This window comes from Trichomycterus rosablanca, chromosome 13 (genome assembly GCF_030014385.1).
Source record: "Trichomycterus rosablanca isolate fTriRos1 chromosome 13, fTriRos1.hap1, whole genome shotgun sequence".
NCBI classification, from domain to species: domain Eukaryota; kingdom Metazoa; phylum Chordata; class Actinopteri; order Siluriformes; family Trichomycteridae; genus Trichomycterus; species Trichomycterus rosablanca.
The window spans coordinates 25,799,895-25,871,983 of record NC_086000.1 but is presented as its reverse complement, the minus strand read 5'-3'; positions in this window follow the sequence as shown (position 1 = coordinate 25,871,983).

The following is a 72,089-nucleotide window of genomic DNA, read 5'->3' as shown; positions in this document are numbered from 1 at the left end:
TTTGTGTCTGAGATTTTCTTAAGGTTCTGCGTTAAATAGTTTTAAAGTTAAAGTGAGTATGTAAAGAATTAAGTGTGTGATGCTCTTTGATGGATTGGTGCACTGTCCAAGGTTAATTTCAGCCTGGTGTTTAGTGATTAAAAGGCTCTGTAGAGACCAGGACCTAGATCAAGGTAAAGCAGTTAATAAAGATGAATGTTTTAATGAATTAAAAATATTTGAGCCAAAAACATGGTGCTTTGACTATGTAAACCACAGTGAGGCAGGTATACTAGTACTGAGATTAGCCCTTTTAAGACTGACCTTTACATTCTGTATCTAGTTAAGTATCCTACATCACAGCATCATTCTGAGTGCCCACCCCTCACTTTCCTACAAAGGAACAGGCCACTATCCTGGTGTATTGGAGTGAGACTTAATGAGGTAATTAGTCAAAGGCCAGACTGACCCTGGGAGGCTAATACCTGTGAACTTTTTACCCTCACCTCCTGACACATGTCTCCAGAGATGGCAGAGGAAAGCATGTTACAAAGGCCGTTTACTGCAAACACCCGAGGGCTGAGTTGCCAATTGTCACAACCTTTATATGCAAGTGTGACATCCTGATCACAGGTAGCGTGCACTGGCCAATCACCCTCTCGGCATTCAATAACAGCCACCGCTCTGCCCTGACCCGATGGGTCATTAGTAACACTACAGCTCAAGGCTTCAGCACGGAGCCAAATGCTTATTTCCTCTTGAGCCTCTTCAAGTTTGACGGGAATGAAAAGAAAGGACAAAGTGCAGCAAAACAGATTGATATTTTTTTCATCTCTGTCTGGTTTTTATCACAGTGCCGTGACTGGCTGCTTCATTAATCATAGGCTCTGCTGCCTCAAGTACAGAAGTAACTGCATTTGGCTCAATTAACACACACAAAGACAATAGAAAATGTAGAAGTTGGACTGGTGGAGCAGCAGCAGTGTTCGTCTCCCTGTCATTACTGAGAGAAAAGGAAAAATTAACCCTAACAGCTTCCCTGCTCTCCTCCATTGATCCGAGGCTTTTGTGGGATCCCCAGAGTGTGGCAGACAATTACAGATATTATTACATCTGCATTGATTTTTTTAAGGGAGCCCAGCGTCTCAAAGCAATTAAAAAAAATTACAGTTCGGAAGTAGGCCAATTAAAATGCCCATGGGTCCTGCTGGGGGAAGCTTGCCTCGACTGTCAGAATGTCACAATGTTCTCACTTGGCAGTTTTTAGACCAGTGAGGGCACATATTCGCGTACACACCAAAAATGAATGCACACACACATAGTCTTTGCCTGAGGTTCAGCCAGTGAGTATGCAGCACACAGTTAGCCTTCATTAGCAGGCAGCAGTAGAATGGGCATGTATACTGGGGTGGGCAGCACTGTGAGAGGCTGAGAGAGAATTCCTTTAAAATCAAGATGAACAAACAAAATGTTAAAAAATTCAGATAATACAGCACATGAAGTTTAAAAGTTATATATAAATATAAATACATTAGCTATTTAACCAAAACCCTGGACTTTTAAAAATAATTAAGTTAATTTTGTCCAGATTATCTGTTAAAGTAAAAAATACTCTAGCAGTAATGCTTAAATGCAGTAAAGAACATTTATTTATTTATTTTACATATTTTTACATTTAATTGAGTACATTTATGAGACACTCTTAGCCAAAGCAATTTACAACATGATTGAAAGCAATTAACAAGCAATGAAGAATTACGGGCCTTGATCTAAAGCCCAACTTAATGCTAGAGGGGATGAAAACCAGCAACCATCTGATTAATAGCCTTCTTCTTTTAAAAAAAATGGTTACACAGTGGGAGCCAATATACTTTTAAGAAAAGCTGTTGTAGCCTAGCGGTTAAGGTACTGGACTAGTAATCAAAAGGTCACTGGTTCAAGCCCCACCACTGCCAGGTTGCTGCTGTTAGGCCCTTGAGCAAGGCCCTTAACCCTTAATTGCTCAGACTGTATACTGTCACAGTACTGTGAGTCGCTTTGGATAAATGCTGAAAATGTAAAAGCTGCAGTAGCGTTTAAGCAGTGCTTGATTTTTGATGACGTATTGATGAGTACAAATAAAATAAAATAAAAAAAACTTTAAATACTACCATGTCAGTATTTAATAGTGATGCTCAACAATGGCACTTTGTTTATTTTAAACAAAAATAGTGCAGCTACAACATCCTACAGATTCAGAATGTATTCAGATCTTCTACATACCCATCAGAGTGGATGACAAGCATCTGTGAACAGCCATCTTTAGGTTTTTCCACAGATCTCGAATGGGTATGGTCTGGGTCATTCAAGGACATTGTAAAAGTATAGGCACTCTAGTGTTGTTTTTGCTGCATGCTTTGGGTCATTGTCTCGTTGAAAGGTGAACTGAGTTTGCATGAGCTCTGTCCCTGAGGCTGTTCTGGAATTTGGCAGCGTTAATTCGTCCCTCAATTCACACCAGTCTCAGGGAGATTTTATTTTAATTTTATCAGATCAGAGAGTCCTTTGTATGCCATTTAGAAAGCTTTAAGTAGGCTGTCATATGCATTTTACTTTCTTAGTTTTTGCCATCTTGCCACATCACTATAAAGGCTTTATTTATGGAGTGCAGTAGAGTTGGTTGTTCACTCTACAAACTCTCACTGTAGAGGACATCTGGAGCTTTTTTTTTTTAGAGTGACTGTTAAGTTCTGTCTTACCTCCCTGACAGGGCTCCTACTTGCCTGGATGCCAAATTCAGCCAGACTTCCAACTCAAACTTTCAAGGATGTGCCAATTAAGCTTCTTACATTTAAACACTGAAAACTTTTGATATTTTTGATAAATGTCCTGATTTATGCTTTGCCTTAATTTAATTGTGGATTAAGTTGTTTAATTGTTTCTTGGACTTCATGGCTTGATTTAAATCCTGACAATGCACTGTAAATTCAGCTGTGTGTCTTTCCAAACTATGTTTCATTGAAATTGCAACAGGTGGACTTCAATTAAGTTCTAGACACATGTCAAGTGTAATTAAAGCAAAAAGGATGCACCTGACCACAAATGCCACAGTCACTTTTGTGAACATGAAATTTCAAATTTTGATTTGTAATTAATTATTAAAAAACTCTAACTGTAAACTGATGGGTAAAATATCAATTATATCTATTCAAAATCAAATCCACAACACAACAAAGTATAGTGCAAAATGTCAAGAGTCTGAATCCACTGTATGTGTTGCTCTGTATATGTAACAATTGTATTTTGACCTTTGTTTTATTTACAGACAGCATCTTTCCTCAAAAAGCAGGGTCAGAAAAGCTAGCACTAGCAGTCAATGATCCATCTGTTCACTTATGGCAAAGTTTAATGTCCACATTTAGAAGTCTTTCAACTGAGGCAGAACTCCTGCTACTTCTCGACTTGACAGATGATGCAAATTTGCTTAATAATATGCACTTTTTTTTTTTACAAGACCCAGCAGGGTTTGACACAAGCTCAAACCCAGCAATGCACGCAACCACCTACACACACCACACATCTTCCTCTGTTTTAATCTCTTTCCTGCACTCAAACTATGGTCTAATTTCCTCTTGGGAAAAGTGGCCTCACTGCTGGTCACTTTGCCAGCCTTCCTGAGTCCTAAAGAAGAAGAGGAAGGGAATACTAATTACTGCTGTAAAACGGCATCGGACCCAAAGCAGATAAGGAATGAATGTGATGTGACTGTGGGCCAGTGTCCATTAACTATGCAGTTCTGGTCCAAGGCCTAGTTTCCTACCAACAGTATCAGCTGCAGACAGGAACACATGGCTTTATTGTTAACAACAGCACAAATATGTGCTGTTTTTGTGTGGTTTTGCTCCGTGTTTTGCTGTTGTTTTTATTTCACATTCATATAAGCCAGGATTCTGCTCTTTAGGCTTACATTTGTATTTGTAAGTCTTAGCTGCATCCAAGCAATATTAAAGCTCCAAAACAAAAGAAAAAAAGAATGTGTCTTATAAAGTGCCACTGCTTGGGGAATAAATAAAAAATGTACATGATGGAAGGTTTGTTTATCATTATGCATATGAGTGTGTTTGATGTTTTAAAAAAGCACTATTCTTAAATCCATGAGGCAACCAAATATGTTTATTTATTTCTGGATTAGACAGAACAATGAAAAGGAAAAGAAACGTTCATAACAACACAAGCCTAACAAATGGCAAAGCTAAACCATAATCTGCCTACATTTTATTAGCACAAATACCTGAAAGGTGTTACTCCTTATCTAAGAGCATTCTGATAAATGGTCTCGTCTTGGTTTACAGAGTTATAAGGTTTAGAAGGAGAACATAATCCATACAATTTACTGAAAGCAGTTTTCAACACAGGAACACAATGCGTGGTATGATTAGAGGAAACTACTTATTCAAAAGCTTCAACAGCTTCAACATTGGATTTCTTAGCTAACTTCGGTTTAAATTATCTGCAGGTTAATAATTATTTTTAGGAAACCGGAAGTCACTATTGTAAGGCCATAATGATTAAATATATAATTTTTTTGTTGCTCATTATTGCCTAATATCATTAGGTTACTAGGTACTCATTAGGTAAACACCAATCCATTAAAACAATCAAGATATATACATTTACATTACATTTACATTTACATTTTCGGCATTTAGCAGACGCTTTTATCCAAAGCAAACTTACAGTTATGACTGAACACAATTTTGAGCAATTGAGGGTTAAGGGACCCAACAGTGGCAACTTGGCGGTGGTGGGGTTTGAACCGGCAACCTTTTGATTACTAGTCCAGAACCTTAATCACTGAGCTATCACTATCATTTAGCAGACGCATTTATCCAAAGCGACTTACAGTACTGTGACAGTATACAGTCCAAGCAATTGTGGGTTAAGGGCCTTGCTCAAGGGCCCAACAGTGGCAACCTGGCAGTGGTGGGGCTTGAACCAGCAACCTTCTGCTTACCAGTACCTTAACCGCTAGGCTACAACTGCCCTATATACAGAAAGGGAAATTAATTAGTCATTCAGGTAGGGTACAATCATACTGGCCAAGCTTATACACAACCCTAATTCCAATAAAATTGGGACAGCAGGTAAATCTAAATACAACCCCAAATCAGAAAAAAATTGGGACAGTATGGAAAATTCTAATAAAATAAAAATGCAGTGTTCCTTACATTTACTTTCATTTACATTTACTACTAATCTTTTATTTGATTTCAGACAGGATGAACCTGAGATATTTCATGTTTTATCTGCTCAACTTCATTTCATTTATTAATTTAATTTATACATCCATTCCTGCATTTCACGCCTGTAACACATTCCAAAAAAAGTTGGGACAGTAAAGAATTTACCACCTTGTAATGTTGCTATTCCTTTTTACCACACTTTTTGACGTTTTGGCACTGAGGATACAAAGCGATTAAGTGTTTCAGCTTTATTTTGTTCCATTCTTCCTGCAAACACGTCCTAAGATGTGCAACAGTATGGGGTCGCCATTGCCGCATTTTTTGTTTCAAAATTCTTCACACATTCTCTATTGGGGACAGGTCAGGACTGCAGGCAGGCCACTCCAGTATTCATACCCTCTTCTTCCGCAGACATGCCTTTGTAATGTGTGCAGCATGTGGTTTTGCATTGTCTTTTTGAAAAATGCTTGGACGTCCCTGGAAAAGAAAAAGTCCCAACTTTTTCTGATTTTAATCAGCAGTGATTTGTAATTGAAGACACAAAGAAGATATACAGTATATTGTAAATATACACTAATATATATTTTGATGCTGGCAACATGTTTCAAAAAATCAGGGGCAGTGTAAGACCAGGATGATTAAAATACCTGGTTTGAGTGTATAGGTAATAAATAATGCAGACATAAACTACAGCAATAATTAAAGACTTACTTGTTTATAAGCAAGGGAAGTTTGAGGTATGTTACAAAATAACTTGTTGCTGTCCATTGTTTTAGAGGGTTTCTCAACACATGATTGCAAGTTTCAGAGAATTCTGAGAAACTGCATTAAGTGCAAGGCTGAAAACCAATATTGAATTTCTGTGACCTCTAATTCTTCATATAACACTGCATTAAAAACTGACATGCTTCTGTAATAAATATAAGGACAAGGATTTGGGATTACTAAGAAAAAACTTCAACAATCAACACAATCCATTGCTGCGTCTTACGATGAAAGTACAAAGTTTACTAAACATGGCAGATATCATATATCAACAACATATGTAGAGAAACACTGCTGACTTCTCTGGACTTAAGCTCATCTAAAATGGACTGATGCAGTGGAATCACGACTGTGTTCTGAAGAGTCCACCTTTTAAATAGTTTTTTTTTTTTAATTATGGATGTTCTTCAAGACAAAGAGAAAAAGTGTAAATAGTGCAAAAAACACCAACATCTGTCAAGGTATGTGGGTGTATTAGTGCGAATTGCATGGGCAACATTGGTAAATTGAATTAAGTGGTACATCTGCATTTTGAAGAATCAAATGCTTCCATCTAGATGACGGGATGTCCTACATGTGTAATAAGAGCCTAACTTTTGTAGTAAGAGAGTGGATGTGCTAGAATGGCATGCCTGCACTCCTACCTATTAAAATTGTGTGGCACATTATGAAGTGCAACAGACAACAGAGATCTTGTAGGACAGTGTCAACCATATTTTGACAGCTTCTAATTCATGGCTGACCTGTTTTTTTGTGTTTCGTGGACTACATCTGACTGTGTAATTTTCTCTCATAAAATGACAGTTAATCGTTTTAACCATGGATAGAAATTACTGTACCATGTACCTTTTAATGGGTTGAATAAGCCTGTGTATATGAATACAGGGTGGTCACCATCTATATAATAACCAGCATCGAATTTGTAGATCATACATAATGAAACTTTCCACAACACCAAATTAACAATCTATGTTGTGCATGTTGATCTTTTACCAGTTATCCACCCACCAGTTACTGTACAGAGAGTGGTGTGTTTTTCTTGTGTCTGTAAGTTTTCTTTGTTTACTTAATTGTTAGAATTAACAGAAAAACGATGTATGAAATTTCAGATATATGGTTTATAAATATTTAGACATGAAAAAAAACAAACAGCAGGCAAAATTATGTCTAAGTCAGAGTCAAAGTTAAACATCTAGAGAAATGGGAGCAAAATCTGGAAGCAGAAATCCACTTGGGTCAAGTAATCTTCAAAAGAACAATGTGAGATTGTCATGCAAATCATTTACTTATGGACACACTATGACACTTGAATTAGGAAGACTGTTGCATCAAGAGGCTGTGCTTGGGGTCTCTATTTTCCCCGACTGCCCAGGACTTTTGTGCTCTCTTAATCCCGTGAGAAGAAAGCTGCATGGGCCGGGATTGAACTGCTAACTCCAGTTATGGAATCAGTGGCCTGATTGGAGTGGAATGGCAAAACAAATTGCTGAGCCATACGGTCAGGATGGACAAAAAGCAAGAAGTGGAGGTTCAGACTCAGAGCATTAACTATTATCAGTCCCACCAGGATCTTGTGGCATTTTTTTGTGATTGATGAGGATTTTCTCAGTATTCGCGGCACTGTAGACCAAAAGTGTAAGATGATTTAGTAAAGTGAGAAGAGTGAAAAGTTGTATTTTTAAAAATATAGAATTTCTTAGAATTTTGTGTAAAGCAATTAAACACAATTGTAAAAAGGACCAATTGTTTTGTATAAAAAGAAAATCTGTCTATTGCTTGATGTTGTTTTGTTAGTGTCCTTGTCACTACTGGTAGCATGAGGTGGTACCTGTAGCCCATTCAGGTTGCACAGGTACTCCAGCTCCTCCAGGGTGGCACACCTATACAGTATGTGCCATTGCAAGAAGGTTTGCTGTCTCTTCCAGCACAGTCTCAAAAGCATGGAGAAGATACTTATACAATGAAAAGAGCTGGACAGAACTGTAAAAGGGCATAAACCCAGCAGCATGACCTGTATCTGCACTTTGTGTGTGGAGGAACAGGAGGAGAACTGCCAGAGCCCTAGCAAATGGCCTTCAGTGGGGTACTGGTGTGCATGTTGCTGACCAAACTGTCAGAAACAGACTCCATGAGGGTCGTATAAGAGGCCTGATGTCCTCTAGTGGGACTTATAGCCCAACTGGCATTCACCACTGTTTAGCCCAACTGGCATTCACCAGAGAACTCTGGAATTGGCAGGTCCACCCCTGGGATGAGAGCAGGATCACAGATAGAAAGTGAAAGAACATGTGACAAACATGGAGACTCCATGGTGAATGCTGCCTGCAACATCCAACATGTCTGGTTTGGTGGTGGGTCAGTGATGATCTGAGGCGGCATATCCTTGGAGAGTCGCATAAACAAAGGTATCCTGATTGCTGTTAGGTAACGAGATAAAATTCTCAGAGGCATTGTCAGACCTTACGCGGTTGCAGTGGGCCCTGGGTTCTATCGACAGGATGACTAAAGCATTGATGCCGTTGACTGACCCTCGTGGTCCCCAGACGTGATTCATTGAGCATTTCTGGGATGTTATGCATCAGTGCATCTGACACCACCAAGTAGCACCACAGACTGACCAGGAGCTCACTGATGCCCTGATCTAGGTCTGGGAGGACATCCCCCAGATTAAGCATTTCATTTTTAAAGGCTACTTGCATTACTTACTAGCTTACTGAAACTGCAGTTTAATAATGGGACATTTTGTTTGTTGTATTAGTATACGTCACAGCAGATTTGTTGGTGCTCATAAACTATAAGATGTATACCTCGTAGATAGTAGGTGGTCAGTCCAGGCATGTAGAAAAGACATGAAGCTTTAAGTCTGTGGATCATGATGTGCATGTAATGAGAAGACTAAAGCTAAATAATTACATACAGGTCACGGCAGAAAAGGTCACCCAGATTCTCTTAAGCTATTTTTTTCAATAAGATTTAAGCTCAAATCTGTCTCTAAGTTAAGGGGTCTCTAAGTAAAATAGGTGTCCTTGGTTTTTATTACTTTTTACATTACATATGCCGGCTAAAATGAAATAGACTAGCATTAGCTGATTGCTTGTCTAAGCTGATTTCTGCTACCAAATCTTTTGCTGATTTAAGGGGGGCGGTGTTGGCTTTGCTGGATTACTTGGTACGTGAGCTCTGGTTTATGCAGGGTAGCACCTTAAACTGAAAATCCAGCCGAAAATGTGAAACAGACCAGCAATACTAAGGAAAGGTTAAACTTAACAAAGAGAAAATGTAACCTTTACTTTAGTAATAAAGGTACTGGTCGTTAGCATAGTAATCTAATTGCATTAGGAGGGCTCAGTCACACTAATGCAGCCAATTAGCAACTAGTAGCTCATGAGCTGACTGAAATTGAGCAAGAATCCACATACCAGCACAACACACACTAACACACCACCACCATGTCAGTGTCACTGCAGTGCTGAGAATGATCCACCACCTAAATAATACCTGCTCTGTGGTGGTCCTGTGGGGGTCCTGACCATTAAAGAACAGGGTGAAAGCGGCTAAAAAAGTATGTAGAAAAACAGATGGACTACAGTCAGTAATTGTAGAACTACAAAGGGATTCTATATGGTAAGTGGAGCTGATTAAATGGACAATGAGTGTAGAAACATAACTTTAAGCAAAGTATGTCCCCAATGAATAATAATGTTCAACTGACGCGCAATATTAATTTAGCACTGCCTATAATACAGATTAATAAAAGTTAATATATTCTAAGCCCTAAGCTCAAAAAATTGCTGCATATCAGTCCCCACATCATACCAAGTGGTGTGACTAATTAGCGACAATGATGTTGGTGGTGCACTAATTTGCACATGTTGTGTCTCTGCATGGGTTTCTTCTGGGTACCCTGGTTCCCATCCACATTTAAAAAACATTTAGAAACACAAGGCAAGTTTATTTATATAGCAATTCAGGGTGCTTAAATAAGACTGGCTGCTTTACTTTGGCTATTGTACTGAGTAAGTGAGTGAATTTGTGAGTGTGTGATGTCCTGCAATAGACTGGCATCCATTCAATGGCGTATTTCTGCTTTTGCATCTAATGTTTCCAGGGTGGTGCCCAAGAACAACATGCAGGTAATTTACATTTTCATGGTTCAAGCGTTCGTTCTGTGTCATTTCACAAGGTTATTTAATTCAGGTGCACTAAAAGATATAGGGAAAGGGAAAGACGCTTTTAAGTGCAGAGAATGCTAAAGTTGGTAGAAAAATACTACCCTGTCGACCTGGACCACTTTCCTCTTCGAGAAGACACTGTGATGTGCCTCACACAAGTGCTGGGATTGCAAATGCACCTCTCTTACTATTTGCTCATGGTCTGATGGGCAGCTATGCATCCCCTTAGCGTTATCAGAAAGCATCCTCAACTCAGTTAATTAAAAAGCAATAACATTAACCTGCCAATTCACACAGTATGTCAGAGCTAATGTGTTTACCAAAATAGAGGGTTTGCCCTTTTTTGTCCCAGTAAAATTGTCCATATTTACATGTGCAAGCATACCTGGTGGCTAGAGGAAGAGAAGCCATTACAGGAATAAAGAGAGTTTCTGCCTCGTGCTCTGACTTCACACACCAGTGGAGCACATCAAATTGCTTCTTGTTCTTCAGTTAGTTGCATAGACGAGGAAGCTCACTTTCAGGAACAGTGTGTCAGCACACTTGCACCCAGAAAGAGAGAGAGAGAGAGAGAGAGAAAGATAGAGAGAGAGAGAGACGCACAGACAGAGAGAATCAGGAACGTCTGGTATCAGGGGCAACCAAAACACATGAGAAACTGAAGTGAAGGTGAAATTACAGTGGAGCTGTGAGTCTGTCTGATAGAGCATTCATTTGTTTAGAATTTCGCAGTATTGCTGTCCAATTCTTACACCAGGATAAACAATGATAAACAAGAATAATGACAAAGATATGACAAAAATATGTTGTTAATAATCTATATGACCATCACGGCTGATCTGCAAAAAGACAAAGACAGAATATTAAGTAAATAATGCTGTACAGTGGGGGCCACTAGAATAGAATAGAATCTTTATTGTCACTATACACAAGTACAATGAAATTTCGATTTTCTCACTACTCTGAGAGCACTAATGAAAATGCCTCTATTTTGCCTCCTTTAAATTATTACAGTGTTTTACATTACAGATCATGACAATTTGGGGCAGCACAGTGGCTCAGTGGGTAGCACTGTATGCAAAATAGAAGCATGTTTACTAACAGTCTCAGACTTTTACACCAGTTACACTTGGATTTGGGAAGTTTATCCCATTCTTCATGACTTATCCTCCTAAATTTCATGAGATTGGATAGTAAGCTTGTGGGAACTGCCATCCTTAAGTCTCTCCTGAGGTCCACTTGAGGACATTCAGAGATGTGCCCTGAAGCCACTCCAGTGTTGTTTTGGCTGTATACCTTAGGTCATAGTTATGTTGAAAAGTGAACATTTGCCCCAGTCTGAGTTTACATGTGCTCTGGAGTAGGTTTTATTCAGTGATGTTGCTGTAGTAGGTAGCATTTGTATGTTGTCACCACCATCTCTTAGCACAGGAATTTTTGGAGTTATTTTTTACCTCCCGAAAAAAGACCTTTCTTACCAGGATGCCCAATTTGGCCAGACACCCAAAAACTCTAGGAGAGTTCAAGGCCAATCAAAATTATTTATGCCACTGTGGTCATGTGGTACTTAAAGCATTTTTACATTATTCTTGTTTGGCTTGCACCAATTTGATTGAGGAAATCAACAGACACTTCTTTGGACTTTATGGCTTGTTCATCATAGGCCTGTTATGCTAGCCCACCATCCCTGGGATGTGGGTTCAAACCTCAGTGGTGCTATTAAATACATGACTGGCGATGTCTGGGGTGGGGGTTGCTGAAGCTTAAATATGAGTTAACATAGTATGTAAGCAGTTAACTAGCCAGCCTGCTGTTTGAATGACAGAAGGATATGTAGGCATTTTTTAAATTTTATTTTATTTATTGATTGTCTGTTTTGCCACTGATTCATTCTGACTGCATGTCTTTAGACTGTAGGAGGAAACCGAAGCACCTGGAGATAACCAACACGGACACGGGGGGAACAAGTAAACTCTACACAGAAATGACACAGACCGCTCCATCTGGAAATCATACCCAGGACTTTCTTGCTGTGAGGTGACAGTGCCACCATGTCGCCAAATTGTGTATTTATGAAAATTTATTTTTTTAAAGAATTATTTAATTATGAAAGAAAAAATAATTCATTAGTTAAACTGACCTATGTGGCGGCACTTAAACTCCACCATCAAGTCATATAGTCTAAAGCCTGACTGTAACTGAATGAAGGAAGCTGTTGTGACACACTATTCCTTGAAACAGTCGAGTTCTCTACAGATATATGGCAACATCATAAAGTTTATACTGCACAGCTTTGCTTTTCATGACCACATTTATTTTATTTAATGGCATGCACTCTGTCCATCTAAACCTGTATCAAACAGTGAAAAGGACATGATAATGACGCTTGATATTGCTGAATCTAAATTAAAATAGATTCCCCTCAAGGAACTATATTTGATTAAAAATATGACATCTCAGCTTCTAAGATGCTTTGTTTGATAGAAGAGTTATACGATCCCCACAACGGAAGAGTAAAATGAACAGAGCTGTGTAGTGCTTCATAGTTAATTAATGAAAGGAAAAATTGAATTCTGTAACTTCTGCTTTAAAAAATGTTAGGAAATGAAACAAAACCATCATTAAAATGGCTACTGCCATCTATATGATGCTAAAGGCTCTTTGGGGAATAGTCAGTGGAAAAAATGCAAGCGAGTGAAATAAATGTAATATGAACTCTTCAATATCTCAAAGGAATTAGTTCAATTCATTACATACAGTACTCTTGCAAAAGGGCAGATATGAGATGGATGATAGTCTGCAAATGGGCTTGTCACTGTTAGAAAAAATGCATGAGACACAAGGCAAAAATAGATTAAGTCCTAATATTAACACAGGCGATTATATTCCTGATTTAAATATGGGCAGTAGGGATAATCCTTACACCAGGGCTGGCTCTAACCTTTTGTGCAGAATTTTTCAATACTTACTTTCATAACACTACACTAAACATACCTACACTAAATTCCCTTTGACGGACACACTGTAAATAGTTAAATACCTTGCTCAGGTCCAACAGTGGCAACCTGGCAGTGGTGTTGAACCGACAACCTTCTAGTTACTAGACCAGTATCTTAACCGCTAGGCTACAACTGCCCTAGTAGTTAGAAAGTGGCCAGTTTAAGAGCCATCACTGCCAGGTTACGACTGTTGGGCCCTTGAGCAAGGCCCTTAACCCTGAATTATACTGTTACAACTGTAAGTGGTGTATAAAAGCGTCTGCTAAATGCCAAACATGTAAATGGTAAATAAAACAACAATATTTAATCAATATACACTCCCTGAGCAACAATATGTGGACAAAACTCCCAATTATTGGGTTCAGTGGTTAAGTAAGTAAAAATAAGCCGACGAGTTGGCGCATGATAGTCTGTGGCTGTCCTTAGTTATTACTAGATTGAGAGAAAAAGGGAACCCATCCCCAAATCAATCAATATGAAATGAATAAATAAATAATATGCTTATATTTTTGTGGCAAGAGTTTAAAAAGGGCAATTTCCAGCATCAGGAAATGTCTATGTACCTTCACACTCACAGATTTGAACGCCTTTATTTGTCATATATACATAAACAGGTGTACAGTGACATTCTTATTCCACATATCCCAGGTTGTTTGGGAACTGGGGTCAGAGTGCAGGGTCAGTCATTGTACAATGATCCTGAAGCAGACAGTGTTAAGAATTTTGCTCTAGGGCCCAACAGTGGCTTAATAGGCCAAAGCTCTCCCACTAGGCTACCACTGGGTACACAGGTGTGTTTGGTGTATAGGAACTTTAGTGGCCTGCACAGAGTAAGTCATGATTTCTTGCTCAATGTCAGCACATGATTTGACTAGTTCTTTTTCAAATAGGCACAAATCCCTGCAGTGCTCTAAGCAGCTACTTATTACTTTATGGTAATAACTCACAACAGATAACAAACATTAATGCCTATTAATATGAAAATACCTTTCCTGAATATATAAAGACTGACATGTAGCATGTCCATCAGTTTGATGTGTGTGTGTTTGTGTGTGTGTGTGTGGGCAAAGCTGTCGTACACGTATAGCAGCAAAAGCTCACTAACAGCCAGTATTTCACTTATTCTTAGATTCACTGTGTCTGGCCAGCCCCAATGTTGGCACTGTCTCGTTTTTGACATTTTAAGGAGGGCCTCCTGTAGGTTTTCTGCTCAAGCTTAAAAATAAAATGGGAGCCTAATAAAAGGCAGCAAAAGAAAATGGCAGATTGGCGCTGCTAAAAGCGGCATTTCTCCTCTCAGACATCTCTGTTTTCCTTTTTTTCTCTCTCTCCTCTCACCACTCCTTTTCATCTCACTCCACTGACACAAATCTTATGCCACTACTTTTGTTTAACGCAGGCCATTAATGAAGAGCTCTCCAGCTAAATACGTCTTTATTCTGCTATTAACTGTGGCGCATGAAGTGGGCACTGAAGAGGGTGGGAGTCTGAAACCCTTCAAACTCAAGGCATTTAGAGCCACTTTCCCATCAATCAGGCCCTGTGTCCAGTAAGTGGCGCTTACATTTACATGAAATATTCATAAAGCATTCCCCTTTTCCCTTCCGTGCCCTAATCATCACTTTTAGACACCCCTCCACCCCTCAAAAAGCTACAATCATCTCGACAAGGGGAGGAGAATTACAGGATGTCCCCTTTTTCTGTGACCGGTCTCCTGAAGGTGGACCATTTAGTTCTAATAGAAAAAGCACAATCAACTATTAAAGGTCTTCCTTACTATACATCGTGTTTTTGTATTATTGGTAAATGCATTCTGACACCTTTGTCCTTTGCATTATATTGTATAAGTATTAAGTATTTATTTAGTACTTTGGTTCTTTGGTAATATCTGCCTATTTCATAATTGCTTTGGTGGCTCGTGGGTAGCACTGTCGCCTCACAGCAAGAAGGTCCTGGGTTCGATCCCCAGGTGGGGCGGTCCGGGTCCTTTCTGTGTGGAGTTTGCATGTTCTCCCCGTGTCTGCGTGGGTTTCCTCCAGGTGCTCCGGTTTCCTCCCACAGTCCAAAGACATGCAAGTGAGGTGAATTGGAGACACTGAATTGTCCATGACTGTGTTCGATATGACCTTGAGAGAAGTGATGAACCTTTTGTAATGAGTGACTACCGTTCCTGTCATGAATGTAACCAAGTGTAAAACATGACATTAAAATCCAAATAAACAAACAAACTATACAAAGAGACCCAACCAAAGTTTTTTAATATATGTTTTTTTATGATAGCTTCAATTGTTGCACCTATTTTACACTTAATAGTAATTTAATATGAGACCAAAACAACTGCAGTAAAATACATGCAGTAAAATTTGCTGTACGAGTGGCACAATGGCTTGATGGGTAGGTCCTGGGTTCGATTCCCAGGTGGAGCAGTCCTTTCTGTGTGGAGTTTGCATGTTCTCCCCGTGTCTGCATGGGTTTCCTCCGGAAGCTCCGGTTTTCTCTCACAGTCCAAAGACATACAAGTGAGGTGAATTGGAGACACGATTGTCCATGACTGTGTTTGACATTAAAGACTTGAACTGATGAATCTTGTGTAATAAGTAACTACCGTTCCTGTCATGAATGTAACCAAAGTGTGTAAAACATGACATTAAAATGTAAATAAATAAATAAACGTGCTGTAATGTACTGAAGAAAAAAGGTCATACAACACCTACAGGCCCTCTATAAAAAAGATTTACTGTCCTCCTGGTTCTTTTTTTTTGGTCTGCTCCTGTACATAGGGGTCATCACAGTTCATCTAGTTCGCATGTCAGACTTGGCACAGTTTTTACACCGTACGCCCTTCTCTACACAACCCTTCTATTTCTATCTGGGCTTGAGACTGGCATTGAGAGAGCACTGAAAAGCATCCAACCCCCACCCCAGACATTAGCCAGTGTCCATGCAGACACCTGACTGGCTGATAGGACCAAGGACATTCGAACCCTGGATCACCTGATCTCAGCAGTAATGGGCTAGCATGCTTTAGTGCTGTGCCACCCGAGCGCCTTCGTCCCTTTAGTTATTAGTATTTGGTTTTAATTAGACTACACAATCCAAATTTGATTCCTTAACAATGAAATAGAACCTTTCCCGCAGTGGGAGGTAGATTCAATGGTCATTCAAAGGTTGACAAAACATAAAATATCTTGAGTTCATATGAAATAAAAGTAAATGTAAGAAACACTGCGTTTTTAGTTGCATTTTCAATACTGTCCCAGCCTTTTCAGATTTACGGTTGTACTATACTGAATGCTATAACAACAGTCAAACCTCCTATATTTGATCTTTGTGGTACATTAAAATTGTGCGATTTGATAATGAATTTGACCCTAAACCAATCAAACAGTGTGTTTATCCTTTTAGTAATTAGTAATTGGTTTTAATTAGACTAGACAATCCAGACTTAATTCCTTAACAATTAAATAGAGCCTTTCCCGCAGTGGGAGGTAGATTCAATGGTCTCAACAATAAGCACACTATGCCGCAGTTAACATTTCAGAAAGATAAATATTGTCATGTTACCTCAGATAGCTGCAATTTAGGGCCTACATGGAATGGACTAGTCTGTCCAGCACATCACACACTTGCCTGGATTGAGATTTTTACTGTATAGGCCAAGTCAACATTTAATTTTTTGTATGTATCTCAGACCATTGCTAAAAGAGGCCACTGCCACTAAGGGAATGCCGTTGCCATGATGGTCTGCAACAATGTTTAATAAGGAGGTATTATAAGTAATATCTACATGAATGCCAGGACCAAGGTCTCCAAACAGAATATTGCTCAGAGCATCACACTGCCTCCACCAGCTTGACTTCTTCCTTGGTGCCATCTTGCATCCTGGTGCCATCTATTCCCCAGGTATACAACACACACACACACACCCAGCTGTCCACATTATGTAAAACTAAATGTGATTCATTTAGACCAGGCCTCCTTCTTCCACTGCTTTATGGACCGGTTCTGATGCCCACATGCTGATTATAAGCTGTCATGCACTGTGTTCTAATTCCTATTATCATTTTTGCATCAGTAGCTTTTCTGTGGGATTGAACTAGATGGACTAGCGTTCAATCTGATAGCTAGAGAGATAAATAGAAGACAGAAATGAATACTTATCAGGCATGTAATTCTTCCTAAAGCAAAAGATGATCTGTTTAATGCAATGCATTAGTAGATATGTGGCTTAAAAGAACACATCGTGTGCCCTTCTTGCATCCCAAGCAGCCTAGACATTGAGAGAGTGCTATACAACTTCAAAACACAACTGAGCTAACATAGATTTATTAGCACAGTTTATATAAGTTATATTAGGAACCTGGCAAAGGGGATTAGAGCGTTTATTCCATGCAGGGAGATGATCCTGTCATTAATGGTCGATACTTTCATCATCGTTTAAACCAGAGAAATTTTTTTCTGTTGACAACTGGCGGCGGACATATCAGGGGTGTGCAGCTGTACTTGTTATCTACTGGAGACCCGCTCTGCTCAGGCAACGTGGACCAGAGCCCATCAAACATGGATTAGGCTGTCAATCAAAAGCCTGCTGCCTATATTGTGTTACATTTTTTCTCAAATGTCACCAAGATCAGAGTAATTTCTTGGCTAATTGCATCTCGCCGCTCTTAATGTGGCTCTGTTACGTGATGTGACAGGACTGTGTTTCTGGCCTCATAGCTTAGTCAGGAAGAGGACAGAGGGCAGCTTTAGTTTGCAGATGTATACGGACACAGAGATGGCACAGGAGAGGTTCACATTGTCTTTTGCGACAGTGCAATAGTCGGCATCCAGATCTACTGTGCGTCAACCTAAAAACTGCGCCACCCTTGGTTATCTAGCACATTGTCATTCTCTTACTGATCAATATATTATATGATTAAAAGTATGTGAACCCCTATACAATAAGCTTGTTCGGCACTCTTTTTATCCCCCACCCCCTTTGTGTACAATAGCTTAGTCTACATTTATTTGGGAAGGTTTTCCACAAGATTCTTGTGTTTTTGAGAGAATTTGTGCCCATTCGGTTAAAAGAGGGGCACCAGCTTACAATTGACATTCCAATGTATCTCAAACGTGTTTAATGGGATGTTGCTTATGCACAGGGTCAAAGTCATGCTGGAACAGCATATAATTTATTCTATAAAATATATATTTGACACCTTTTAGCAATGGGTGTGGCTGGAACATCTAAGCAGAAGGGTTGTCCACATACTTCTGTACATATAGTGAACTATACAATATACAACTCTGTATAAATAGTGGGACTGTATAGAGAGACTCCTTTTGTAGATACTGCTTTTGTACCAAATCATGATTACATTCACCCGTTGGCATCACCTGCTTAAAATCACATCATTATTTAGTTTTTATTACCTCATTACTAGCCCTAAATTGCCACTTGGACTGTGTTGCAGGCCTTAAATTGCAGGGATGGAGGTATATTAACAAATGAAATGAAGTCGACCAGACAAAACATGAAATATCTCAGGTTCATCCTGTCTGCAATGAAATAAAAGTCAAAGTCAATGTAAGAAACACTGCATTTTATTTGCATTTTCCATACTGTCCTAACCTTTTCTGATTTGGGGTTGTACTATACTGAATGCTATAATAACCCGAGCCTCACAGATTGTACTAATACAATTATTATAATACTGTAACATAAAACTATAATACTATAAGATAATACTAAATAAATAGTAGGTAATGCTGGTCCTACAATGCTCAAATGCCCTTTGGACCTGGGTTTGATCCTTACAAGAGGTTCTACTCTATGTGTACTTCATGTTTTCTCATGGGTTTTGTTCCAGGAACTCTTCTCAAGTGCATGCCACCAGGAGTACTGGTCCAAAATTTCCAAAATGTAAAAGAATGTAAGTAAGCGAGCTGCTGAATATGGGATAACTTGCATGTTTGATTTTACACCCTGTTCAATGTACATTCTAGCCTTGCTCCCAGTGTTCTGTAGATAATTTTTAGACCCTCACATTATGACCAGGGTTAAGCTATTACTGAAAATGAATGAAAACAAATACAAACAGGTCTCCCCCTCTCTTTGTATTTCATGTATTTTATGTTACAGTTATGAAAATGCCCTAAAACTTAAAAGGGTATTTTGTTTCTTACCAGACACAGAAAGTAAATAGAGCAAGACCCCTTATTAACATATATTTAAAATAAATTAGAGCATGTACGTTTGCTATTATGGTATTGCCACATGATAAAAAGTTAGCCTACAGCTGCATAATCATTACTCCCCTGCACATTCTGCTTATGAGAAATTGTATGCTATTGCTGTCACAGGTTCAGGGGAAATTTTTACAATGCGTTAAGCAGTTTATAAGTACAGCACTAATTTCCTCCAAATTTAACATCTAAATGATATTCCACTTGATTTTGCCAGTTCTGCTTGGGAAATAATAAAGCATAAGCCCCACTGAGTGAGCCTCGAAGGGTTCTATCTCCTTCATAGCCAGCTTAATGTGATTTGTACTTGTAATAAACATTAGTGTTGTAGTTCATGTTTACCTCCACATTTTTAACCAGCAACCAGCTTCTAAACAAATTTCAGAGCAAATGAAACCTGAGGGTATTAGACCAAGTTTATGACCCAGTAAATGTTACACTGTTTGGGTGAATAATACCTCTTGTAGCTTTCTGTGCTTTGTAATGCTCATGATTTAGCTTACCCCATAGCTAAATACAAAACAAAGAAAACTGTGACGTGGTTCAGAAAGGTCAAACCGCATATGAGTTCATTTTTCACTTTAGAACATGTTAGTCCTCACACGTCAGTCAGATGTGTAAACAGCTGCTTGTGAAATACTGGATAAATAAATCATCAGTTGGCAATATTTGCCAGATGTTATCCATTAAGAAATATGAAAATAAATAGTACAAGAAGGAACAAGACAATAAAATATGTTCTTTTACTTGACACAGAAAACTCATGCCAGTTCGAATTCATTATAAAAGTATTTTAATTATTTGAACATTGTGTTCCTGAATAAATACAAATGCAGTCAGATAAACAGCCTTAAAAAGTATCCTTAAAAGTATCCTTTTATTTTGTCATGTGGCAATATGCTTTACATCAGCATTGTATTCTAATCATATTATTACAGTAGAAAATAGAACATGAATTGAGCACAGTAAAGAACGCAACAGTCTGATGTTTAGCCAAATTCATACCTGTATGTGCAATATGAACACATATAATAATAATAATAATAATAATAATAACCATGATCATCATCATCATCATCATTTTTAATATATCACTATTTAATTTAAAGATAAAATCTCTGTGCTTCTTGATAAAATTTTAATTAACATTTCTATAATATAATGGAATGTCTAATCAAAAATACCTAAGAGTTAGGCGCCCAGGTGGTGCAGCGGGATATTCCGCTAGCACACCAGCGCCGAGATTTTGAACTCCTCTGTTCTCCTCTGGTCGGCTGGGTGCCATCTATCAGGCATAATTGGCAGTGCCTGCAGGGAGGGATGACCTGAATATGTGGGCGGGGTCTTCAAGCTCTGTGTAAGGACCCTGATTGGCGGATAGAGGCGTCTGTGCAGAGTGCATGGGTGGAAAAGGGTTCCATTAAGGGATGTGCGGAGGAGGTGTGAGCAGCAAATACCTTGCTCAACTGCAAAAAATCAGGATCCCCAGTCAGCGGAATTGAATACGCTAAATTGGGAGAAAATGGGAGAAAAACGCATAATAATAATATATATATATATATATAAATATAATACTTAAGAGCTATAAATAGGTCAGGTTGAAAATTCCTTCATCTTAAAGACCTGCTTCATAGTCAGGGTCACGGTGTCCATTGCAAGACATTATTTACTGACCCATTTGTTTCTTTACATTAATATAGAGCACCCAGTCCACCTTTTGTATGTTTTAAAGGTGGGAGGAAACTAAAGTACCCAAGTGGACACATGGAGAATGTGAAGAAGTTCTTACAGACACTAAACCTGTCAGTCTGTTTGTCCATCCGTCTGTGAGTCTATACATAGGCCTGTATATTACCTATATGGAAATCACATGATAAACCAGCATCAAGCATCATTGCAAAGTGTTACATTATCTGTAGCTGGTTTTTGGTTATATAGTATAATCTTCAGGGTAAAATCAGTAGTCTTATTTTCATCAGGCATCAACAGTTTCTTGGGTTTTTAAATGACAGACTCACTTAACCAATTTTTTTCTACTAAAGAAAAAGCGATGTTATGTAATTATGCACAATGTTCAAAGATATTTAAAATTGTTCATTTAATTTGGAACTAATAAGATGAAATATCTAAATAGATCAGTTATCTCTAATTATAGCCATGAGTCATGGCACTGGCATTGGGTGAGCAAATGATGCAATTAGCGATACCGTTCAAAGAAAGTGTTTTTAAGAATGCAGCCCTGACCCAACAGCTTTTTGTTCTACTTGCTTAATGGAAAAAGACAATTTGTCCATTTTAATGTAGTTGATATTAGAAAAGACAATAGCAGAACACTTTAGATGAATTATTTCAGCCTGATTAAGCAAAACTTTTTAGGATGAAACAGTCATTATGCATGGACAGTCATCTTCAGAGATGAATACACAGTGACTTTAATCATTAACCTCACACTAGCACAGATGTAGAAATTGTAGCCCCAGCAATTATTATGTTAATGGATCGGACTCCATTACAGCAAAGACACCAAGATCGTCCACGCTGACCGAATGCCAATAGAAGACATGCAAGTTAAAAGTTAAAAAGGCACAAATGTTGAGGAGTATTAGGAGTATTACAAAAAATTAAGTTTATAATTAAGAGTTAAAAAATAAGTGTTTCTTCTATTTACTTTTTAAGATATTTCATGTTTTGTGTGGTCAACTTCATTTTATTTGTTAATATACATCTATTGTGACAATTTAGGCCTATTATTAAGATAATAAAAACGAAATAATAATTTATGAATAAAATTAGAAAATGTGGCCTCTCAGGTGGCACAGCGGTAAAATACACTAGCACACCAGAGCTGGGATTTCAAATATGTCATATCGAATCTCAGCTCTGCCATCCGGCTGGGTGGCCACATAAACAATGATTGGCTGTTGTTCAAAGATGGGATGAGCTGGACCAGGGTTCCTCATAACTGGTGCAATTCCGACCTCTGCTGATTGATGGCACCTGTGCAGAGTTGGGGAATAATGCTGATCAGGGTGTGGCTCTCCGTGCACAAGGCTGATCCGCATATGAACTCACCTCGTGCAGGTGAGAAGAGGCAGTCGAGACTGAGCACATGTCGGACAGGGCGTGTGTCAGTTGCAAAGCTCCTCAGTCAGCAGTGGAGGGCTGTATAGGTAGAGGTGAAGCGAAGCTCCTCAGTCAGCAGTGGAGGGCTGTATAGGTAGAGGTGAAATCGGAGAAAAAGAGAAAAAAAAATAAAAAATGGGTCATTATTTAGACAAAGTGATATTAATAGTAGAGTTAACAAAATAATAATAATAATGTCGTGGCTGGCCTGGCCTTACCAATACACTCTGGGCAAGGCAGGAACAATGTGCCAATTCGCTGCATGGGCATCGATGGCCAATCATGTTTGTGTAGATGCCCCACTGAGATTTGAACCCAGATCTGGTGTAATAGACCGCTGTGCTTCCAGAGTGCTCAGAAACAGCAACAACAACAATAATAATAGTACAATGGTTTGGAAAATGTAATAAAAAGAAAGAACAAAAATTTGTAAGCTGGAAACTGAGGACACTAATTGTTGCAGTTTTGCAAGTAATATTTTTCCTTCATCTGAGACTTTAGTTGCTCAGCAGTACGTGGTTGTCTGATTCTCCTCTTCATACTGCACCATACATTTTCAATAGGAGACAGATGTGGACTGCAGAAGGCCAGTCAAGCAAAATAATCATGGACATTCCAAGAAGGGACATCACCTTCATGGCAGCATGTGTCTCTCTAAAATCCCAAAATACGCATCTGTGTTAATGGTACCTTGACACATATACCTGGGCACTGATGCACCTTCATACCATCACTGTTGTTAAATTTTGCGTCTTTCACTGATAACAGTCTGGATTAAACTCTGGATAGAAGCTGAACCCTGGACTCATCTGACCACCACAGCATGTGGTTCCATTGCCTTTCGAACCATTTGAGATGAGCTCAGACCCAGAATACTTGGAAGTGTTTCTGCATGGAATTGATGTAGAGATCCTTGTAGTTGTAACACCATTAAGATAGAGAGTAAAGTCAGTCACTTTTTCTTCAATATACCTTGTAACCAACTTCCTTTTTTTGTAATACTGGCTGTGCCTTCCTAAGGGTTCTCAAACAGCAACCTTCAAAGTAATTATGTACAATGTATACATTTGTTTTGAAAACCTGCTCAAAATCTGCATGGGGGCACATTTACATCTGTGTTTTTTAGGAATAAGATTTCCTTCCAATTTATTATGATTTTTTTTTATCATAATAAAGAGTACCCTTCTATATAACATTACATTTCATGATACACATGGCAGGATAGCTAAAAAAGCAACTGATGAAAGAAAAACATCAAAATCTGTAGATTTATGGATTCTTATCTATGTATTATTTAGTAATTAACCAGTATTAATGGATATGATACAGAGGATAGTAGAATATGAGCTTGGGAAGGAGTTGCATCCTCCAGCAAAATGGCTGCATAATTGGAATCGTCCATGACACCAGGAACACAGTGTGGCTGCTGTTTCTGCATGCTGCCTACAGACTCTAATTACTAGGTTTTCAGCAGGGAGGTAGAGAAAAAAAAAAGGCGAGGGTGAGAATAACTGACGGGCTGTTCTGTCGCGAGCGCAGGATGCCAGCCCAGAATCCCTGGCGTGAGTTTGGATAGACCCCAGCACTGGTCATATCAACAAATCCTAATCAAAAGCTTGCAATTGTCAGCTGTCACAGACTTTGATACCTTGCCTTCCCTTGCCTATTTTCCCCCTATACACAAGCAGACACAAACATTGCACTTGTGCTAAACTAGGATACACACATACATCCACATTCATGTGTCTACTGAATAGAAATCATTGTGTCATTATTGTCAATTTTGCATCTATTTAAAGTTAATTTAACAGATGGTTTGTTTGAAACAGAAAGCAGATGTAATATTTGTTCAGTAATGTGATACCAGATTGTATTCACAGTAATAGGGTGTGAGCTGTAGTAAAAATATCTGAAGAACAAAAAACTGTGTTGTGAGAGTGAGAAAAGTTTGAAGGTGCAGTTTTTAGTCAGGTGGTTGAAAGGTTGACAGAGAGCCACTAAGATTTGGGAAGGACCGAGGTCACACTCAGTGCACTTCTTTTCTGCCAAGCAGCAGCAAGTTACACAAAGCGGCTTAAATCTTTCTCTTTTAAATGAAAAAAGAAAAAAAATCTGAAAAAGCTGAGGAGCTCCATCCTGCATTTAATGTTCTTTGCTTCAGTTTAAGATTAAATTAGTTGGTTTATTGAGTCCGGGCAGAAACAAACAATAGCATTTTATTGTGTCTAACCCTCCTCGAATTCAAGGGACTTGAAGGCAGCATGGCTTTGATCAACCAACTGTTACCAAGTAGCTTTAAGGTACTTTAAAGAACTGTGATTTGAAAGAAAAAAGAGAGAAGGATCAACTGTGTGAGAAATTTAATACTTCACAAGCAGTGTAAACAATTCCAAGAGAAGCTTTGAACATTTTGCATTTCTGATAAAAATGCATAGTAAATGACTGACATTTTATACTGGTTTGTAATAAATCTAATAAATGCATTCATTTTTATGCTAGGGAAAATATAGAAGCCCTGGCATTTAAATACCTCTTGTGACATTTTTTGTAGCTGCCATTCTGACTTGCAGAATGGTTAGTAGAATTTTTAACAAATGATTGCTTGCAATAAGAGTAATCCAGAGCATCTCAGTTGAGTTGGGTTTTAAACTTTAACAATACAGCAGTTCTTTGTTTTTTTCAAACCATTCTTGTGTTCATTTACTCAGTTGCTTTGGTTTGTCTAAATTAATTATCAAAATGTATTTAAATTAAGTTTTTAGGACATACCCAGAGAAATCCAATGTAGAAGGCACCCACTCTACCAACTGCACTACCTACTCCATTATACAAAAACAATGCGTTTGTCTATTATTATGATCTGGATGAAGATCCGACCTTAAACTATGAGTAATTAATGCAGAAATCCAGGAAATTCCAAAGGGTTCACGTTTCCAACTGTACATCCAATTAGTACAAATTAGCTGCCTGGGGATGGCAGAAAATTAAATTCAAAAGCAGATTAGAAGCATTTAACCCCCTAAATAAGAACCAGCAAGAGCTTTATTTCTCTACATGAGCTTTGATAAGCCTATATGTATTTGCATGGGTCTGTCCACAGGGTACACACAAAGAAAAGAGGCTCTCTAAAATGTGCTGCTAATGTGAGCACAGGCAGCATCTGGAAACAAACCAGATCCCAACAGTGAGCAGAGTTTAAAGAAACCCAAGAAGAAAAGAGTGTGGAATAGAAGTAGAAACACACACACACACACACACGCACACGCACACACACACACACGCACGCACACACACACACACACACACACAATAGAGTAGGTGGAGGAAACTGTGTTTGCTGTTGATTTGTACAGGAGCAGCAGGAGTTGTAAATAAAAAAAGCTTTAATGACTACAGATAAACACCGGAGTACATTATTATTTTCATAGTATGTATCTACACTATAGTTTATGTTGAACAGATTAATAATTGTTTATTAAATAAGAATTATTAATTCATTCATTTATCTTCATTAACCATGTATTTAGTCCTACACTGTCACAATTAATTCTTAATAGTAATACCAAGCTTTTTGTCCTTGAGACCCTTTGGATAGCTGGTACTTTAACCATTTTGGTGCCACATTAAACTTTACCACAACAAATTTATCACAAAAACATATGTATCATATACATTGATGTGGAGAAATGGTAAAACATTAAACATTAATAAAAATGTTGTGTAAGTAATCACAAATAGTTATTCTACGAACATCACTTAAATAAACCTTTTCCTGTCCTTTCATTAATAATCTGTGGTCAGTGTTGTTAGTGCTGTGGTGGGTCTGCATCCTTTTATGGGCTCACTGGAATGCGAATGCAGTACATGGCATCACACATTATAGAGTTAAACAGTCATGGTTTTGGGAGGTAGGAGAAAAGAGTACCTGAGGAAAACAAATGTAAGATACAGTAACCAGAGAATCACATTATGTGGTGCATCAATACTGGATCAAAACTGCATCCCAATGCCTATCAGTAAAGCAACTGTAGTCCATTTCAGCAACACTGAGCGCAAAGTGGTAATTTATTGTATGGTATCACACACTCACTGATTCACTTGATCTCATTAATCACTTACCTAGAGTCTATCTAAAATAGGTGATTCAACCTATTGGCATGTTTTAGAAAGTTGGGAGAAAATCCCGGAGGAGCGGCACAGTGGCTCGGTGGGTAGCACTGTTGCCTCACAGCAAGAAGGTCCTGGGTTCAATTCCCAGGTGGGGTGGTCCGGGTCCTTTCTGTGTGGAGTTTGCATGTTCTCCCCATGTCTGTGTGGGTTTCTTCCGGGAGCTCCAGTTTCCTCCAACAGTCCAAAGACATGCAAGTGAGGTAAACTGGAGATACAAAAAGGTCCAGGACTGTGTTCGATATAAACTTGTGAACTGAAGAACCTACCGTTCCTGTCATGAATGTAATCAAAGTGTTAAACATGATGTTTAAATCCTAATAAACAAACAAACAAAATCCCGGACCTGTGGAACACCAACACTACATGCTATGCCACCCAATAAATAAGATGTCTTCGAAATATTCATTTATGAATTCATCTTCAATACTTCATGCTTTCTCTTGATCAGGGTAATAGGCAGGAAAACACGCTAGACAGGATGGCAATCTCAGTTAATTTACATCTACATCTTAAAACCAATTGCGTATTAAAAATCTGCATTTCTTGTACAGACAGCGTTTTTTTTCCAGGCAATATTCCAGTGACCTTTGCAACTGGAAGCACCAGCTTTATTAACAATAACTGTTATTTATCCCTGCCTTCACCAAGGTTTATTTTGGGCTATTTAGCTTGGTGAACCTCTCTCACATTGTTAATTAAGCTGGCTGGTAGGATGTTGGATGCCTACCTGCAATTATGGTCACTGTAATGAGCTGCAGTGGATGGGAAAAGAGACAAGATGAGAGGTCAGCAAAACCCAATCAAGCATTGGTGTTTTAATAGTCACTTAAATAGTGTTAATTGAGCTCAAAGTAATGGACAAGTGTCCTGGAAATTGTCCTGCCAGCTCTGCCAAGGAAAAGCCTCTGGAACTGTGAGTGGAAATTGATGAGCGGAAGCCAATGTTTTCCAATGATTTCTTGCACTGTTTTTGTTTGCCACCCTGCCCAGAGGATAAGCGCACCTCTGCTAGCTTGTTATCCAGGAGAGGAAGAAACCGGCAACTTTTCAATGGCAGATGCTGGCAAGCAAAATGGTAAGTGACTTGTTTATGTAGTAGCCCGCAGGGAACAAAAGTTATCAACACCAACACACAGTAGAAAATAATATTAGTTAAAATTATTTGTCACATATATGCTGCACTTAGAAATTTACCATTAAATGAGAAATATATAATTTTGACTAAACCTCAACTTTGTGCATTTAATACAATTTAATATAAATGAAACCATACATAAAATATTGTTGTTAACCACCTCCTTGTTTCTACACTCACTGTTCATTTTATCAGCTCCACTTACCATATAGAAGCAATTTGTAGTTGTCTGTAGTCCATCTGTTTCTCTGCATGCTTTGTTAGCCCCCTTTCATGCTGTTCTTCAATGGTCAGGACCCCCACAGGACCACCACAGAGCAGGCATTATTTAGGTGGGGGTGACACTGACATGGTGGTAGTGTGTTAATGTGTGTTGTGCTGGTATGAGTGGATCAGACACAGCAGCTCTGCTGGAGTTTTTAAATATCATGTCCACTCACTGTCTACTCTATTACACACTCTTACGTAGTTGGTCCACCTTGTAGATGTAAAGTCAGAGACGATCGTTCATCTATCGCTGCTGTTTGAGTTGGTCATCTTCTAGACATTTATCAGTGGTCACAGGATGCTGCCCACAGGGTGCTGTTGGCTGGATATTTTTGGTTGGTGGACTATTCTCAGTCCAGCAGGGACAGTGAGGTGTTTAGAAACACCATCATCATTGCTGTGTCTGATTTACTCATACCAGCACAACACACACTAACACACCACCACCATGTCAGTGTCACTGCAGTGTTGAGAATGACTCACCACCCAAATAATACCTACTCTGTGGTGGTCCTGTGGGGGTCCTGACCATTGAAGAACAGGGTGAAAGGGGAGTAACAAAGCATGCAGAGAAAAAGATGGACTACAGTCAGTAATTGTAGAACTACAAAGTGCTTCTATATGGTAAGTGGAGCCGATAAAATGGACAGTGAGTGTAGAAACAAGGAGATGGTTTTAATGTTATGGCTGATCAGTGTATATCCAGTGTCTTTAATAAGTAAGGCTAAAATTCTGTCCCTTTTCCGATAAAAGATATATAATTTGTAAGTTGTCGAACAGTAGTAGTAACATTCTATGTGGCTTTGATAGTTCTAATCCTGCTGGAGCTGCTTTACATGGACCTGGCTTTCTAACCCCATAAATTTACATTACACTGCTACATTATCAGTTTTTGATGTGGCTGTAGAACAGTGGTGTGATAACAGTCATTATAATACCTGTGAGGAAATGAAGGTGCTTATTAAGAACTCTGGGGCTCAGAAAACAAACACTTCAGAATAAAGTGGTGGGAGGGTTTCAAGAACCACAGGATAAATAATGGGAGTGTGTAAAAATTACTGTATATCTAAAGAACAAAATCCACTGAATTCATTTTATTTAGTTGAGGACATCAGTTTGACAGGAATGGTGTTTTTTTTAGTATTGCTTTATGTCTTTGTCTCAAGTTATTCTAAATCACTGTTGTACCCATATTACCACTGTCATGTGACATTTATATAGACATACGTATATTTAATTAGCTAAAAAGTATGTTCCAATGTAGTCAGCCCTGAAAGTGTCATAATGCCTCATGTAACAAAAATCCTAGAACAAGCTGTTATAAATGTTGGTTAGTCGATGTCAGATTTTATGAAAAGCTTAGAAAGGTGTCCTGCAACACAATAAACACCACTTCTTGATTTTAGTTATATACACACAGATCAGCCATAACATTAAAACCACCTCCTTGTTTCTACACACATTGTCCATTTTATCGACTCCACTTACCATATAGAAGCACTTTGTAGTTCTACAATTACTGACTGTAGTCCATCTGTTTCTCTTCATGCTTTGTTAGCCTCTTTTCATGCTGTTCTTCAATGGCCAGGACTCTCCCAGGACCACTACAATTACATGGTGGTGGTGTGTTAGTGTGTGTTGTGCTGGTATGAGTGGATCAGACACAGCAATGCTGATGGAGTTTTTAAACACCTCACTGTCACTGCTGGACTGAGAATAGTCCACCAACCAAAAATAGATTCAGCCAACAGCGCCCTGTGGGCAGCGTCCTGTGGCCACTGATGAAGGTCTAGAAGATGACCAACTCAAACAGCAGCAATAGATGCAGAGCGATCGTCTCTGACTTTACATCTACAAGGTGGACCAACTAGGTAGGAGTGTCTAAAAGAGTGGACAGTGAGTGGACATGGTATTTAAAAACTCCAGCAATGCTGCTGTGTTTGATCCACTCATACCAGCACAACACACACTAACACACCACCACCATGTCAGTGTCACTGCAGTGCTGGGAATGATCCACCACCTACCTACTCTGTGGTGGTTATGTGGGGGTCCTGACCATTGAAGAACAGGGTGAAAGCAGGCTAAAAAAGTATGTAGAGAAATAGATGGACTACAGTCAGTAATTGTAGAACTTGTGCTTCTATATGGTAAGTGGAGCTGGTAAAATGGACAGTGAGTGTAGAAACAAAGAGGTGGTTTTAATGTTATGCCTGATATACACTACCGGTCAAAAGTTTTAGAACATCCCGATTTTTCCAGTTTTGTTATTAAAACTCAAGCAGTTTAAGTCCAATGAATAGCTTGAAATGGTACAAAGGTAAGTACTGAACTGCCAGAGGTTAAAAAGAAGTAAGGTTACCCTAAACTGAAAAATAATGTACATTTCAGCATTATAAAAAATGGCTTTTTTCAGGGAACAAAAATGGGTTAACAACTTAAAGCTATTCTGAAGCAATGGAGGTTGATCATACCCTTGTGAGCATCATTTGAACAGTATTGTACTGCAGAAAGTATTGTGTTGCTATAAAAATGGCAAGAAAATTGCAATTCACAATGGAAGAGAGACCGACCATCATAACACTTAAAAATGTAGGTCTTTCCTATAGAGAAATTGCGAAGAAAATCAAGTTGTCAGTGAGTACAGTTTCCTTCATCATCAAAAGGCACTCAGAAACTGAGGGAAACTCTGACAGGAAGAGGTCTGGAAGACCCAAAGCCACAACAGAATTAGAAGACAAGTTTCTAAGAGTCAACAGCTTGTATGATAGGCGGCATACAGGACAGCAGCTTCAAGCACAGCTTAATAGTGGTCGTAGTAAGCAGGTCTCAGTTTCAACTGTGAAGAGAAGACTTCGAGTTGCAGGTTTGACAGGTTGAGTTGCAGCAAGAAAGCCATTGCTAAGATGTCAGAATGAGAAAAAAGGCTTGCCTGGGCCATGAAACACTGCCAATGGACTATTGAAGACTGGAAGAAGGTGTTATGGACTGATGAATCAAAATTTGAAATCTTCGGTTTATCACGCAGGATTTTTAGTACGCCGTAGAGTAGGCGAAAGGATGGTTCCTCAGTGTGTGACATCAACTGTCAAACATGAAGGAAGAAGCGTGATGGTCTGGGGCTGTTTTGCTGCATTCTACAGCACCATGCAGTACCCTCTGGGATGCGCGTAGTTGGTCAGGGGTTCACCCTACAGCAAGATAATGACCCAAAACATAAGTCCAATCTTTGCCAGAACTACCTTAGGAAAAAAGAACAAGATGGTAAGCTTGAAAACATGGAGTGGCCAGCACAGTCTTCAGATTTAAACCCCATTGAGCTGGTTTGGGATTAACTGGACAGAAGAGTGAAAGCAAAGCAGCCTACATGTGCCACACATTTATGGGAACTTCTGCAACAGAGTTGGGAAGAACTTTCTAAAGAATATTAAATTTCCATTGTAGAAAGAATGCCACGAGTGTGTTCAGCTGTTTTATCTGCCAAAGGTATCTACTTTAATGAATCAAACTTTTATAATACATTTTGGTTTATAAATTAATTTCATGATCTATTTTTTTAACTTCAGTTGTTTTTTTGTTCTATGTCTTCATTTCAGAGTACAATAAGACATTAAACTGCATAAATTTCAATAAAAACTGGAAAAATTGGGGTGTTCTAAAACTTTTGACCGGTAGTGTATATACAGTATAACTGAAATATGTGAGATTAGCAGTTAGAATGGCCAAGAGTACACATCTTCTCCCCAATCTGCTCTCCCTTTATTCTCTCTCGATTTCCTGAGCATCATTTGGCTCTTGAATAAAACCATAACAAAAACATGGCCTGGCTCAGCTGAGGTCTAGAGTCAAATGGATCTGAAAAGACTTTTTAGTATGACACATTTAGTGCATAACATGTTTTCAGCAAGAGCTGTTAGAATGGCTCGAATTCTGAAATGCGACAGAGTGGCTCCCTACTGTGCTGTAAGCTAATTCTTTGATGTATCGGGCCGTAATGTGGTTGTTATCCATAATCGGCTTGCTTTCAAGAGGCTGCCATGAATGAAAGGTGCAGTGCTGGCTGGGCGGCGGTGCATAAAAATGCTAAAAAAAACCCTCCTTTACTCTTATACACGGCTAGCCCCTTAAGCAAAGAAAGACCAAGCCCAATTTAGGGACTCGCTCCCACCCAGTTCTGCCACCCAAGCAGACTCAGTTTACACAAGCGCACACATAGGAAGTTAAGCTATGCTATGCACCGAGCTTCACTGGTGGAGGTTATGAGCAATAATTTTATATGATATTCACCATGCTGTGAAACACTGTGTGCCGGAGTAAGCAGATGCTTATGCAAATTCTCAGGCTCTGTGTGTTCATGATAACACAAATTTAAACCAGGAAATAAGCCTAATGCTCTGGCATTAAGCAGTGATGGTAAAGGATGAAAGGAGACAACCATAAGAGCTTCATGATGTGTATCATAATGTCAAGGCTTTTCTTAAAGAATTAGGAAATTGCAGGGATACTTGGAGCATAAATCAACAGATTGAAGAGGTGAGGTTCAAAATCTTTTTCAGTGATTCAAAATGACACGCTGTAATGGTGTTTTGATGCTGCAGAAGAGGCATTAAATAAAGCAGACAATAGGAAAGGATAGTAAAGTACACTTAAGTCTTATCATGGTATGCTCTGGGGCATTATCTGAATGATACCTCTAGAACGGGGAACACTCTCTCTCCCACACATTCACACTGATACCATTTCTGCATTTACCCAGGCTATGTTTGAGTTCCTCAAAAAAAGATCATTACTCATAAAGAGGGAAGGAGCATATTAAACTCAGCCAGACAGTGATTATGCTGTAAGAGGAGCGGCTCAGAACATTATTACTTTGCAGCTCGGCATCAGGTTTTAATTTACAGATGATAATTTGCTCTGGTGATTAGACTCCTTTGTTGTACCAACAGTTTTTAATATAGTGTGAATTACCCACTGTGTGTGTTTTACCACCATTACAGGATGAAAATCGGGAACAACCTGGGGTGCGTCGAGTGGGAGAGTAAGAGATAAAGGGGCACAAGAAATCAGAGAAAACAAACGATAAACACGATACAAAACAAAAGCAGAAACGCAGCAATATGTGAAAATGTGAGTGGCTGGCTGACATTATCCCAGAGGTAATGGATATGTCAGAGAGCTGAGTGAATAGATCCTGCAGGTTTGGGGTGACAGGGTACTGCTTGTGTATTATTAGAAGAGTAAGAATGAACCTGTCCCTGCTGGGAGGCCAAAACCTCCCAATTCACTCAGAGCTGCAATTTAGATATTACAATGCAACCAACTTTCACTGACTTATTCATCACCACAGCTTCAGACTGCCTCCCTCTTATATCCATGTTTAATCAATGAATTCACCAGTGTTTTAACCTAATCTCTATCTACAGCCATGGGGTGTCAGACATTGGTGCAGTGCTGCTTCAGAATCAAGTAAAATTTATTTGTATAAGAAATGAGGATGGGGATTTAATGCATATGTATGATTGGACATTATAGATGAACTGTTCTTTTAGTTTATCACACACACAACTCATTTAAAACTATTTAAAGCCCATTTAATTAATGATCTTATATTTGTTCTTCTTCTTCTTCTTCTTCTTCTTCTTCTTCTTATTATTATTATTATTATTATTATAGAATAGAATAGAATAGAATGCCTTTATTTGTCATATATACGTATACACCTGTACAGTACAACAATATTCATTTTTTGCATATTCCAGCTTGAAACCTGGGGTCAGAGCGCAGGGTCAGCTATTGTATGGTGCCACTGGAGATTAGAGGGTTTAGGGCCTTGCTCAAGGGCCCAACAGTGGCTGCATGGCAGAGCTGGGATTTGAACTCTTAACCTTTCAATTAATAGTCCAAATCTTTACTCTACCCCGTCCCTAAATTATTCCCTTATTATTATTATTTTATTATTATTATAAATAGTAGTAGTAGTATTTTTATTAATCTATTTATGTGTGGATACAGTTTTTTTTGGGATATGAATAAAAAAAGAATGCATGCTTCATCTTCCCACCCTTGTGCTGTTTGCATGCAATGACATTACAAAATGTTAAAATGAGTTCTTACATATTAAAAAGGAAACACCAGCTTCTCAGCCAGCAAAAACCAAACAGGCTGCACTTTTAAAAACAATAATAGTAAAAAATAATAATAAAAAGCACAACCAAAAAAGGGAAGCTTCAATGGAAAATGTGGCATTTTGTGAACAGAAAATTATCAAGGAAAGAACCCAAGCACCCAAGAAAGATTTCAGCTGATGAATGATGTAAAAAATAATCCATTAAATGATGATCAGAACTCTGCATTTATACTAATAAACTGGAAAAAATAATTGTTATTACTAAATTGATAATTTTAGTTTTTCTTTATTTGTATTTATGCATTTTCTCCCATTTTCTCCCAACTAAGCGTAGTCAATTTGTCTTCTGCTGCTGGGGGATCCCTGATTGCAGTCAAGGTGGGTATATTGTTGCTCATGCTTCCTCCTTTACCGGAACCCTTTTTCACCCATGCACTCTGCACAGGCACCTCTCTATCTGCCAATCAGGGTCCATACACAGCGTTTGCAACAGTGTCTGCTGCAGGCACTGCCAATTATGCCCGCTAGATGGTGCCTAGCAGACCGGTGGCAACCAATGGGAATTCAGAATCTCAGCGCTGCTGTGCTAGCGAAATATCCCGCTGTGCCACCTGAATAGTTGAATAGTTCAATATTACATTACATGATCATGATTTTATTATTATTATTGTGGCTGTTGAATTAATATCTTTTTTGATAATGATTATATATCATTACAGGCATCATTTTAAGTCTTTTTGGGATTTGACCAAAAGGTGAATTATTTACATGGTTGACATAACTATGTATATAAACTCTGTATGCTTTAAGACATTTGTACACATGTATATTATAACAGGACTGTTAAAAATTTACTAAACAATGTATTAAACATTCAAAACATTGTTAGACTTCAATTATATTTACTCTTAAGGTTTTTTCTTTAATCTCTATGTCAACAGAATTTAGTATTTAAAATAAGAGCAAGGTAGATTGCCAACAGATTCATTAATGTATTCATTGCCCAATTTACCACTACTTTATCCTGGTCAGGGCTGCAGTGCAAACAGGTTTTCAACTGGTATAATGGTGTTATGAGTATGTTTTAAGTTAAAGGTTTTTTCTTTATTCTCTCCTCAGTAAAGGGCAACAGTAAAAAAATGTTAAGTATTTTTTCATCGACCCACATTTAAACACAGTAGACTGAAAACGACTTCAGCTTCTGCCATCCAATTTAGCTTCTCTAAGCATATTGTGTTTATTCGTGTTCGCTCTCTTCTACCTCTTCACCGTTGACCCAGTGTGACATCAGGCGGAATAAAAACGCATCAGTAGGCTTGATCTTTCGAGCAATTTGGAGAAACAGGTCTCACATCTTTCTGTCAGACAGCGGTTTGACTGTTTATAAATAGACCAGCAAACTTGCATCATTATTTACCTTTCCACTAGATAGCCAGGCCTGTTTTTGTGTTATTTCTCTCTTATATTGTTTGCTTTTACCATTTGTGAGAGAATCTTGATGGAACATATTTTCTCTTTTTTGGATTAATGAAGATATGTTTACCTGCCTGTGGACACAATGTTTACTCCATAATAATGGACAACAGGCGGCTTGTTGACTGAACACTTTCATCTTGCTCACTTGTCAATCTAGCAGGCGGTGGTGAGCTGAGTGAGGACGCGCAAAGTGGCGATGATGAGAAAATGCATTTGTTTCAGGTGACAAATATGTACACACAAAACGACTTGGATTATTCTATTCAGTACATCTCAAATACTGTATGTTTAGCTCACCGTGTAACACTAGGGTTGAGTTAACTTAGACCACTAATGTTTACAGTATTAAAAGGTAATCATTATACAAAACAACTTTTATTTTGTATAAGCACTATTTTGGCAAACTACTTAGCACAAATATGAAATTTGGATGTAGCTTATTTACATTAGCTAAATTAGCAGGTATTTTGGAATACTTGGAATTTATTTTAAAATAGACTCTTGTGTAATATTAAGGAGGCTTTTCCCTGCTAATTCATTAATAGCATTTTGTTTCAATAATAATATCAGTAATTTACAGTCCCAAAAAGTACTGGCAAACTTGCACTTCTTATTATTCAAATGGTGAATAAAGATCCTCAGTCAACACCCAAATAAATTCAAGCTGATGTGAAAACAGGTTAAAACAGCATCAGCTTGCACTGTCCATCATCGTCTGAATGAATTGCGATGCTATAGTAGAAGGCCCAGAATGACCACACTGCTGAAACAAAGACATAATAAAGCAGAACTCACCTTAGGAAGCCACAATCCTCCTGGGAGAATGTCCTATGGAGGGGTGAGACCAAAATAGTGCTTTTTAGTAAAGCTCGTCATTGTACCGTTTACAGAAAACAGAGGGTTGGTGAACATTTACTTATGTTTTGGGGTTGCTTTGCTGCTTCTGGCACTGAATGCCTTGACTGTGTGCATGGCATCAGGAAATCTTAAGACTGCCAAAGACATTTGAGCACAATACGGGGCCCAGTGTCAGAAAGCTGGGTCTCCATTAAAAGTTATGGGTCTCCCAACAGGACAATGACCCAAAACATACTTCAAAAAGCACCAAGAAATGGATTAAGACAAAACGCTGGAGTGTTCTGAAGTGGACAGCTATGAGTACAGATCTAAATACTGTTAAACCTTTGAGAAATTTCAAAACAGCAGTTGGGAGAAGGCATGCTTTAAATTTGAGACAGAACTTTCAATCACTGTCTGTAAGTAGGTTTGATATGGATTCCTGGTTTCCCTCCTTGGCTGACTTGGCAAATTTGAAAAGTGGAAATGAGTTAATTTCCTATCTAGAGTGTATTTCTGCCTTTTACTGGACCCACTGCAACCCTGATCATAATAAAAAGGCTAATTAAAAAACAACCAAATGTCAGTTTCCTCAGTAATTAAAATGTGTACTTTTTAATGAAATCAGGTTAATCTTGTAGATATAATTTAACTTAACATGCTATTGTTCAGTTAATGTGCTACTTATCATTTAAAGGAATAATTATCACACTGAAGCACATCAATACTGCCCAGCAGGTCAGAGATAAAATCTACCCAGCAGTTATGAAACTGTCCAGCTTAACTGCACTGTAAGCTTGGAGGTCAAATTGCATACATATCTCATGAGATACCATACCCACCTACATGTAGTAGACGGTCTATCGTAGACGTAAAGGATCACACATTCACTGCCCTCTATTCCATCAACCCAGCTCATCCCAGGGTTCACTCAATATGAGCAGCGAGTCTTCATTATCCCCCGCATGGCACCAACAGACAGTCTTCATCCTGTAATAACCTACCTGGCTCAGCTTATCATATTCATACCTCCCTCAATTAAGTGCAACCCTTGTCATTCAGTGCACTTGGGGAAATCTAGTAGATAGTGTAGGAGCGAGGTAGTAGATTAAAAAGCCAGGGTTTGTTTTACATAAAGGCTGGCTCTGTCTGGGCTCAGCGGGCCAGCTCTCTGCTGCTGCGCTTGGGCGCAATAAATCAGAAGCTCACCGCATTCATTCTGCACATTCAGGCCAGCCTCGCACTGCTCCACAGGGCTTCTGCTGACTACTCATTTTCCTGCTTTAATATGTGACCTTACTACAGTTTTTCACAGGTTTCATTTAACAAAAGTCCACAGCGATGCATTCTGGTTTTCCACTTTTCACTTTTACTATAACTCCAAGTTTCTGATATGCCACTATCTTTGCCTTGTCCTGTTGTAAATGGACACCTCCACATCTACATCACATCCACATATACTTGCAAAGGTTTTTATTGCTTTTCAGTAACTGCTTCAATCTATTTAGGACCTAGTGTGTCTGGAGCCACCTCTGGGATCAAGGGACGCAAGTGCTTCACAGAAAATTTTTATTTAGAAATTTATGCCAGTGCTTCTGCACAGGTGCCACGTTCTGCTAACCAGGGTCCTTGCACAGCGTTTGCCCCACCCATTTGGTCCGGTTATTTCTCCACCCAGCAGACAAGGTGGCCTGCAGGGTTTGCTGAAGGTACTGCCAATTGTACCTGCTAGATGGTGCCCAGCCAACCAGTAGCAGAGCTGAGATACAAACCGGATTTTTTTCAAAGTCTCTGGCTGCCTCCGGGTCCTTTCTGTGTGGATTTTGTTCTTCTTATGTCTGCATGGGTCTCCTCCAGGAGCTCCGGTTTCCTCCCATAGTCCAAAAACATGCAGTCAGGCTAACTGGAACTACTAAAATTGACCTAGGTATGAATGAGTGTGCCTGTCCAGGGTGTTTCCTACCTTTTGCCTAGTGAATTGGACCCCCCATGACCTTGAATAGGATGAAGCGGTAGTGAAACAGAAAATAAATGAATGAATGAACTAAAAAACAGTCTGAAAATGGTATTGCATGTCATCCTTTAAAACCCTCAATTCCATATTCATTCCTCAGAGTGTTCGATGGTGAACATATTCATCATTTTATACAATGGGTTTTCGCTGCTTCTCTGACCAGTGATGCTGTGCTTTACAAATAATTAAAATACATTATCAAGATTAAAAAATGATTCGTTTCCATTCCAAAACCTCCTATACTTTTAAATCTGGTCATTGAAGAAGCTCATTTATATAAAAAACTTGAATAATAAAATTCTAGCCTGTAAGTAAAAACATGCTAGAAGGTTAATAAGAATTCTGTGCAGGTATACAGCTGTGTGAAGGCTGGTACACTGGCCGAGTGAGCCAGCTGATTGTTTGTTGAACGCTTTGCTGAGCTGCGTTTACCTTCATAACAGGAGCTAATTATGTCCTCTTGATTGAAGCCAGAGCTGATTACAATGTGGTGAGTCGCTTCTCTGCTCTCATCATTAACATCTTGGCCAAGTGGGGGAATGTGTGAAAACCCTCTCCTTTTGTCTGACTCTTCTTCACTATAATTGTGTGTCATGTGTTAAAGAAATTGCTCCGGTGCAAGCCTTAGCCAATTAATGACACTGACCTTGTCAGGGAAATGAAATAGAAAAAAACTATGAAACAAACAGATAGCTTGTGTGTAGGTGAAAAATCATATATATATATACAGTGTATCACGAAAGTGAGTACACCCCTCACATTTCTGCAAATATTTCATTATATCTTTTCATGGGACAACACTATAGACATGAAACTTGGATATAACTTAGAGTAGTCAGTGTACAGCTTGTATAGCAGTGTAGATTTACTGTCTTCTGAAAATAACTCAACACACAGCCATTAATGTCTAAATAGCTGGCAACATAAGTGAGTACACCCCACAGTGAACATGTCCAAATTGTGCCCAAATGTGTCGTTGTCCCTCCCTGGTGTCATGTGTCAAGGTCCCAGGTGTAAATGGGGAGCAGGGCTGTTAAATTTGGTGTTTTGGGTACAATTCTCTCATACTGGCCACTGGATATTGAACATGGCACCTCATGGCAAAGAACTCTCTGAGTATGTGAGAAATATAATTGTTGCTCTCCACAAAGATGGCCTGGGCTATAAGAAGATTGCTAACACCCTGAAACTGAGCTACAGCATGGTGGCCAAGGTCATACAGCGGTTTTCCAGGACAGGTTCCACTCGGAACAGGCTTCGCCAGGGTCGACCAAAGAAGTTGAGTCCACGTGTTCGGCGTCATATCCAGAGGTTGGCTTTAAAAAATAGACACATGAGTGCTGCCAGCATTGCTGCAGAGGTTGAAGACGTGGGAGGTCAGCCTGTCAGTGCTCAGACCATACGCCGCACACTGCATCAACTCGGTCTGCATGGTCGTCATCCCAGAAGGAAGCTGACGCACAAGAAAGCCAGCAAACAGTTTGCTGAAGACAAGCAGTCCAAGAACATGGATTACTGGAATGCCCTGTGGTCTGACGAGACCAAGATAAACTTGTTTGGCTCAGATGGTGTCCAGCATGTGTGGCGGCGCCCTGGTGAGAAGTACCAAGACAACTGTATCTTGCCTACAGTCAAGCATGGTGGTGGTAGCATCATGGTCTTGGGCTGCATGAGTGTTGCTGGCACTGGGGAGCTGCAGTTCATTGAGGGAAACATGAATTCCAACATGTACTGTGACATTCTGAAACAGAGCATGATCCCCTCCCTTCGAAAACTGGGCCTCATGGCAGTTTTCCAACAGGATAACGACCCCAAACACAACCTCCAAGATGACAACTGCCTTGCTGAGGAAGCTGAAGGTAAAGGTGATGGACTAAACCCAATTGAGCACCTGTGGCGCATCCTCAAGTGGAAGGTGGAGGAGTTTAAGGTGTCTAACATCCACCAGCTCCGTGATGTCATCACGGAGGAGTGGAAGAGGATTCCAGTAGCAACCTGTGCAGCTCTGGTGAATTCCATGCCCAGGAGGGTTAAGGCAGTGATAATAATGGTGGTCACACAAAATATTGACACTTTAGGCACAATTTGGACATGTTCACTGTGGGGTGTACTCACTTATGTTGCCAGCTATTTAGACATTAATGGCTGTGTGTTGAGTTATTTTCAGAAGACAGTAAATCTACACTGCTATACAAGTTGTACACTGACTACTCTTAGTTATATCCAAGTTTCATGTCTATAGTGTTGTCCCATGAAAAGATATAATGAAATATTTGCAGAAATGTGAGGGGTGTACTCACTTTCGTGATACACTGTATATATATATATATATATATATATATATATATATATACAGGTATATATACAGTATATATATATATATATATATATATATATATATATATATACCAGTCAGCCATAACATAACCACCTCCTTGTTTCTACACTCACTGTCCATTTTATCAGCTCCACTTACCATATAGAAGCACTTTATGTCTCTGCATGCTTTGTTAGCCCCCTTTAATGCTGTTCGTCAATGGTCAGGACTCTCCCAGGACCAATACAGAGTAGGTATTTGGTCATTCTCAGCACTGCAGTGACACTGACATGGTGGTGGTGTGTTAGTGTGTGTTAGTGTGTGTTGTGCTGGTATGAGTGGATAAGACACAGCAGCGCTGATGGAGTTCTTAAACAGATCACTGTCACTGCTGGACTGAGAATAGTCCACCAACCAAAAACATCCAGCCAACAGCGCCCCATGGGCAGCGTTCTGTGACCACTGATGAAGGTCTAGAGGATGACCAACTTAAACAGCAGCAATAGATGAGCGATCGTCTCTGACTTTACATCTACAAGGCGGACCAACTAGGTAGGAGTGTCTAATAGAGTGGACAGTGAGTGGACACGGTATTTAAAAACTCCAGCAGCGCTGCTGTGTCTGATCCACTCATACCAGCACAACACACACTAACACACCACCACCATGTCAGTGCTGAGAATGATCCACCACCTAAATAATACCTGCTTTGTGGTGGTCCTGTGGGGGTCCTGACCATTGAAGAACAAGGTGAAAGCAGGCTAAAACAGTATGTAGAAAAACAAATGGACTACAGTCAGTAATTGTAGAACTACAAAGTGCTTCTATATGGTAAGTGGAGCTGATAAAATGGACAGTGAATGTAGAAACAAGGAGTTGTTTTAATGTTATGGCTGATCAGTGTAATTAATTGCCTGTTTTAACACTGCTTCATCCTATTCAGGGTAGCAGTGGGTATAATTCACTGTGCAAAAGGTAAGAAACAACCCTCTCAGGTTGCCAGTCCATCAGACATGTGGGTAACATGCAAACTCCACACAGAAATGACCCACCAGGAATGCTCCACCTAGGTATTAAACTTTCTTGCTATGAGGCAAAAGTACTACCCACCAAGCCACCGTACTGCCTGGTAAATAATGATTCAGTTCAGTCTTAAATGATCAGGCTGTTCTGCACTACCTGCTCCCATATAAAAAGTAATTGCCTCTTAGCTACTAAATCAATGGCCAATTTAATTAACAATTAGATTCGGTTTTACCAACCTCACCCAGGCATGGTTACTATCAGATCTGTAGAATCTAAATATTACATAAGTAGAACCTGTCTGGCAAAGTGAAGGCCTCAAAAAGAAGCACATGATGCCACGTTCTAAAGACATTCAAATACTGATGCAAACAAAGTCATTGAAAGCAACAATCTAGACTATAAATTATTGGTGGCAGGATGGCACAGCTAAAACTCTGGGTTTAAACCTCTGCTCACTATTTGTGCCTGTTTCCTCTAGGTAAAAATATTTTAGTGTGTATTCTACACACTGAAATGACATCCTGTCCAAGGTTGAGCTAATATGATCATGCCTTTATGCCACTATGTCTTGTGTACTGTTGTTTATTATTTGTTATTTATTAGGATTTTAGTGTCATGTTTTACACTTTGGTTACATTCATGACAGAAATGGTAGTTACTCATTACACAATGTTCATCAGTTCACAAAAGGTTATATCGAGCACAGTCATGGAAAATTTTGTATCTGCAATTTACCTCACTTGCATGTCTTTGGACTGTGGGAGGAAACCGGAGCACCCGGAGTTAACCCACGCAGACACTGGAAGAACATGCAAACTTCATACAGAAAAGACCTGGACCGCCCCACCTGGGGATCAAACCCAGGACCTTCTTGCTGTGAGCCCCTGTCTTGTGTACCACTTGTCTTGTAAACCATATGTAAAGATTATAAATTATTTCTAAATTTCACGTAATATAACATGGACTAAAAGTCTGTCCCTGTATGTCTGGGTCTGAACCCCTTAGTACTTTTTGTATTTTAAAAATTGCTGCTTAATTTCTGTTCTGTTCAGATTCTATATTGATGTATTTTATTGTTAGCCATTATTTTAAACCAAAAAATAATAATTAAGATTATTTGTGCAATGTGTGTGAATATTAAAAACATGAGTAATGCTTTTAAAAAGCAAGTTTTATATCAAGCTGTCAAACTAGTGACACAAATGACAATTTCATGAGGTGTAGTAAAAGCATCTGAATGCAAATCAATAAATGGTTTAAATGAAGTTATAGTATTAAAATAAGCAAACAAAATAACTGGTCATTTGTGCAGCCTAATATAATCAATACAAAACGTTTATTTGATAGAATTCTCAAACTTCTAAGCATTTTCTAAATCACAAAGCCAACCAATTGTGAAAATAAATACATTTACTCTATCAGGCCATAGTCTCTGCTAAGCAGCTTCATTCTTGCCTGTTAATTTGTTAGGTCTCCCTTGGGTGTGTGGTTGGATTATCGTGTTTACCACACATCCTAAAATCAATTGTAAACATTTACAATTAATCTGGCTCACCAGAGAAACAGCTGTTTTACATAAAGCTGATCAAATTAAGTTGTTTGCTGCGCTACTGTGTTGTCACTCTGTCTGGAAGGGTTACAATCCATTGCCTCTCACGGAGCACATTTGCCGTCTGCTCAGTTGGGCGAAATAGATGTGACGTCAGGTTCGTGGTGTGTGTTCTGGCATATCTCCTCTGTCAATGTCTACCGGCACAGGGCAAAGAGTGTGTAATTCACATGCTGGTCCCGGCCAGGGCTTTGAACCTGCCAGACAGTGCCGTGCAACAGCAAACAGTCGATGTGATTTGTATTAGAGTAATCCTTTAATTACTTCATGGCAAAATGTCTATAACACATTAATTCAGAGTGGCAGTTTAATGGAAAGGCGGAGAGATATCATGTTTTGCATAAAGCTTTTAGCCGGGTCCTCGCAATAAGAACTCCTCTCATTTTGATCACATTCACTTCCCAGAAATAATCCTCCATACATTTTAAGAAGATTTCCCAGACACTGGTCTCTGATGAAGGCAATCACATGTGGTGTCCTTTAATATTGCAGTTTGCCTTGAAATGGTGATACATGAGAAGACAGCAAAAAACACAATAGAACAAACTGACTGGAGCGATGTCCAAATTTTTTTGCGAATTTGCATTGCATAAAAGGATCATGTATTCTCGAACTCAATAAACCCACACGTTGAGGGATGACAGCTGAGAGAGTAAGTGTCAGAGCTGACCAGGATCAGAGCAGGGCGAATGACTGAAGGAGTGTGTGTGCATGCGAATAAAGCATGTGCTCTGCATGTGATACCCTACAGAACAAAAACTGACCCGTGACATCTCCCAGAGCCCAATGTGTCAATGTCATATTCAAAATGTAATAATATTCAAAAAGAAGAAGATTCATAATAAAACTAGGAGATCGGAGAGTCATTATTTTCTCCTGAGACAGATGTATATGTGATGTGTTTTGGACGTACCTTCTTGACGAATCTGTGAAGCATATAAATTGCTAAGGATGCTTTTGGAGTCGTCTGATTTTCATAAGCGTGCATGAGTGTGCATAATGAGCTCCAATTAAAGTGTTTTTATGGCATATAAATAGACTTGTATTTTCAATTTTCGCTCATAAACTGCAAGCTATCAAACACCGAAATGCCACGTTAACATTCCGAGCCTGGTTTTAGGCTAATTTTCACTGGACCTGGGCTCATGCATCATAGAAAACTGCCAATTATTGAATGCAATATGATGCACTTGTAAGGAATTTATATGCAACACTGCTGCACAAATACCTAATTAGCAGGTTGGTATTGGTATTGTGTTTAAAAAAAACTGTGAAAGCTCAGTGGTTAAGGTACTGGACTAGTAATCAGAAGGTTGCCGGTTCAAGCCCCACCACTGCCAAGTTGCCACTGTTGGGCCCCTGAGCAAGGCCCTTAACCCTCAATTGCTTCAAATCATGTTCAGTCATAATTGTAAGTTGCTGTAGATAAAATTGTCTGCTAATAGCCTAAAATGTAAATTTAAAATTGTATTTATTCTATTTATCTTGAAAACATTTTTACAATATTTTGTCATTTTACTTTTATTCACCATTATTTTGTTAATTCTGTACAGTTAGTGGACTGTGTACTGTGTACTGTGTACTGTGGTTTTCTTCTAGCTCCACAAAAATGCAGAAGGTGGCTTGCTTATACTCTAAATCAGCTTTAAATATTAATGAGTATGTATTCCAACCAGGTACTAAGTGTTTCTGGTTGAGTTGAACCTCCAGTGACCCCGATAGTGATATTTGTTATTACTTTGAATGAAAAATATTAATATTATAATTGGCATTTTATAAAAACAAAAATTATAATTAAAATAATTAACAAACTAGCTTATGCCCTTCCAGAAAAAAACCCCTAAGATTTCAGAATCTGTTTAGGTCAGTATAAGAAAGCAGACTCATTATCAGTCAGTAACACACTTGGTCATGCATACAAGATGCATAAGTTCACGTATTTAACTGGTCAATGTATAGTGCATGGCTAAGTAAACATAGCAGTGTAGCATCTTGTTAGAAACTCATCTTATTAGAAACTAAAATACTCAACAACTCAGAATGGCAGTGCCCTTCTACATTTTAAGCATCATGACAATGAGTGATATTAACTCATTTATTCACTAATCACTTTGTCCTCTTCACAGTCGCTGTGGGTCTGGCCCCACTTGGAAGTGCTGGGTGCAGTACAGAAATTGTTAGGTCACCAATCTATCTCAGGGCAATAAACATTTAGCAGTTTACTCACTTGATCACTTAAACCATGGGACAAGGTTTGTTTGTTTGTTTATTAGGATTTTAATGTCATGAATTTACACTTTGGTTACATTTATGACAGGAACAGTAGTTACTCATTACAGAAGATTCATCAGTTCACACAAGGTTATATCGAACACAGTCATGGACAATTTTGTATCTCCAATTTACCTCACTTGTATGTCTTTGGACTGTGGGAGGAAACTGGAGCAAACACGGGGAGAACATGCAAACTCCACACAGAAAGGACCGGGACCACCCCACCTGGGGATCGAACCCAGGACCTTCTTGCTGTAAAGCGACAGTGCTACCCACTTAGCCACCGTGCCGCCCCCATGGGACAAAGTAAAGGAGCCAACCCACTTATAAATTCTGTACCAGGTGCCCAGTTCATTCAGCTAGCGCACCTGCGCTGGGAGTTTGAATCTCGGCTCTGCTACCGGTTGGCTGGGCGCGCCCTAGTGCCTGCAGCAGACAAAATTGCCCACTAGTCTGCTGTGTGGAAAAATACCAGACTAAAAAGGTGGTGGAGTGTTCAACGCTGTGTATGGACCACTGTTAGTAGCCCGAAGCACCTATACAGGAGTGGAGGAACGTAGAGATCAGCGTGTTACTCTCCAAGCTTCATGCACGAATTCAGTGTGGGCGAATATGAAGCCGTTGGTGGACTGCGTATGTGTTAGAGGGAACGTGTGTCTGACAAATATACCCTCCTCGGATGTGATTGGGGTCACCAGCAGCGGAAAACTAATAAGCTATGTGGAACTGGGAGAAAAGGGTAGAAAATGCATAAATAAAAAATAGGAAAAATTAATAAATAATAAATAATAATTCTGTACATGGACATGAGAACAAACATGAGGATTGAATTCATGATGATGCCATTAAAACTCTAAAACAATATTTACAGTAAAGTAACTTGAGAGCTGCACATTTTAATCCACATTTTTGTTTGAAAAATGAGTTTATATAAATTATGTTAGTGCAATATAATGAAATGATTTATGTATTAATAAAATATAAAAAAATACATTATACAATACTGTACTTGATTTAAAACTAGCCATGCTACTCCTCACTACTGGAAACTTGTAGAGACTTATGAATGAATTTTATTTAATGAGTGGTTTATATAGACTAAGATATTTACATTTTCGGCATTTATCCATAGCGACTTGCAGGACTGTGACAGTATACTGTCTAAGCAATTGAGGGTTAAGGGCCTTGCTCAAGGGCCCAACAGTAACAACCTGGCAGTGGTGAGGCTTGAACCAGCAACCTTTTAATTACTTTCTATTACCAAATTACTTATTTGTAAACCATAATACATTACTGTAAAGAACAGACACAGTAATGTTCACCTCTTTTTGACCTGAAGTTTTACTGTTGCCCGTTTTTTTACTATGTGCAGTCAAACAGAAACAGCGTGGCATATGTGGCTTAGAGGTCAGAGGGCCAGCAGGTCAGGTCCAGGGTCAGGGGGACCGTCTCAGGTTCACGTGCTGCTTTAAAAGGTAAGGATGGGTGCAGAGCCCTGTGTTTAAATGGAAAACAGTTTTCGCATTTAATCTGCTAGGAAAACACAGCTACACGCACACTGACAGCTGCTGTGTTAAAATACTGAACATCCAGTAAAAAAGGAGGGGAGGGGTGCTTGTTTTTCTAGGTATATATTTATTCACTATGAAGCTCTCTAGGGTATAAAAGTGTGCTTTTAAGCCCTTTGAGGAAGAGCACTAGGGTAAAATAATTCCAGGGATGTGGTCATTTTGAGACAAGTACATGAGGCGTATAAATGCAGGTAGAAAAGACGCAGCACTGGAGACAGAGATCCCATATTTAGCTCATGATTACAGGCAATAAGCAAGATTCATTCGGTCATTTTTTTACCAGCATCCGCCATGATCTGAAATTAAATGTTTAATGTTTCATGGGCTAAGACGAGGGCAGAATTTGTCTTTGAATCGGCCGTTGGAGGAAAAGCATGAGAGGTGGAGAGCAGGGCTGGGTGATGATGGGAGAGACAGAAAGAAAAGGGAGAGGAGACTGATAGCCAAAGAGATGAATGGGAGAAAGGAAAAGGGACATCTACTGAAAGCCGAAAGAGAGAGCAAGGAGGTGGAGAGATAGAGACAGAGCGAGTCAGAGAGATGGATGAAGGTGTGGGGGTGGTGTCTTCTGAATGATGATGGTCTAATATCATCATCCCCCTGTCAGGTCTAATAGGCTTTCCTTGGTAGAGATCACTCATACCGGTCCTCCATTAGCTTCAATCCCTGATAGTGTCATCCATTCAGCCCAGCCTGGCCTGCCTCTCACAACGAATATGGAAATAGATGGCTGTAGGAACGCTGAAAAATTAAACACCTTGCATGTTAACAATTTGTTTTCAAGGAGCTTTTATTGTATGCTTAAAGGCGTGCATCCAGCTTCACAAAAATTTATTAAAATGCTGAATTTGTGCCTCTGTTTGGGTTGTAAACATTCAACTCTTGTAACACATGACCTAATGTATTATTTTTCTCTCTCCTTCAGTTCATTTTCATTCCAGTTGCCAATTCAAGTAATAACTAACCTTTTTATCATTTTTAATTGATTGGAAGACAGACATGGCGATTTTTGTAACAAATGGGATGTTTTTTTCATTATTAGTCATTATTAGTTATTATTTTAACAGTGGAGTAATTAGACAACTATACACACACGGTCAATTAAAAAATAGGAGACTTCCTTTTACTCATAGCTTTCCTTTTCCACCTTTAACATTTCTATTTAACCACATGGCACATTAAATCCTTCTAAGTGTAAATAAAGCCATATTTGTCAACAAGTCCAAGACCTGGTCAGATTAAGGTCAGTTTTTTTATTTGCATAGATCATTTTGTAGAGATTTTTATGCACAGCCAGACTAATGTTAGTACTGCACAGTCAAGCACTAGTCTGGTACATACTGAACTTTATGAAAACAAACCTGTCCTTGTAGAGCCCTACTTTATATGTACGTAGAACTGATACCAAGTTCCAAGTTTGTCATTTGTACAACTGTCAGCAGCAATTGTACATTGAAATGTGTGATATCAGGCTTGTACAGGCTGCTGTAGCCTAGCTGACCTCAGCTTGTGACCATAGAGAGAGCAGCTGCCAAACCAGACAGTCAAGCAGGCTGTCAATATATTCTCAATGGTGCACTTGTAAAAGTTGAACAGAATTTTGGGTGGTAGACCAATAGTTGATGGCTAGCAGACTTCTCCACTGCCCTAGTGTATAGGGACCATGTTAGATCTTCAGTGAGGTGCACCCCGAGAAACTTAGTAGTACAAGTGGCATGGTCATCCTCCCCACGCTTCCTGTAGTCTACAATCATCTCCCTTGTTTTGGTAAGCATGTATTAGCAAAAAACATTAATTATTAATAATACAGGCAAATTATAATTTGGGGCGGCTTGGTGGTTAACACTGTCGCCCCACAGCAAAAAGGTCCTGGGTTTAATTCCGAATCAGACTTTATTGGCCTCACACATACAAGGAATTTGACTTTGGTTACACAGATGCTAGTAGTACATGATAAATACAATAAGGACAGTCTTATACACACACATGTACACTCTTTCTGTCCTTTCTGTGTGAAGTTTGCATGTTTTCCCTGTGTCCAAAGACATGCAAGTAAGGTAAATTGGAGACACAAAATTGTCCATGACTGTGTTTGACATTAAAATCACCATAAAATAACCAGTAACTACCTGTTCTGTCATATATGTAACAAAAGTGTGTAAAACATAAAGTTAAAATTCTAATTAATAAATAATTTTAATTTAAAGTCTGCCTTACACTTGGCGATGTCCAATGTATTTATGAATGTAAACCCAGACCAACAGTAGATAAGAGAATAGAAACGAAATGAAAAACAACATTTGTCCTATTGGCTGCTCATGGTATGGTCACCCTGCCATGACCTCTAGCTTTGTAAAGCTCATGGCATTCATTAGTTGATATCACTAAATATTTATATATTTATTTATATATTATGTATTTTAGTGCATTAAAAAACTTCACACAAAGTAATTACATAATGTTTTTTTTCCTATTATTTATCTTGGCTTTGCTGAATTAGAACCAGCTCCAGCACCTGCTCTGATGCAACATGCACGCTGTGTCAGTGTAAAAGAGGTAACGCACGCACACATGCACATTCACACCCAGCATCGCTCACTACATCACCTGGCACTTTGTTACAGTCCTGTGGTTTGTGTGTAAACACGGAGAGAATGCTGTGATCATGTGGCGGACTGAAAGTGTTGATGTAAAGAGGCTTTGAGAGGTGAGGCACCATTGTGGACTTCTCTTTGTTGCATAAAAAACAGGCCGATACAGTAACGTGGGGCCAGCAGAAAACGGACGTCTGTCAGTGATGACGCAAAGAAAAGAATGGAAGAATAGAGACCTGGCAGCTGGCAACCAGGGCAGGAAACACAGTGGCAACAGTGTCAACACCCCCCCCACAATCAACACCACCAACACCAAACAAACACAACAGCTGGCTGCACGGGACCGAAGCCGTTGACGGGCTTTGTGATTGGTCGGTGGTGTGTGTTGGGTAAAAAAGAACTGAGAGTGAGGGGGCGTGTTTGTGTGCTTACTCATTAGTACTGTGTCTACCTGAATGTTGTTATTATGGAGGTGCTGAAAGCAGAAGAGATGACGTGCAGAGCTAAACAAACAGGGCAGATAGGTCAGGTAAAAATAATTATAATGGACACGTGTTTAGTGGGGTCTCTCTTAACTAGCCTTCATTATTCTGAATTGTTAATATAATAATACTTACTAAACAGACCACAATGGGGGTTACAAGTACAAATATTACATCTACACATGTTTATTGACATAAAAAGTACACGTTTGTGAAGAGAAACAATAAATTAACACTACACAGACTACAAAACAGCTGTCTCTCTTTAGCTTTCTATTGCCTTGGACATGATGCACAAAAGATGTCTAGGCAGAAGTGCTGTCTGCAAGGAGGGCATTAGATCACATTTTAAACACCGGTTGATTCACTGGATTTGGTTTGACTCGGCCCTCACCCAAATATAGAAAAAAATGTGCCCCTAATCTCAATGTTTAATCTTATGTTTATATATACATATATACATCAATCAGCCTTAACATTAAACACAACTCCTAGTTTCTACACACACTGTCAATTTGATCAGCTCCACTTACCATATAGAAGCACTTTGTAGTTCTACAATTACTGACTATTGTCCATCTGTTTTTCTGCATGCTTTGTTAGCCCCCTTTTACCCTGTTCTTCAATGGTCAGGACTCTCCCAGGACCACTACAGAGTAGGTATTATTTCGGTGGTGGATCATTCTCAGCACTGCAGTGACACTGACATGGTGGTGGTGTGTTAGTGTGTGTTGTACTGGTATGAGTGGATCAGATACAGCAGTGCTGATGGAGTTTTTAAACACTCACTGTCACTGCTGGACTGAGAATAGTCCACCAACCAAAAATATCCAGCCAACAGCGCCCCGTGGGCAGCATCCTGTGACCACTGATGAAGCTCTAGAAGATGACCAACTCAAACAGCAGCAATAGATGAGCGATCGTCTCTGACTTTACATCTACTAGGTGGACAAACTAGGTAGGAGTGTCTAATAGAGTGGACAGTAAGTGGACACGGTACTCCAGCAGCGCTGCTGTGTCTGATCCACTCATACCAGCACAACACACACTAACACACCACCACCATGTCAGTGTCACTGCAGTGCTGAGAATGATCCACCACCCAAACAATACCTAGTGTAGAAACAAGTAGGTGGTTTTAATGTTATGGCTGATCAGGGTATCTTATTATTTAAATACTTTAAAGTTATTTTACTGTCACAGAACAGCAGGATTTTGTGATAGACATTCTATGTCTGTGTAGGCAATATTTAATTCTTATAGACAATTGACAATTCATCAATCACTCCTTTTTGTGAACAGTGAGACTGATTGTAAGTGATTGATTTGTCAAGTAAGAGCAGTACAGAGATTTAAACTAGTACAGTGAGTATTATGCTTAATGTGTGTAGACAACTTGAAAGAAAGGAAGAAATGCCAATGCTAAGACCGACTGTGAGCACATTACAGTCTGATATGTAGTACATTTATCTGAACTGACTCCTTACACTGACATGGCAATTTCCTCTTTTCCATATTTCTACTCTGTCAGAGGCACTCAATCACACCTTAGTCACACACACACTCTACAAACACGTATTATTATAGAATAGCACAGAGATGACTAGCATGGTCCAATATGATGACCCTGAGCAAGCGTCCAGATGACCCCTGATGGGTCAATAAATCAGGATGTCACCTCCGGCTCTATAACCTCCTCCTGCTAAAGACACAGAGAGTACCCAGAATTCCTGCAATTCCCCTGTGCCTTGCCTGACCTCCTCTCTAAACAAACCGCCTGTCAACGCCCTACCCACAGGTAAGAGAACTCAGCCCAACGTGAGGATTGATCTTACCCAAATGTTGCACTCCATGTCTCCTCCGCTGTTCTAGGCACTTGTCCTGCACAAATATAGGCATGTTTTTTTCAAAAGTAGGTGGGTTGAGTTTAACAAGGAATGTTATTAGGTAAAAACGTATAAAGTAAAAGTCAAATAAATAATTTAGATGACAAACAGTAAGCAAGATTTTTGTACAAAATAAAAAAGCGTCTAAGGTAGTTTGTCATTTAGCAAAGCTATCAGTAAGAGCATTTCCTGCTTTCTAGAAAGCAGCTTTATCATAAACAAAAGCTGTCAACATTTTCATTTCAGTTAAGTGTAGATTTAATATTTGAATGCATTTAAAGATTTATTAGCTTATAATTTTATCCTGGCACAGACAGAACAACCGTTAAAGGCTAAATTTCTTTCTTTCTGCATCTGTATTTATTTCTTATCTTGCATTGGTAACGCCAGCTTACACAAACCAATCAAACACCTCTATAGCTCAATTTAGGAGATAACAAAACAAAAAGCTTTTCAGCCATAATAAAAATGAAGGTGTGACATATGCTAATGCTTATGGAATGCCTAGGCTAGGTCAGGGCTTACCTGAAAAAACTCAGACTTGAAAAGACTAGACTTGAGATAAAGATCAGTCAACTCTTGAACCAGACTTATCCAGCTAGCTAGCACCAGTTAACATTCATCCTTGTTGTTTCAACTCTACACATTACCAAAGAGATGATTTAAAAAAAATAAAATTCAGTTCTTGATCAGCCCTCTGATTGGTCTTAATACCAGTTCAGTTTTTTGGTAAAACACTAAGCGATGTGACTCAATGTTCTCTATTGCACCAGAGTCCATGCCATGCTACAACATTAAGTATAATAAAGACAATCACTTAAGCAAGTCAAATCACAAAAGAACATTATCATATAGTTAAATAAAATGATAATTAGTAGTAAATTAATAGCAAGTTAACCCTTGTCCCAAGGGGACCAATGGTACTGTCTCAAAATAGAAAGATACAAAAATTAAAAATATGTCCGGTAATGGACCAGCAACCTGTACAGGGTGTTTCCTACCTTTCACCTGATGAATTGTACCCACTGCGACCCTGAATTGTATAAAGCGGTGGTAAAACAGATAATGAATGAATGAATAAAATAAAATAAAATTATGTATGTATATGTTTTTTGAGTATGGCAGTTCAGGGTGCTGGCAAACTAAATTAGGCTTATTCCACTGGAAAGCCATGAATTAAATTCAGTATGAATGGCACATTGAAGGCTACGTACATTACATTAGATAATAACAGAAATCTTGTTTTTATTTTTAAAGATTTATATATGCCTTTAAGTAGTGGCAGAAGTCTGGGAAGGGGCTTTTCCCTTTCTGGATCGGAACTCTAGTAGCCTGAACAGAGCATTGATCTTAACACAACTAAAACATTTTGATAAACTAGAACAATGATTACAAGCCAGGCATTCTAATTTAACAGTAGTGCCTGACCTCACAAATGCTTGACTGAATGGGCATTAATTCTCAAAGACACATCTGTGGAAAGTAGATGCTTTTATTATGAAAGAAAAACTTTAATAATGCAAAATAAATATGAGGATTTTTCAAAAAGTTTCTGCAATATTTTAAAGTCTATTCATTAAGAATTTCAAAAACAAAATAACATTACTTTTCTACATAGCCAACTTCCGATGTATTTGTACCAGCATAATACCAACTTTTTAAAGCCAACAGCAAAAAAATTTTTTGGTTGAGCATGTAGCTACTGATGCACCACTGCTTTCACATCATCACACAAAAATCTTCTTCCCCTTAAAGCTTCTTTGAGCGTCCAAAAAGGTGAAAATCAGATGGTGCTAAATGCAGACTATAAGCTCTCTCTCAGTCTCTCAGACACGACCAATTTCTACTCCTCCCACCCTCACCGTTTCCTATGAAAATATAAAAGTGCGGAAGCTTTTTGAAGATAGTAGTATATGCAACAAGCTCATGACTGGGTGTCCACATACATAGTGTTTGTATTCAGAACTACTTATATTGTGTTACTACCTTGTTTCAACCCAACTTTTTATTTTTACTGAGTAAACATTTATATTTGTATGCAATGATCTTTTAGATCAAAAGCTTATTCTAACCACAGTGAGCTGGTAATATCGTAAACATACCGTATATCTGTAAATCCAATGATATTATGTAGAATTTGCCATCATTAATGCCCAGCAAAGATATTTATGCCTAGCAAGAACTGACTCCTGACAATTGTACCTTTACTAAAATCCTCCAAGATTCACCAAAAATTGTTTAAATCTAGTGACTGCATGAGACTACGATAACAGTGCATATTGCCATATTCATTAAGAGAGCAAATATCAAAAGCTTACTTGTTAATCCTTAAGAAAAACTAGTGTATTTCTAGGGCTTATTATTTGAGAACGTTTGTACAATGTAAACATTCTGATTTTTTATATCTGGCAAATCTTTGCTAATAGCTATAAGGCCAAATGTTCTTTACTCATATTCCAGTAGAGCAGATACAAAGGATCATGTGCTATTGATAACAGTGGGAAAACCCACCAAAATGTCAGCTTAAAATGACCTTCAGTATCTTATCTGCACCTTTAAAGCCAAGCTATACTGATTGGCATGTCAATTTCTGATACTATCAACATACTCAGCCCACGTAATGCTCTTTGCTCCAGATAAATCTGTTTAATATAAAAACTGTCATATTTTATCCGATTTTAAGAAATATACATGACACAAGACTCATCAATCCAGTCCGCCGTCTGTGAGGATAATCTGTAGCCTCCCCCAATCTCGCCGCCTTTACGTTCAGCAGATTATCCCAAACTGCTTTGATTACTTCCATAGAACTCCATAAAAAAGGAGTTTGGCCTAAATTACATATAAAAAAGTATCTGATCTTCCAGTTTGCTCAAACCTTGGTGTCCAGCGCCTGTCAGACTGCCACTCTGCCACTGTGCCGTCCCTTCTCAGCCGGCTGTTTCCTGCACAAATTAACACGCTCAGTGGTGAACTGGATTCTAATTTAGAACCAGAGAGAAGTGTGCAAATTAGCCATGTTTTTTAATTATGAGGATTGCTCCGTTCTATTGTTCGGGATGGTGCAGGTGTAAATTTATTCTCTCAGGAAGTGCAGAGATGTCCGTCTTCCAGCCGTGTCTTATCCTTGGCCTAATCAAACCACAGCTGGAGCACTTTGCCAGCTTTGGCACTATCATGCTGAGTGTGGTCAAAAATGAGGCCTAATGTAAGGCTTGGTTTGTAACAGTTCCCTTTAAAGTAGCCACCATGCAGATGTGCTCAGCACCTGATTAGCCCCGACTGGACAAGTATTCAAATATGTTTTTACTTTTTATTCAAGCATTTAAGACATAATGTGAATCAAGCAGTGGAACTGGTGAAATTCTTTTGTGTTTTTCAGCATGATGCAACATGTACATCCAAAATAGAGAAAGTTAAACAGTATATTGCTAGGTTTATGTTAGCTGCACAAATCTTTCCACATTACAAAACAAAGCTGGTTAAGTACTTGGCAAGATAGGTGGGTAGGTAAGGTAGTCCTGCATTTGCTAATTAAAGCAAAGGCAAAGTAAATAATCACAAGTGCGAAAAAGAAGAAAGCTTAGCTCAGGCTGTAGAGCACTAGGCTTTGATGCTTCACAGTATAGATTTGATCCCTGCCTTGGGCGGTTGACCCTCTGTCAACCACCCGTTCATTTTGTCATTTTGACATCTGTGTTATTTTATGTTTGACTCTGTTTCGTCCTTGCACTTTCGGTACTAAATCTTTGGGATGGTGAGCTGGTGACATGGTCTTTTCCATCAGTGCCATTACAAATAAAGAATTTACACTTTTAATAATAAAATAAAAATAAAAGACCACTTTTGTCTAAGTCTGGTGCTGGGGGCTAAAAAAACCTATTTTACATGTGTGTGCTGCTATCAAAATATCATGATATCTGCTTGTGCTGGCTGGGATCCAGGAATGACGATGGAGAGTCTGATAAGGGGCTTTGGGCATCTGTGTTCTGATTGTTGGAAATGTGAATGGGCATTTGGTAGAATGAGACCTAGACTTGGTGTAGACCCATATACATGTAGGCCTATTACTGATTCACATGTTGTAAACACAACAATAGGTATTACCCATTTCTTCTTGCATTATCAATATGCCTAGACATTGTTATCTAATGTACAATTTGATTTATTATTTCAAAAATTATTTTGGAAAGGTTAATTTAATTCACTAAGCTGGTGAGACAAAAATGTATTATAGACCTTGTCCATTAAGCCAGATAAATTGAACAACACATTTCTGGTATATCAAAAGCTTAAACATAGTAAAAAGGTATTCTGTTGTATCCCAGGAACTTGGAAAATGTAAAAATTATTGTCGTTAAAATGGAACATGTGATAACAGGTGCCGTACCTAGAGTTTAGGTTAAAAAATGACTATGAATTGGGCATTCGGGTGGCGCAGTGGTCTAATACGCTTGACCACCACTGTGGTTTAGCATGAGTTTAAATCTCAACATTGTTATCAACCTGGCTGGTCATCTAACAAGCCCAGTTGTCTATGCTTGATGAAGGGGGGCTCAATGCAGTATCATTGCCACTGTGAAAAGAATGACCTTTGCTGTCTGGTCAAGGTACCTATACTTGTGATACTTGTACGAATTCACAGAGGACACACAGGGCCACTCGCAGGTGAAAAGAAGCGGTTGGCAACTGCACTCTCCATGGCCAGAAATGGGTAGGGCATGCAGCAAGGGGATTGGAAAAGACTAGATAGGAGAAAATGATGGAACCTCCCTCCCCCCGCCACTACTAAAAAACCCTAAAAAACACAAACAATATAAAACTGTCAGGTGAAGAATGAAAATACACTATTGTCAGCTCATAAACAAACTAGAAGCACTATTTGTTTTTGGCTGTACCCATGCTGTAAAGGAGCAAAACTACTTGCTGAAACTTCTGTCCTCTGTAAAGGTCTCTAAAACCTGGCAGCAATCAAATTACCACTGCTGGCATGTTTTGTGTAATACTGTGTCTCCCTGCATTGTGTGTAGACATCACACAGAGACATGTCTGAAATAACAAGTGCGCTTTAATCATGCAGCCCACTCCGGCTGAGCTGCTTTGCATCAGATATGCAGGAGGAAAGGAAGGCTCTAATTATGGTTCTGAAGCAGCTGAATCTTAACTCTTCCTGTCTGAGGAAACTGATGGCCACTGCTAAACCATTCTGTCAGGTAGTGACACATGCACACACGCCTGACAGATAATAGTAACAAACCTGCAACAAAAAAGAGAAGAAACAAAACTCACACTTGAAGCCTGTTAATGATGCCTCTTGATTTTCTAATGTAAATATAATGAACAGGTCATAAATATTTAGGTCCTGTACTGAAACACAAGAAATGGAGTGTTGACTTAAACCAGAGGCAGATGCAAGCTGTCTTTTGTTAAACCGCTTACATAATTTAGGTTTACATAGGTTTTCACAGCAGGGACGGTGGTAGACTAATGCATGAGAAAAAAATTTAAATATATAAAATGTTTCCCCAAAAAAGATTGGAATGGATTTGCACATATCTCAAGAAATAAAAAAATCTGGAGGTATTTTAGAGCATGAAGGACAAAGGTCCAATCCTCAGACATTCATCAATAGCTGATATAACTACATGGGCAAGGGATTACCCTGGCCAACCTTTGTCAAAGATGGAGTTACATACACAAATGCCACTTAAAACTTTACTGTGCAAAAAAGAAACCTTATGTTAACCATGTTCAGAAGCTGCATCAACTTCTCTGGGCTCTGAGGCATCTGGGATGGACCATCACACAGTGGAAATGTGTATTGTGGTCAGATGAATCGGTATTTCAAATCTTTTTGTGTGCTCTGGAAAGACAAAAAGGACCATCCAGACTGTTATCAGAAACAGGTCCAAAAACCAGGGTCTTTTAATGGTATGGGGTTGTGTTACACTTCTGTAAGTTCAGCAGCATTAATGCAGAAAAGTACATTCACATTTTAAAGCAACATGTGGTGCCTTCAAGACAACATCTTTTTCAGGGATGTTCAGGGATGTTCATGCATTTTTTTAACAAGACAATGCAAAACCACATGCTGCACACATTACAAAGGCATGACTGTGGGAGAAGAGAGTATGGGTACTGGACTGGCTTGCCTGCAGTCCTGACCTGCCCCCAATAGAGAAAGTGTGGAGAATTCTGAAATGAAACATGTGACTATCCTGTACTTTTGCACAAGACGTGTTTACAGAAAGAACGGGACAGAATAACACCTGAAACACTTGCTTGGTATCTTTGGCACCATTTTTTTTTTTATTAGAATTTGTGCGTCATGTTTTACACTTTGGTTACATTCATGACTGAAACGATAGTTTCTCATTACACAAGATTCATCAGTTCACAAGTTTAATGTCAAACACAGTCATGGACAATTGAATATCTTCAATGCACCTTACTTGCATGTCTTTTGACTGTGGGAGGAAACCGGAGCACCCGGAGGAAACCCACGCAGACACAGGGAGAACATGAAATGACCCAGACCACCCCACCTGGAGATCAAACCCAGGACCTTCTTGCTGTGAGGCGACAGTGCTACCCACTGAGCCACTGTGCCGCCCCCTTGGCATCAAAACATCTTTGTTGTGAGAAGGAATGGCAACATTAAAAAGTGGTAAATGCTTTACTGTTCAAAATGCTTTTTTGGAATGTGTTGCTGGCCTAAAATTCAGGATTAGGTGTATATTAACAAATTAAACCAAGTTGCAATAAAATAAAATACAAATAATTCTGATTTGGGGTAAAAAAATAAACAGTCTGATGCTAAACATTCCACTCATGTTGAGCTGTAAACTATGCCAGCCAGGCTGATAAAGTTCTAACTGCTAGTACGTTGGTTGGAAATAATAGTTATATTTTTATGTAATATAATTATATACTATATTTTTACAGATTAGCATTTTATCAAAATACACTGCTAAAGATTAACTAATGCTTGGATCAACCACTGTACATTGCAACCAAAATCAAATACAATGTTTTACACATAATGCTTGAATTCAGCTGAACAAACTCAGATCCGATTCAAAAACGAGACATTGAGAAGACTGATAGGACAAGATCATGATCAAACCGGTTTTCCATCATTCACCAGCAGCACGAACAGCAGCTTAAGTATTTCTTTGATTCAAATTCTCTGATCATTTGCATCTAAAGTGACACACATATTTGTAATTCCATCGATCAATCGCATCAGCAAACTGGCTGTGTAATCTATAACTCGCATGCAAAGCTTAACAATAACACATATGTTCGACATGCGCCGTGTTTAAACTCTGCACCCGTTTACATCCTGTTAACCATTTCTCAGGGCAGATTAAGCAGTGGTGAGAAGCCCGGGCAGATCCCATGAGAGGGAAGCTTTGGAGCCGATAAGGCGCAGCTATAAGAAAGCAGGATTAATACATATGACCAGGGCAAAGTCGACTCTGATTATTCCAGCAGAAAATGGTTCCATCCTGTCAGGCCCTGCATGATTAAACACACACACACACACACACACACACACACACACAGAGTACAGCCAGGCACAGCATGAGAGATAAATAATATTATTTATGCACATTGGTTAGTCACTGGGTCATGGGTGGGGATTGTTCGCGCTACATGGGCGAAGATTTCACACAGAAAGTGATGCATTCCTGATAATACATACATGGTAGCTCTATCCTTTACCTCTCTCATTTTCTGCAAAAGAAGTAAGATTAAATGAGACTGCTATCTTGTTAATGTAATAATTTTCAGTCTTTGCCTCCCCCCACCCCTTTTAAAACACATCATTTTGAGTTGAAAAACTAGTTCTAATACTCTTGACAAATGTCCACTATTACTAAACGAGCACTATTATTCAGCCCCCAGCCTTAGTCCTTGGAGGACTATTTGCTGGTCTCAGACCCAGGTTCCCAGGCTGTACCCACAATTCTAAATACTTAAAAAATAATAAATGCTTTGTATGTATCTACATGTATTGTAAACAAAAAAGAAAATGCTTAAAGGACAGAGTCTGCCCTTTTTGAACAGTATTAAGTCTAAGACAGAGGCATGTTTACCACTGTGTTATGTCTCCTTTGCTATTAATTACTCTTTTTAATGGTTTGGGACTTGAGGACACTAAGTTTTGCAAACAAATTTTTGCCCATACTTGCTTAATACAAGACCTACAGTCTTGTGAGAACAGTCTGTGGTCATTGTTGCCTGATTCTCCTCTTCATGTTGTGACATACACTTTCAGTTGTAGACAGACCTGGACTGCAGGCAGGCCAGTCAAGCAGACAAACGTCTCTCTAAGATCCCAGTATATGCCTCTTCATCAACTGTACTTTTACACATACACAAGTGAAATATGTCTTGGGCACTAATGCATCCCCATACCATTACAGATGTTGGCTTTTGCACCTTTCACTGATAACAGTATGGGTGGTCCTCTTTGGTCTGACCACAGCACACATTTCTACTGTTTTTATTTAAATTTTGCCATGCCATTTTTGCAGGCATCAAGGTTCATGAGAAATAATAAATTACAGATTTTTCTATTGTACATTTTACAAAATGTCCTAACTTTTCCAGAAATTAATTTTGTTTGTTTGTTTGACTTTTTAAAATCCAGCCATATTATGTTCCACCTTCATTTAACCTGGATGTGTGTTTTTGTATTTAGAAAGTAACATAAGATGTTAATTAGTTTATTTTTCCAAATCCAATGTATTATTTAATCAATAAACAATATAGTTTATATAATTTATTCTCATAACCAATTGCAAGGCATCACTTATAGATATACATACCCCCCCCCCTTATAACAGAATTCCAAATGTTCTTTTTACTTATATGTTAAAAGTCCCAAATGTCTAACAACACTTAACTGTCCAACAACACACAATATAAGAAACTCTATAAAAAAATACTGTCACTAAAATAGACTAAAATAACTGTACAGCAGTTAAATTTTCATAACAGCAAAAATTGGTAGACCAACACCACCTATATTTGTTCTATAATATATACCCATAATTCTGGTGACTGCACATTATGTAATTATGTACAACAAAGTATTTACTCATTATAGATGAGATTTTTTTCTGTACGCAGACACTGGTTAATTAATTAGTTATGTTAATGGCCCATTAATGGGTGTATGAGGAATTTTAATGAGGCACCTTAATTAAATATTATCTCATTGCTTAATCAATGCTTTTAATTATTCAGATGATATTTTCCAGGGAATCAATTTGCCATGGTGTAGTAAAGGAAAAAGCTGATTAAAATTTGTGTCATTTAGTTAGTCAAATCCTTTTGAATCTATAGGAATGTAAATCATTTTACAAAGCCACACTGGTTGTCTCATACTTCTATATTTCATTTGATTAGTATTCATTTTAATTGACCTTGGATTGACCTTTTTAAAATTAATTACAATTAAATACATTTATGTAATTAATTATATTTAAATTAATTATATTTATGACTCATTTGGCAATGCATATTACATTGTGGTCTAATGTATGCCCCAACTGCATTATACCTTCAACAAAAGTGATATTTAAAGAACTGCTTTATAGAAAAGCTATTTTTATCCCTCAGCAGTGTAACCTCAACTCCATACCGTCTGCTTCACTCATGCAGTGGTATTCTCCAGAGGCTGCACTGCAGCGTGGCATGGTACATTCGGTGGACTGGGAAAGCTCAGTCATCATGCGTGTTTGGGCGCCTGGGCAAGGGATGAAAGAGAGCCCAGCTGGGGATGGGAAGGGCAGCAGATGGTAGCATGCTCAGGGGCTGAGAGCCAGCCTGAGCCCTTCAGGTTTTAACACCTTCTCTCCTCTGAGATTGCACATCCGCCACTGGGAACCTACCTGAGCTCTGTGCCATGCCTGACCAACCTCAGAACTCATATGCATCAGCACATATGGCACCAGCCTTGGGCCACGAATAGGGCTACAACCTGCACAACAGTCATGGACACTGAAGGACTTTGCAGGAGATTATAATTAATAAGTTCATACTTGCTGGAGCGCTGGATCACTGCCATTAATTTTATGCACTACTCAGCTAACAATTAACATTATCTTTACATTCAGTCATTTATTTGATAGGTTAAAAGATAATTATGTGACATTGAAAAAACACCACTGCTTAAAAGTTCTATAAGCTGTTGTGTAAAAAATGCATGAAAGTTGAAATAGTAAAAGAGAAGTAGTGGCAAAAATTATCAACTTAAAACTCTGAATTTAAAGCCTAGTGATAATAGAAACCAAACAGAACGACCAGAAATATTAATTGGATGTGACAGAAATTAAAAGTATGCTATTTTTGTCCACTTATGCAACATTACAAAACATTTTTCTTGGATTAATCACAGTAGTAGGAGCCAATTTCAGGGTTCGACTACAGCGAAACTGGACATGACTGACTGTACTGACATTATATTACAACCACCACTATAAATGAGTCTAAATTTATTATTTTTAATAAGGGCAGTTGTAGCTTAGTTGTGGTTAAGGTACTAGACTAGTAATCAGAAGGTTTCCGGTTGAAGCCTCACCACTGCCAGGTTGCCCCTGTTGGGCCCTTGTGCAGGGCCCTTAACCCTCAATTGCTTAGACTTTATACTGTAACAGTACTGAGTGGAGTTTGCATGTTCTCCCCGTGTCCGTGTGGGTTTACTCCAGGTACTCCGGTTTCCTCCCACAGTCCAAAGACAAGTGAGGTGAATTGGAGATACAAAATTGTCCATGTTTGATATAACCTTGTGAACTGATAAACTTTGTGTAATGAGTAACTACCGTTTCTGTCATGAATGTAACCAAAGTGTAAAACATGACATTAAAACAAACAAATTAACTCATTAATAAGAAGCTAATGGACCTTAATAAAATTCTATTTTTTAAAAAGCACTGTATATATGTGGCATACAGATACGATTTTTGATTTTATTCAATACTCTATATTACAAGGAAATTTAATAAATTGTTAAAAATTGTTTTTGTCACTAAAATAGATTGTATGTCTAAATATGAACTAGATCTTGCTTTCTGTTAAAAGGCAAAAACTATTACCCATTCACCAGAAAATGTTTACTTTAACATGTGTTAACATTTAAACAATTAAAACGGATGCTGCAAAGTTGTAGTAATCATTGCTGTGTAAAAAGATTCTTAAATCACCTATAAAACATGACAAATGAAACCAAGTGGGAACCTAAAGCTGAAATATTCTAAATGAGGTTCCAGATTTGTGGGAACTGCAGGTTCTTGATGAAGTCATTTCTTAGGAACGCAAATAAGTCTCAACTATTTTAGTTTAGCCTGCTGGGAACCTAAGAAGAGCTTAATAGTTTGGCATTATGACTTTCAGATTTGTTAGTCTGAAGCAGACACATACAGGCCCTTAAATAAATAGCTAAAGAAGGAAAGTTTCATTGAAAGCTCAAAATCATGCTAGAAGAGTTCTTAGTGAGGGCATTTTCCATAAATCCGTTTTAAGCAGTCACATTTTCTCTTCAGCTAATAGGATCATGATAGAAGTAATCTTTGCAAATCTGAAAGAATGTCCTGGCCTTCAACTTCTTCCTCTTAATAAATGAACAAACTCAAAACTTTTTTCCTGTGGGAGAACAGAGGAGAAGGAGAAAACCTTGAACTTGATGCGACAGAAAAATGGAAGAATGGAAAAAATGCTGGAAAGGAAGGTCAGCTTGTGTGCCAACTGCTAATGGTGGGCAGTGTCAAGACATTTGTCCTTCTAAAGATGAATACACAGTCGAATCTAAACTTTATTAAGCACTGGTTGGATCATTAGTTAATTAGTCCTGCAATTTATCTAATAAATTAACAGTGTTTAGTGACTGACTAACATTTTGAGGCAATTCATTTAGCTTCTTTTTGTTATTATTCCATAATCTCTAAAGCTTAAATATTATTACAGGTTTTAGTAATTAAATATTAATGTAATCATTATGTGGTCTATTCATAAATGCTACATTTGATACATTTAACAGGATCTACATATTTTCTGTTACTTTTAGCAGCACTATATCTGCTGTTTTTTTCTGAAATGTCTTAAATTTCTTTATAAAAAAGTTGCAATATACACTGTATGACCAAAAGTATGTGCACACCAAAATATGAGCTTGTTGGACATCCTATTTTAAAACCATGAGCATAATATGAAGTCTCCTAAATTTGTGACTTTACCAGCCTTCACTCTTTTGATTTTGAGATTTGTGCTCAGGTAATTAAAGGAGCATTTCTGAGGTTAAGCACTGATGCTGGACAATAAGGCCCGAGTTGCAATCGACATTGCACTGATCAGACGGACTGTAGTTTCTCTACACCAAACCTGTAAAAACCAAGTATTTTTGGATCTAATCCTGGAGCAGGAAAGGGCCATCCCCAAACTGTTGTAAGGCTTATGAATTTGTAGGCATATTATTAATTTTAGTTAATTTATTTTAAACCTTTAAGCAATTGGTGTGGCATAAACATTTTGATAACGACTCAATAATAAGGAGGAGTGTCCACATACTTTTGACCATTTATTGTTTGTGTTGTTAGAAAAATAAAACAAACTGGAAATAATGTGCACTTCTGAAATAATTAGCCTACTGCCTATATTAGAATAAACAAGACAAATGGGAAATAAATCTTGACGCCATTGGTCATAAAGTAATAAACACTAACAAATGTATTCACAGGAATACAAACCATACAGGTTTGGTGTGATTTTAAAGATGTGTTACATTTTAGTTTCAGGTTATAAAGAAACAGTGACCCTTGTAAACCCTAAGAAATATTATATTTCACTATGTAGAGAAAAGTGTCTGATTTGTTTAAAGTTAAATGAATGTGGTGCATTTTAACAGATGTAGATTGGCTACTCATTCTCACCTTGTCACTCACACATTCGCTCGTTTGCTCAGCCCTCATACTATTCGCCTTTATGATGAACAATGTGACCAAGCAAGCCTCTTATTGTCAAATCACAGTCTGACAGCTTGCTCTCAAAGTTCTACCCAGTATTTATCTCCAGAAACAAACAAACACATTACCACTGACTCAATAAATGGAGTGTGAAAGATGCTGCTGAGCGATAATTGAGGGCTAAAATTCACAGAATTAATAGTAAAATATGCGTTAGACACTATAATGTGCTAATGTTACCCATGTTTTAGGTTTACTTGGACAACTTTGCTTTTTATTATCCTTCTGTGACTATTTAACTGAACTCCTAAAAGAACATGTTAATAAGTATTTAAATTAATGAATCATACTGTACAATGAAGAGAAAATGCCTTTTTTATTTTAATACTACTGTGATGTGTACAGTTATAATACATTTGATTCCCTTACATTAATCCCTTATATTAATGTTGACATAACCCTAAACAATTACAAAAATACTGTTTGCTAGTACAATGAAAACATACATAGACAAGTCAGGCTATTAAACAAAAAAAATCCTGATGGGCAGGAGTCAATCTTAGACTGGTCATTTCCATTTTTTTAAAGGACAAAATGTGTCCAATGTCCTTCAGACTTAAAACAGTAGTTTCAGTAATCTTAACTCATCATTGATGGACAATCAAGAATAGCATATATACGAAACTACTGTACATCTACCAAACTAGGGTTTTCACAACTACACTAGTACTCAGTTCTCAAATGATTACAGAACGTTTGGTAAAAGAAAAGGTAACGTGACGGTGACAAATGTGTTCCTGACTCAACTTTTATATACAACAAGAAGTGCCTGTAAACAAAGAAAGAACCTTTTTTGAAACATACAAGCAACTTCGATAACATAAATTGACATCATTTTGAGCTTAAGCCTCAGTATTTTGTGGAACCATAAGTGAATTTAGTCCCTCTTGTGAAATCTTTAACCATTTTTCACATGCAAAAGCTTCCAGTTCATTGAGGATTGATGGTTTTTGTGTTGCACCTGCTTTTTTTATTTTTTATTTCACCACCTCTGTTCAACGCGATTTAAATCTCCAAAATGTTCCAGGACTGATTCCCTAACCAAGCTTTGGTTGACTTGCAAGTGTGCTTGGGATCATTGTCTAGCTAGAAAGTCCAATTATCACTATTACTATATTTCAATTTTACCACAGAAGGCATAACATTTCTTCTCAAAACATCTTGGAATGCCAGTCGCATGGTCAAAATTGCTAGTTCCTGCAGCAGAAAGAAACATCCCCTCATGACCATGTTGTAGTATAAATTTAGGTCATACAGACTAGCAGTAGGTTTTAAGATCAACAATATAAAACACACCATTGATTTTCTTTATTTGCTTTATCATTCAACTGATTAAGACTTAATTTGAAGCTTACAGTTATAAATCCTTATTTTCTTGGAGGGAGTTGAATGTTTTCAATTGTATACAATGTATACATTAAATTAATAAAATATCTTGTTTTTGTACTGTTTTACAAACAATCACAACTTTTTGGTGCTTATGTGTCATGTCATCTGATTTTCAGGTAAACCGTTTTGCATTACTTTTACATACTAATTCAAACAGTAAGTATATTAACCAGCTGTATTTTAGTCAAACATCAGTTCCACACAGTTATTTTTACTTTACAGATTTTAGAAAGATAAAATGCTGATTTCATGAAATAACCAGCTGTAGCCTAGTGGTTAAGGTACTGGTCCAGTGATCAGAGGGTCGCTGGTTCAAGCCTCACCACTGCCAGGTTGCTGCTGTTGGGCCCTTGAGCAAGGCCCTTAACCCTCAATTGCTCAAACTGTGTACTGTAACTGTAATGTAAGTCGCTTTGGATAAAGGCGTCTGCTAAATGCCGAAAATGTAAATGTAAAATATAAATGTGGATAATCTGCTATAGTGAAGTATAACCCCAAATTCTCGTTTGTCTTGATCCAGTCACTATTTACACTACATATTGTGTATAATCTCTGCCCTATACTACTACTTTTCACTCCCCACTTGCTTTACATGCTCGTGAGTTCCTGGTTTTTATAGCTGGTGGGAGTTAATTAGTCACACCTGCTGCTTGTTACACTCATCTTGTTAGTCAATTAACTTTTTGCTGAAGTGCAGTTGTAGTGTTCCCTGAGCTAAACTGAGTTTTGGTCCAAAGAAAGTCTAATCATGTGACAACTTACAGTCTATGACGAGTGATTTTGTCATTTGAGTAATTAGGAACTTTCTAGTCAATGGTAAATAAAGCAGATTAATGCAGTCAAATAAGCCCTTTTTACATAAGCACACAGTCATCAGATTATTAATAATTACTAGCAAGAAGACCATGTCATAACATTAAATGTCATTATAGAACTTTCTACACCGCCAAATAAATTATAAAATGATTATCTAAATGTATACACACACTGGATTTATAAAAGATCCTCACAGGTGTATGTAAACTGTTTTTAACTTTATTCACTGTTTTATATCCAGTGTATTTACATCTTAGCATAAAATAAGTTCAGTGTGGTTGTTATGTTTTCCTTTGGATTTGTACTGACTGTCGGGTCAGATAAGAGTGCAGGGCTACACAGAAACAGACTTCATACAGTATCAATATTGTGACGGTTGAAGAGTCACCCTCCCCCACGTCTCTTTTAAGTGCAAAGACAATTGAAAAGACGAGCATCACTAGCCTGACACCAGCGTCACTTCAAGGAATCCCTTTCAAGAACAAGTCAAACCCTACTTGACAAAGCAAAGCTATGGCACAGCAAAAGTAAACACTGCAAGTATTTATAGATTTGAGTAAAGAGAATGAACTGTATGTGTGAAAATCTAAAGCTCTGATCACTGTCATGATTTGTCATTAAAGAAAAGTTTACAGTTTGGCTAATTTTTGTAGCTGGTCATGTGTGAATTTAGTATTGTCAGTAGTATACTTTCTAATAATTGCTGATAGCATTACTGGATTCCTACTTTTTGAGAGCGTTCAGTAATCCAATTATCCTATTACTTCTTTGTATAAATTGTAAATGTTTATTTATAAAATCCGACACTTGAAGTCTGACGGGCCCTTTTAAATGATTTAGCCTCTTTTTTACTCCACATATCCACTTCATACTCAATGGCCCTTCTTTTAAACAACGTTCCCATTGCTTGCACTCCTGAAGTACACACTTATTTTGACATCTAATTTGGCCCTGCTGCTTGTGAAGCCCCTGGATGCCTGACCTTCAGTGTGTGTTCATGATGAGGGTAGGATTAGAGAAGAGAGCGCAATGCAAACACAGGGGGCATTGTATAGGAGGCCACTGCTTGTACATGCTAAAGTTGCAGACAATAAAAACAGACGAGAGGAAAAAAAAATGTCGAACCCTGTGGCTTTATACAATTACCATCACTTTGAATTTTAAATGGCTATTTAAAGGGCAGCAGAGCATCTTGGAAAATTAGGCTGGAGTCTAATTAGCACACTCCAACGTGACAACCGCAGAGCCTTCAGCCTGGGTAAGCAGCCCAGTCAAGCAAGAGAACGTGACTGAAGGACTGGAAAGTCCTAGCAAGGGATATTCTTTACTCATCAGGGGTTTATCTCTGTGGTTGTCTTTTTTTCTTTCTCTGTGTTGTTTTTAAACACCCACTTACAAATAAATTCACTCATATCCTATTTTCCTTATACTTAGTGAACATGTCCTCAATAGAGACAAAATTCCACAGCAGTCAATTAAAGCTTGGACCTTAAGAGGTCAATAAAACCATTGATTTGAATTTGGTTTCAAACTGAAACAACCATACTTTACCTTTCTGGTATATTGTTGCAGTAGTCCCGATTTAGCTAATCATAATAGAAAATGTATGTAGAAATTTTAACCTTAATTGCTATTCTTATAGTAAGAACATAGTTCATGCCTGCTGGAATGTTGCAACATGGCTGGAATGAGGAATATTGTGATAAATTTATTCACTGTATCCAAGGACAGAAACCTGTTTGTTATGAGTTATATACACCAGCTAGTTTGTTTACCCTTAGTTATCACAATTAATTTAACCTAAAATAACTTTTATCCTGGTCAGAGGTCAATTATTAAGCTTATGTTGAAAACACTAGGCACAAACCAGACATACACCCTTTACATGGTGCTGGTCTGTTGGAGGGAATTACTATTTTTTAGTTATTTTTAGTACAATTGCTCACACATGTCACACACATGTCTTAAGATGTAAGAAAGCCACAAGTACCTGAAAACCCACACAGATATGGAAAGGGCATGCCAACTACAGCAGAAACAAAGATTAAACATATTTTTACATATTTTTAACATATGTAACATGGGCCTGCTCAGTAAATGTGTTTACTAAGTTTACTAATTTACTTTATTATCATTTTTTTTAACTTTGTATGTATTTATGAACAAAAATGAATGGGAATGTTGGGACAAATTGGAAACATATTTAGACACTTTCTCTTGAATTTTAATAGATACACTTGCCATTTTTACTCATCAATCTACACATAATCACCCATGAAGACAGAAAATAGAAAAATAGAATTTTGTAAAGTCTTTGGAAATTAATATAAAAAATGAATGATTCCTTCTCACACATGATTTGGCACAGTTTCTGCACCTAAGGCCACCCTGACGCAACCTTTATATTTATCTGAGACCCGGCATTATGGGTGCACAGATATGTGTCATCCAGTGGCTAAGTTCACATATCATCAGATGTCTTATGTATTTGTAAAGACAGCCTGATGCTGTTGTTACCAGAAACATGGTTCTTCCCATTACCCCATACAAGATCATCCAAATTAATAAAATCAAAAATCAACAACAACAGAATCTGTTACTCAAAATTGTTTTTAGACCCATTGCTGTGGCATTTCACATTGTGGTCATCTAAAATATAACCTATACTATATGTGTGTGAACACCCAACATAATTATTGTCTAATTATTGTCTATATGTTTTAGCCACAGGTGTATAAAATCAACTGTATAAAATTAAATAATATGCCCCTAACTTAGTGGCAGCAGTTTGAGAAATGCCCTTATCTTTTCCATAGTTTGGCAAGTTTGGGTTTGGAGGAACTCCTGTGATCTGTATAATTAATTGTGAACCAGGCATTTTCAGCCAGCATTAGTGCCTGATCTTTCAAATGCCATTTTGAGTGAACTGGCATAATTTACACAGGCTTTCAGAAAAAAGTGGAGGCTGTTGTAGCTGCAAATGGTGTGTAAACTCAATATTATACTCATACTTTTGGAAAACCATGTATAAAAAGCCTATTATTATGTATGTAGATTATTTTTAACCATAAAGTGTACTTAAATCACATTTGTTAATCATCTTTACCAATGATGCTAATTAATCTGGAGCCTACTGTGACCACAGACCGACTCACAATATTCATTCCAAGGCAGAGTGTTAGGACTGGCAAGGATTGACATTGGATCACTTATGTCTACCTGGCTCATTTTTTCTCATTGAACATTGAAACAGGAAAAGCAGTAATACTAAAGTCATTTCATCAGTACAGGAATCTTCTTGTACACTGAAAGCTGTAGAACACAGTGCCACAAGCGTGAGTCTCCATTATGACCAGACAAAAGACATTAATTCAATTTTTTCAAAATGTGAAAGAGGAGGGATTTCAAACGTCATTCAGGCCTTGACAATCGTACTGGATTTAATTAACCCAAATCATCTCATTGTAGCTGATGACAAAAAGGTCTGAGAATAAATCATTCATGGGTCATTGTTCTGTGAGCTCATTCTGTACTGCTCAGTCAATGCCTGAGCCGAGCTGTCAATCGGCAATAGTGAGGTGAATGTCTGATCTGCAATGATGGCACTTTACAAGCACCTGAAAATGGAAACCCTGCCTGTCAGGTCACAAATGTGCATTCATACTAGATTTAAGATGACTTACTGCTCTGTGCTTTCTGTGACTTAATAATCAGCACCAGCGTTTTGTGAAGTGCATTTCAGATCATATTTAGTGTGCTTCTGTCTTATTGTAAAGCAAAGTCCTAGAAGCGGTTTCAGAAATTAACTAACACTGTTTCCTTATGTCTTACTTTAAAGCAATCTCCTCATGAGACCTTGCTTTATTTAAGACGACAAGATCTCATTCTCAGGCACATGGTGTAATTGACAAAGCCTAGATGCACTTGGGCATAGCATATTGAGTTGCTGTCGCAGCAAAGAATACAAATTCATTCCATATCTGAAGCCCTCGAACAAAACCTTCCAACCAATTATTTGGCTCCTTGTAAATGGTAACTCTGCAGTTGCTCAAGCATAAAACAAGAAGATGAAGACGAGTCTTACTCTCACATCATTTCATTTTGTTTAATTGACAAGCTCTCAGTCCGCTGTAAAATTCAGAAGATTACAAATACGAGCTGAATCTTGAGCACCCAATCCACCAGACGTAATCACATGCTGCGCTGGCCACAAATTAATCTGCATATTTTAATAAGCAGGGTTTTACAACAAAGCTATGCTCAGACATTTAACATATTATACTATGACATCCCCAGGGTTCAGAAATTGAATAACTATCTGGGAAGCAAATGCATGGGAATGTGCAGTAGAGCTTTGCTTTATTCTTTGTTAACACCTTCATTCTGCCTGGATCTTTTTCTCTTTTATTCATTACTTTTCCAGTGACCAGCTGGGATGGAAGAAGTTTGAGTTAAGTCCACTGCTAGTGATTAGCGCACAGCCTGTGTGATAATCAAAGTGTGCATATTTAAAGCTGCTAATGTCTATGGATGCTCACGCCTTTAATGGCATGCTATCTTAGCCATTGCTTTCTCTCTTG